Genomic DNA, 72,089 nt, shown 5'->3' on the forward strand with positions numbered 1-72,089 from the left:
CCTGAAGACGGAGTGCTGTATGGAAGAATGTATATGCTAACAGCCACCCAGGACGAAATGAATGGTAGAATAAACTTATTGAGGTATCAGAATGAGATTTTCACTCTGCGGCGGAGTGTGCGGTGATATGAAACTTCCTGGCAGATTTAGCTCTGACATCATAGGTTCTCACGCAAAACATGGGTGTGGTGTCACCGCCAGACACCACACTTGCTAGGTGGTAGATTAAATCGGCCGCGGTCCATTTAGTACTTGTCGGACCCGCGTGTCGCCACTGTGTGATCGCAGACCTAGCGCCACCACAAGGCAGGTCTCGTGATACGAACAAGCACTCGCCCCAGTTGTACGGACGACCTAGCTAGCGACTAGATGTACGAAGCCTTTCTCTCTCATTAGCCGAGAGACAGAATAGCCTTCAGCTAAGTTAATGGCTACGAACTAGCAAGGCGCCATTAGCCTTACAGTGATTGTAATTAAAGTCTCCTGTGTATCGTCAAGAGCGATGTACCACAATGATTGATTAAAGGTAAGTATTAACCCAGCTACGTACTTTTCTTCATAGCATTAATTACGTAGCCTGTTCCAGTACTTCACGCCCGTCTGCGTTAGTCTAGCGTGCATTTTCAGCCATCTCGATCTACAAGGTGTTGGCCCAGCTGCTGACACATCAATGGGTCTAGTTAAGAGGAGTTGGAGCGCACTATCACGACAATGTTAAATTTAGTGACTTGGCTTTCCTGCATTTGAGGAACCACTGTAGCCATTGAAATGAAACTTTACTGGACATTAAACTGTATGTTCTGAGTCTACTGAACTACAACAATTGCATTTCAGCTACTGATTTTGGAAATACAATTTTTTAATTACACAGTTAAAATTTTGTGTACATTATGTTCTTCTTTTAGTTCAGTAGACTCAGGATATGTATGTTATTACTCCCTGAAAATTTGAATACTCTATTCAAAGCGATTTCTGAGGTTTAGGGAAAAATGCAACAGAAAATGTAAATTTTCAGGAACGACTTCTAAAGTTTCAAAAGACTGTAACTCACTTAATATATGCTTAACTTTTTATTTTTAGTCACTCAGAAGCACCCTGCACCATACTGTACATCATCATCTTGATCTTTTTCCAAGTTTTTTCTCCTTTTCTTCTTTCTAGACTCCTTTGTGGCCAACTGTGCTGCATACTCTGCTATATCAGTCCGAACATTGTCCCTCCATTTAAGTTCTCTGATGCAGTTTGCTCCAGGTTTAATTCTCATATGCTGTCGAACATTCATCCTACCAATGTTTCCATCATTAAAATCAATATCAGCATCACTGATCCCCCCCCTCCCCCACTTTAGTGTCTTCATTCCAACAAAAACGTTTTTTGGTAAGAGAGTCCACATAAGATTACAGAACGACTCATTGGGATTTTGAGTCTGACCATGCAGACACTTCTTCAGTAATTCAGGATTTGCCAGGTCTCAGTAAATAGGTTTAACGATATCCACGACTACTGCAAGAATGGAATGTTTATGGCTGTATGAACTGTTTGAGTACTGGGCATTGACGTAACTGCTCATGAATCGGGTCCAGGAGGGCAAAGGTAGTGTACAGGTTTTTCATCAATTGACAGTCTATGGAAGTAGGTAGTCCATACTGCCTGCTTTATTTTCAACAAATCTTCAGTATTATTTCTAATGCCCATCCCATAATACTGCTACAGTTCATCAATCTTTTTGTCTGTCAGCCTGTCTTTTCTGGTTTTACCATCAGAAAGTTTCTTGTCTCTCAAACATTGTTTCAACTTCCTCAACCTTGTGCACATCCTCTTCTGGACATTACCTTTATAACACAGCAATCCACAGTATTCTATATAAAAAATAAGCAATTTTGTTAGCTCTTGAAGTAACGCAGATAGAAATTTTAAAATTTTCAACTGGTGTAGATAACATTTAAAAAAATTAAATAAAATACGTCACATGTGAGTTTATTTATGCAGAAAGTTGAAAATTTTATAATGAGATAAAAATCCGAAAATGTGAAAAGATAATATGTTTCCGTTCTAAGTTTCCACAAGTACGTGAGATAAACGTGGTCCTCTTTACCGATTTGGGAAATCGACCAGCTTAAAACGTTTTTGGTAGCGAAAGTGTATTATTTATTATAAAGGAAGACCGTTTTTCACCTTTTACTTTTCTGATACAAAATTAATTTTAACAATGGAAGGGTTAAGGTGTATTCTGGTCTGTGAGTGGCTCTTAGTGCCGTGAGAAGTTATTTTGGCAGATGTATTTGCAATTTTATCCGTCTTTGTGAAAGGTAACTTTTAAATTTGAGGATCGTTCTTTATCTTTCATTACATCATGATAATCATACCCAGTACTTGTTCAGGCGCCCTTGCCTGCCTAATTTCAAGTAGACCGGAGCTGATCTTTCATTACGTATGTATATAATTGGAATTTACGTCAAAATTTCGTTGCTTTCATTGTAGTAGTACAGTCAGATGAATGCACAGTGCTGACTACTTATTTCGTTCCATTAAATTTGGACCATGAATGAGAAATAGCTTCTGATCATGATTATTTCGGTTTCCTCCAAAGCAATCGAAATAATTAGAACCATTAGCTTCTGGTATCGCAATCAGTATCTGAATACCAGATTAAACGAGCCTTGTCTTATACTCACAAATGAACAGGGAAATGGAAAGTCAATAACAGAATGTGAAACAAGTAACATCAGTGGCGTATTTATTTATTTTGGGCGAGGGGTTGTATGCTCTTCATTTTACAATGGCTCAAATCGGAAATTAATTTTATTGCTCCATGGTAATTTAATTTCCAAAGTTATAAAAACTAATTGTGCCAGGTTCTCATTTGTTTGATTAGAGTACTGATGACATTACAAAAACGATTTATTGAGGATCTGAATAACACTATTAAATGAGTTCTATAAGGTTACGAAGCTTGATTAAATCTCGTAAAATATAATTCAATCAACAAGAGAATTTTCTGTGCCGATACTCTTAATTGACAAGAGTTATAGTCTCGGCTCATATTAATTCTTTGAAGAGTATAAAATGTGTTTTCGTTTGATACTTAAATGCACATAAATAGAGCACACGTATAACAATTTACCAGAAATATAAAGTACAAAATGAAGACAGCAGTCTCTTTTTTTGCCATATCACTTATCAGAGTTTGGGTATCAGTCCTCTCTTCTCCATAAATTAGCGTCATGGTAGCCCCATTCAGACGTTCCCCACTAGCCGTACTCCTTAGGTATGCCTAGATCCTCTTAAGGGAGGAGAAATTGCGCTCACTCGTGGCAGTTGTCACTGGCAGAGTTACTTAGAGCTGCAGCAACCGGAACACGTCAGACTCAATGACAGACAAAGCTTTCAATGCGTTTTGAGAAAATGGCAATTCTCTTAGGGATTGCACCAGTCTACACAGACGTTGATAAAAGAGTTTCAACTCAGCTGTTGTCGTTAAATCGGTGGCTAATGGATCTGAAGCATAAAATGAATGGAGTTATGTATCTCCATCAGTGATACATATGTCTTCAGTTTGTCAAGATATCAGACAACTGAAGCTGTGGGAAAGATCAAAGTGTGTCAAGATTGAGCCTGCAGTGATCCAATGAAGGCATCCGGAAAAGATGTAAACACAGACACTTTTTAGTAACCCTCAACATCACCGGTAGCCTGATTTGAATCGACTGCTCTGTTGGTAGGTACGCGTGATTGTTTGATTCCAACTTCATTGACCGATTCCTTCACTTCTAAGAAAATCTGGGTGAAAGTATCATCATCATTTTCTCTCATTCCGAACAGTTTCCTTTCGAGATCTGTGGCAGTGCTGATTAACTCTGTAAGAGCTGTGCCTTGGTGCTAAAGTTGACGACAGATGGACTCACATAGTGCAAACTGTTCATAAAGTATAACCTAGCAGACGACAAAGTCTCTCTCGGTGATGGCTGCTAACTTAATCATGGCACTGTGGGATGTGGGTTTGTTGTCAAATTCTTTAATCTTCCCCAGAGCCGAAATGACACAACGATATATTTCCTTGAAATCTTGTGCGCTGCGAAGACACTGAATCGAACTACTGAATTTGGTAAATTTCACATTCCTGGCGAGAACATCGGTTAATGATTTAAGGGTATCATGTAATATTTGCCTACGCACTGGTGGCCCAAGGATATTACGCACAATTTCCAGTGTTCCTAGTGAATTCGTGGTAAGTCGAATATTGCATGTTTTAGTGTCTACCAAACTGAAATTATGAGCTGCACAATGAGAATACACAACTAAAGCTTAGTCCTGTTTTATGAATGCAGGATCCCCACGGACTCTCCCCGACATGGATGCACCACCGTCATAGACCTGTCTTCGTAAAACTAACACATAAAGACCAAATTTTGCCACACTTCCAAATATAGAACTAATTAGTACTTTGCAAGTCACTTCCTAGACTGGTAAACATTGGAAGATATCTTCAGGAGTGTTGAGATACGGGGAAATATAACGGGCACAAGGAGTGCATTGCTCTATTGTAGCAACTTTAGCAGTTTCATCCACAAGAACCGTGGAACTTTCGGTATCATTAATATGTTGAACAATCTTTCCCATGAGTTGTTTATTGATACAACTGATGATCTGATTTTGGACAGTTTACCATTTAGTTCTAACTTGCTCGTATATTTTCGCCACCTTTTGTGCGATAATTTAGAATAGCACGAAAGTCAGCCCCGTTCTTATCGTCTTGTTTGTCAGCTTCAGTAGACCCTTGCCCCCATGTCGCGTAAATGCAATCTTCTGACGTCCATTGGTAATCACCGCCTCAGTGATAGCGACTACGCGATCTGTATTTCCTTTCCACCTGCTTCACGAAGCCTTCGTCCAGTCAGTGTTTTACACATTCTGGCCTTTCACCATAGTGTCAACAAGATTGTCACCGTTGATTACAGCACCTTTATGGTAGTTTTGCTTGCATGGGTGTTGAAACATTCAAGACCACGCTTCAGTTTAGAAAATTTAGGTTGCCAGGGCTCCTACATTTTGATGAGGACCTTTACCTTAAAATCCATTAACGAGAAACTGTCGTACTTACAGAAGGCACCGTCCTTTTTGGGAAAGTGGAGGAGGAGATTAGTGTTTAAGGACCCGTTGACAACAAGATCCTTAGAGACGGAGCACAAGCTCGGATTATGGAGGGATGGAAATCGGCCGTGCCTTTTCAAAGAAACAATCACCTAAATCAGGATGGCCAGACTCGGGTTTGAACCATCGTCCTCCCGAATGCGAGTCCAGTATGCTAAGCACTGCGCCACATCCCTCGGTTTCTGTAAAGAATGTTAACCGAAAGTATTTCTCCATCCAACTTTGACTGAACCTACTATATTGGCCGCTTCTGCAAAGTGATGGAAAATTTATCAGTCAAACTACACAAAAAAATTTTGCAAATTATGGGAGTCCGGTCCCAGGCTCCTATAGTCGTCAGGAGAGAGCCGGATGAAATGCTGTTTTGAGGACCTAGTTACGCTCGAGAGTGTCACGAAAACGTCATTGACCATAGCAAACTTATTACGCAGTAACACAGGACTGTCTTCCAAAGCGCTGCACCGCAGGTTGGCCGCCGGTGTAGTGTCTCGTGCGCTTGACCTGCAGTACCGCCTGCACACTGAAGCATCGGGGGCGGCTGTTGTGTCACTGGCTAGCCATCAACCAGCGGCCTCGGGCTCTTCGAATCGATATCCAAAGTGCAGTCGTTGACATCTAAGATTTGCACTCAAAAGTTACGCTCCAGGTCCACCTGAAGTAATCGCTTGCACAAAGGTATCGGCCCTACACCCCATTAGAAGACAAGAGCCAACAACATGGGATGAGCAGCTGCAGTGTGCCCTCTCTCGGACTCAATTCACCAGCATGCCTGTAGGAGGACGGTGGCCTCTGCGCTCCATCAACATTGTCTCGGAAGTTGGCAGTGCAACCTGTAGCAGTGGCTCCCCTCTAAACGGACTCGTGATTGCATAGACGATCGTAGACAGTTGGCACGCCTAGGGTCAACTTCTATCGTCTCCCGTCCCATCGGATAGCTACAACTGACACGAGGGCTAAGATTACGCACTGGACAGTCCGCAGTCAGGCGTTAGAAGGATGTGGATATTTATGTTGGCATTTCCTGTGCTCTCTGCGGCGGTGGGACTGGCTATGACGTCATTTGACTAGTAGCTCACGTGTCCTGGTTTTCCACCGCTGTCATCTCTTCTAGTTGCTTCAGACTTCCACGACCTCACCTTTCTGGATCTCTTTTTTCTGCTGGTTCAGCAGCTGAGTACTTATTGTGACGTTTTACGTAGCCTTCTAAAGAAAATCTGCTTTACTGTTTTATTCAAGGGTGTAATTTTCAGCAACCTAGTTTCGACAAACTGATTTGCCATTTTTATAAGCCTAGAAAATAGGCGATATTATACATCTTTAGAACTTGGCAATACATTTACGTGAAATATAAAAAGGGATAATGCCACGGCATGTTCGGAAATTAGCTTGGTGGCACTAATGTGCATTTCGTGCAACTGTTTCAGCGCCATGATCGGCGTCATCTTAATGCGGCTGTTAGGTGCCTTAACATGAGGCTGGGGAGGGCGCTGATGGCAGAGGGCATGGGTCACATCTCAGTGGTGTTAGTTGGGTCAATCAGTAGATCAGAATTCACCAGACCATTTTAACACTAAAAGGCTTTAGTACTCAAACAAATTTCATATTTAATTACAAACTATGTAGGAAAGTTAAACCAACAGCAACTGAGAGTTTTATAACCTTGTCTAGGAATAAAAGTGGCAGAATGTTTATAGTACCGATAACATAGATGATAAATATAATCCTTTCCTTAATACATTTCTCATGTTCTTTTAGTTGCTTTCCATTAGAACGTTCTGTACGGGGTACCAGCAGTAATAGGCAGCCCGGGTGGCTGGTTAATGGGATAAGGATATCTTGTAGAACAAAGCGGGGACTATATATCAAAATGTTAGAAGTAGCTGCAATCGAGCTACAGTAGCCCATTACAAACAGTATTGTAAGGTGCTTAAAAATCTTATTAGTAAGGCAAAGAGTATGTGGTATGCAAATAGAGAAGCTAATTCGTAGGATAATATTAAAACCATATGTCCAGTTGTGAAGGAAGTGTCTGGTCATCAGCACAAGGTCGGCGATATAAAGTCAGTTCACAATAAAAATATTTCTGTTACTGATAAATCAGATAAATGTACAGTATTTAACAATCATTTTCTGAGCGTTGCTGGTAAAATAAATAGAAATTTTGTTTCTACAGGGAATCATATAACTCTCTTAGCAAATGATTGTCTGAGATTGATATCTGAAATATTCCTTAGTGACACAGACAAGAGGGAGATTGAGTCAATAATTAAATCGCTGTAGACTAAGGACTCTCATGGTTATGATGGACTGCCTAGCAGAATATTACTGTGCTGCACATGTTAGCCCTGTATTTAGCCATATTTGTAATTTTTCCTTTAGGGATGGTTAGTTTCGTGAACGATTAAAGTACTCAGTAGTAAAACCGCTCTATAAAATGGTGGAAAGGGATAATTTAGATAATTTTAGACCTGTTTTTATGCCATCAGTGTTTGTAAAAGTTATTGAAAAGGCTGTCTATGTAAGGATAATTGATTTTATATCAAAAGATTTGCTACCAATGTACAGTTCAGCATTAAAGTCGTTTAACAATTGAAAGTGCTATATTCTGTTTTCTCTGTGAGGTACTGGATGGGTTAAACAAAAGGTTTCGAACGCCTGGCATACTTTTTGATTTAACTAAGGCAATTGTGTACATCACAAAATATTATTCCAGAAGTTGGACATTATGGAATACGGGGAGTAGCTCACAATTGGTTCACCTCTTACTTTAGCAACAGACATCAGAAAGTCATTATTGACAATGTTGAGATTGGCTGTGATGTGGGGTGTGAGTGGGGTATGGTCAAGTGAGGAGTGCCCCAGGGATCAGTGTTGGGGCCACTCCTGATCCTTATTTATATAAATGATATACCCTCTAGTATTACGGGTTACTCTAAAATATTTATGTTTGCAGATGACACTAGTTTCGTAGTAAAGAATGTTGTGTGCAACATTGGATCGGTTTCAAATAGTGCAGTTCATGACCTAAGTTCATGGCTTGTAGAAAATTTACTAACGCTAAATCACAGTGAGACTAAGTTTTTACAGTTTCTAACACATAATGCAGCGAAACCTGACGTTTTCCTTTCACAGAATGGTCATATGATTAGTGAAACTAAACAACTAAATTTTCTAGGTGTTCAGATAGATAGTGAACTGTCGTGGAAAGCCCTTGTTCAAAGACCTTAACTGCCATTTTTACTATTCCAACGGTATCAGAAGTGAGTGACCGTTCGACACGAAAATTAGTCTACTGTACTTTGCTTATTTTCATTCTCTTATGCCGTATGTTATCATATTTTAGGGTAACTCTTCCTATTGTAAAAGGATATTTTTGACTCAGAAACTGGTGGTCCGGGCAATAAGTGGTGTAAGTTCACAAACATTTTGTCGATCCCTGTTCACGAGTCTGGATATTTTGACATTGGCCTCTTAATTTATATATTCCTTACTGTCATTGTTAACAATATTAGCTTATTCCCAAGATTAAGCAGTTTTCACTCAGTTAATACTAGGCAGAAATCATACCTGCAATTGGATTGGATTTCCTTAACTCTTGTGCAGAAAGCTGTGCAGCATACTGCTGCATCCACTTTCAATAAGCTGTATTTCAAAAATCTTACCAGTAATCCACGACCTTTCAAATCGAAATTGAAGAGCTTCCTCATTGGTCACTCCTTCTATTCTGTCGAGGATTTCCTTGAAAAATTAAGCTGATTCTTGTTGCAATGTTGATTGCGTTTACTTAAACTCACGGACTAACTTTTTCGGGTTCATAAAAACTTATTTTTATCTGTTATTACTTTCATGTTGTAATTTCAGGCACTGACATGTTCCATAACCTGGGGGATTTGCTCCTCAATTTGGTCCTACGGAACTTGACGTGTAAATAAATAAATAAATAGCTATTATTTATACACTGTTCGACAATTTACTGTAAGTCAGTCACATCTATGTACCTCTGGTTTAGCAACAAGGTGCATTCGGAAAAGCATACGAGCCTATATAAAATTCAATGTAATAATTGTGCAAGTTTTTATATAGGACAGGGAGGGCATTAAACACCCGCTTTCGGGAGCACTTGCTCAATAAAGATGGCGTGAATTCATATGAATCAACTTTTCCAGAACACCTCTCCTGATTTAGGTTTTCCGTGATTTCCCTAAATCGTTTCAGGCAAATGCCGGGATGGTTCCTTTGAAAGGGCACGGCCGATTTCCGTCCCAATCCTTCCCGAGCGTGCGCTCCGTCACTAATGACCTCGTTGTCGACGGGACGTTAAACACTAACCACCACCACCACCAGAACAGCTCAGTACAGAGAAACGCACATTTCCTCCCCCATCCTTGCTTGACATGGAAATATTACTTATAATCCACAACAAGTATTTTAAATTTATAAACATTCTCACCTACATTCAAAAGATTTGCTTTATGGTGAACTTACATTTGAAAACAGACGTTATTTTAATTGCACGTCTCGACCTCATATAAAACGTGAAAATTAGCCCAGCCCTTCCATGTATTCTAATACGTGCCACGTTTTTCATATGTATTATAATTAACTTCTTTGTATGCCTTTATTATATTTTTTATACACTGAAGAGCCAAAGAAACTGGTACACCTGCCTAATATCGTGTAGGGTCCCCGCCAGCACGCAGAATTGCCGCACCACGACGTGCAATGGATTCGACTAATGTCTGAAGTAGTCCTGGGTGGAACTGACACCATGAATCCAGCAGGGTGGTCCATAAATCCGTTAGAGTACGAGGGGGTGGAGATCTCTTCTGAACAGCACGTTGGAAGGCATCCCAGATATACTCAATAATTCTCATATTCCGGTGAGTTGGTGGCCAGCGGAAGTTTTTAAACTCAGAAATGTGTTCCTGGAGCCACTCTGTAGAAATTCTGGATGTGTTGGGAGTCGCATTGTCCTGCTGGAATTACCCAAGTTTATCGGAATGCACAGTGGACATGAACGGATTCAGACGATCAGACAGGATGCTTACTTACGTTTCTCCTTTCAGAGTCGTATCTAGACGTACCAGGGATCCCATATCACTCCAACTGCAAACGGCCCACACCGTTACGGAGCCTCCACCAGCCTGAACAGGCCCCTGCTGACATGCAGGGTCCATGGGTTCATGAGGTCGTCTCCGTACCCGTACACGTCCATCCGCTCGATTCAATTTGAAACGAGACTCGCCGAGCAATGTCGGTGTTGGCGGGCCTAGGCGAGGGATAAAGCTTTCTGCTGTGCAGTCATCAAGGACACACGCGACTCCGAGAGACCTTATCGATGATATTTCATTGAATGTTTCGCACGCTGACATTCGTTGATGGCCCAGCATTCAAATCTGCAGCAATTTGCGGAAGTGTTGCAGTTCTGTCACGTTGAACGAGTTTCTTCAGTCGTCGTTAGTCCTGTTCTGATAGGACCTTTTTTCGGCCATAGCGATGTCGGAGATCTGATGTTTTACTGGATTTCTGATACACTCGTGAAGTTGTCGTACGGGAAAGTTCTCACTTCATTGCTGCCAAGGAGATGTGTCCCACCGCTCGTGCACCGACTATAACACCACGTTCAAACTCACTTAAATCTTAATAGCCTCCCAAAGTAGTAGCAGTAACCGATCCTACAACGTCACGAGTCACTTGTTGCTTTATATAGGCATTGGCCACTGCAGCGCCGCATTCTGTCTGTTTACATGTCTCTGTATTTGATTATGCTTGCCGACATCATTTTCTTTGGCGCCTCAGTGTATATGCTTTTATACATGTTGCTTGCTGCTAGAACAACAGATACAGACATGTGATCCAGTTATTGTAAATTGTGAAACAGTGCTTAAAAAACTCACAAGCAATAGTCACATTTCTGAATATACCACGGCATATACTTTCTATGAAGAAAATATTGACTGTCTGATAACCAAAGTAAGTTTATGTAATATAGTTTTTATACTTCACTTAAATGTATTACCAAGGTCTAAAGATTTACAATATTCCTAATTCTGTAGGCTTCGGAGGATAAGAAATTAAGTTGTCGAAACCGGTTAGGATAATAAACAATCATTTGCATCTGATGACTGAAATTTGTTTTGAAAAAGAGTCTGCTTTGTCACTAATTTGATGTTATTATGCTTCGCTTGCAGACTTCGGCGCTCGATGGTTGCCTTGTGTTGCGATAGCTTCCGGTTTGGCTGCAACTCGCTCAGCAGCCTGATGGTGTATCAATGGAAGACGTTGATTTTGCTTCATGACCCATCAACTGCGATTTTGAATTAGCAGTGTTGCTTCTATTGCTTGAAAACAGCGGCGGCGGGAACTGTGGTGGCTCATCTATTTACCGGCCTGACAGGACAGAGTTTCTTCTAGTCCAATTGTTCTGGAGAAAGAGTTCAAAATACTTCCAGTTTTTCTTTTTTCATGCACTGTCTTAGCTCACATAACCAAGATTTCAATCTAATAGCTTCAATGACACTCGGCCCCGCAGTACTGTCGTGGCAACAATTTAACGGCTGGCAACGCAGAGAATATCTTGCTTACCGTATGGTCCGACAATGTGTCGACCATCTCTATAATGCACATTGTTCATGCACTCATTAAGGTTCATTTATGGGTACTCTAATGTACTACGGCTGAGCTCGTAACTTACGTATTTAATTCACCCTTTATGTTAAACTGATATGTGTTACTAAGAGAAAACTGAAAACATATAATGTTACTATGTCGCGGGACATTTTATTTAAAGACATATGCTTTAATACTAACAAAACTCTATTTAATATTAACCAGTCACAACGTAGAACCACCGCCAGTTATCGGTGATTCTCGTTTGTGATGAGATTCGTTCGGAAAGTCTCTCGTTGACATATTGTAGCAGCATACAACTCGCTTGTTAACATACTAAAGCAGATGTGTTGTTGACACTTGTTTTCCACCCATAGTACTAAAGAACTGAGATATTGCGTGCAGGTATGCAAGAAAAACATGTCTACAATTTGACGCTTTTTTTTTTTTTGCGGTTCGGCTTAAATCCGGAAGCCCCGTTCTCAAATACGCCGCTGAGCAACGTAATCATTAATGATAAATAATGTTTGAACAGCCACAACCATACACAGTAAATCACAGCTGTCGGTGCTATAATGAGTTCAGAACTAAAAAACGCAGTATCACGTAATCCATATAGTCAATACAGGACTTACACAAAAATATGGGACACAGAGAGAAATGCATACTGGAACATAAATGCCGATGCCAGTCAAGTCTACAATGCTGTTGTATATGACTACGAATGACATCTGTGCAATACCCTCATTAGTTGCAAGTTTCAGTCGTGGAGAACAATATTCTGTTTAGTTGTGAGTGCATTAATCTTGCAAAAACAGACAATGTCTGGAGGGATAACCGCAATCAGAGGTATTACAATGATACTTATAATCCGTCTTGATTGCAAAATGTTTATTCATTATACCGGTTTCAGTTCCTTTAGAACCATCTTCAGATATGATATTTCGGTTACAGCAGTAACCCGTCCACACACAGCAAACTCCACATGTTGCATCACATCACGCAGCATGTGAAGGTTGCTATGTGTGGACGGGTTACTCCTGTAACGGAAATATCAGATCTGAATATGGTTCTAGAGGAACCGAAACCGGTCCTATGAATAAACATTTTGCAATCAAGACGGATTGTAAGTAACATAGAGTGCATCATGTCGGAGCTCAGTAAAGACGAATGTGGAGAAATAGTTGGTGCTCCTGTGTTGGGTGCTTACTTAACAAACGTAGCCGAACTGTCTGGTGTGTCAAGAGGTCCCGTATCGAAGATCTACAGGGTGTTACAAAAAGGTATGGCCAAACTTTCAGGAAACATTCCTCACACACAAAGAAAGAAAATATGTTATGTGGACATGTGTCCGGAAACGCTTACTTTCCATGATAGAGCTCATTTTATTACTTCTCTTCAAATCACACTAATCATGGAGTGGAAACACACAGCAACGGAACGTACCAGCATGACTTCAAACACTTTGTTACAGGAAATGTTCAAAATGTCTTCCGTTGGCGAGGATACATGCATCCACCCTCCGTTGCATGGAATCCGTGATGCGCTGATGCAGCCCTGGAGAATGGCGTATTGTATCACAGCCGTCCACAATACGAGCACGATGAGTCTCTACATGTGGTACCGGGGTTGCGTAGACAAGAGCTTTCAAACGCCCCCATAAATGAAAGTCAAGAGGGTTGAGGTCAGGAGAGCGTGGAGGCCATGGAATTGGTCCGCCTCTACCAATCCATCGGTAACCGAATCTGTTGTTGAAAAGAGTACGAACACTTCTACTGAAATGTGCAGGAGCTCCATCGTACATGAACCACATCTTTTGTCGTACTTGTAAAGGCACATGTTCTAGCTGCACAGGTAGAGTATCCCGTATGAAATCATGATAACGTGCTCCAGTGAGCGTAGGTGGAAGAACATGGGGCCCAATCAAGACATCACCAACAATGCCTGCCCAAACGTTCACAGAAAATCTGTGTTGATGACTTGATTGCACAATTGCGTGCGTATTCTCGTCAGCCCACGCATGTTGATTGTGAAAATTTACAATTTGATCACGTTGGAATTAAGCCTCATCCGTAAAGAGAACATTTGCACTGAAATGAGGATTGACACATTATTGGATGAACCATTCGCAGAAGTGTACCCGTGGAGGGCAATCGGCTACTGATAGTGCCTGCACACGCTGTACATGGTACGGAAACAACTGGTTCTCCCGTAGCACTCTCCATACAGTGACGTGGTCAACGTTACCTTGTACAGCAGCAACTTCTCTGACGCTGACATTAGGATTATCGTCAACTGCACGAAGAATTGCCTCGTCCATTGCAGGTGTCTTCGTCGTTCTAGGTCTTCCTCAGTCGCGAGTCATAGGCTGGAATATTCCGTGCTCCCTAAGACGCCGATCAATTGCTTCGAAAGTCCTCCTGTCGGGACACCTTCGTTCTGGAAATCTGTCTCGATACAAACGTACCGCGCCACGGCTATTGCCCCGTGCTAATCCATACATCAAGTGGGCATCTGCCAACTCCGCATTTGTAAACATTGCACTGACTGCAAAACCACGTTCGTGATGAACACTAACCTGTTGATGCTCCGTACTGATGTGCTTGATGCTAGTACTGTAGAGCAATGAGTCACATGTCAACACAAGCACCGAAGTCAACATTACCTTCCTTCAATAGGGCCAACTGGCGATGAATCGAGGAAGTACAGTACATACTGATGAAACTAAAATGAGCTCTAACGTGGAAATTATGCGTTTCCGGACACATGTCCATATAACATCTTTTCTTTATTTGCGTGTGAGGAATGTTTCCTGAAAGTTTGGCCGTACCTTTTTGTAACACCCTGTATACTGCATATAGGGAAAGTGGGAAAACATCATCCACTAAATCAAAACGCAAACGGAAGAGTGTGTTGAGTGATCGTGATGGACTTGCACTGAAGAGCACTGTGACGAAAAATAAGAGAACAAACGCTGTAAAAGTCAGTGTAGAGGTAAACTTTACACTTGCGAACCATGCCAGCAACAAAACAACAAGAAGGGGTCTCCATAAGCAGGAAATGCAGGGCGAGCTAGAATCTAAAAACTAGTGATTAGTGATCCAAATGTCCGTAACATGAAAATGTGGAGTCGGAGCCATAAAACCTGATTTGTAGAGCAATGGAAAAATGTCATGTGGTCGGATCAGTCTTTTTCCACGCTGTTACTAAATTCTTGGAGAGTTAAAGTTCCAAAAGTGGAACCTGTAAAAGGGGCGGGGAGGGGGGGTGGTGATGATTTGGGCTGTCGTATCATGGTATTCCATGATTACTCTGCAAGGTCGCCTTCCTACCAAAGATAACGTGACCATTTTGAATGATGAGGCCACCCCGTGGTACCACGTTAGTTCCTCAATGGTTAAGCTGTTTTGCAAGACAACAATTCTCCTGCTCACAAAACTCGAATCATCCAGAACTGATTTTTCGAGCATTAGGATGAGTTGTCGCGTCTCGCCTGGCCACCAGTCACCATATCTCAATGATGTCAAGCATTTGTGGCCTAATTTGGGGCGAAGAGCGTATGATTGCAATCTACTTCCATCATCCTTACGTGAATTTGCCACTATTTTGAAGGACGAATGATATAAGATTCTGTTAAAACAATACGGAACCAGTATTTATTCTTCCCGAAACAACTGGAACCTGCTTTGAACGTCAACGGTATTCCTACACTGCACTAGACTTGGCTGTGTGCTGTGTTTCCGTAATTTTGTTAACCCTCCTTGTAATAAGGCAATGACAAATGGATGCCAAGCCAATTAGCACTGATAACATGAAAATACTTTACTGGGCTACAGCTGAATGTGCACAGAAGCGTCGCTTGTAGGAAATGCGGATAACTTTCAGACAAAAGTAACATATCAATTATGTTTTTAAGTCTGCCTCACCAACACAGCCAGACCGCAATAGAGCGGTGATGCTGCATTGTAACATATCACCCCGGACTACAAGTCCATTTAAAAAAAAAAAAAAAAAAAAAAAAAAGACTGACGACGTAGACAATAAGTTACATTTGTAGCAATAACCTTCAGAAACTACCTGCGAGTGATACAGCCCCTCACATGTAGATATTTAAAGAAACAGCGAAGTGGCGTATCTTCTGCTTTGTGGTGACAGTGTACGGCGGATACATACATGGAGGCATTGGGAAGCCGACGGTTCAAACCCGTGTTCGGCCATCCTGATTTATGTTTTCCGTGATTTGTCTAAATCGCTTCAGGCAAATGCCAGGATGGTTCCTTTGAAAGGGACATCCTTCCCCACCCTTCCCTAATCCGATGGCACTGATGACTTCGCTGTTTGCTCACCTCCACCACATCAATCCATCAACCACACTGAAATTTATGTCACGTTCGTCCGAAGGCATTTGTCTAGTGGCTCCACAGACTAACCTTCTTAAGTTAGGTTCACTATTGAATACTTGCATGCATTTTGCGTCCTATTTGCTTTGTTTGCACGAAACAGTCCCATAATAGAGTTGTAGTGTGACTATTTACGTCTGAATTAGTCAGTTTTCTCTTCATACGACTAGTAATTTCCGTAAATGACAATTGGCATGAAAAATGTTAGATCTCTGGATTCCTTTCAGCATTAACTCTACGACGATTGATCTTATGCAGACACCGGAAAGCTATCCTATATATAAAAAAACTGGAAGCAAGTGTAGCACAAATGACTTAGGAATAAAATACCTGAATATATAACATAGTATGTCCCGCCAGGGTAGCCGACAGCACTAACGCGCTGCTTCCTGGACTCGGGTAGGTGCGCCGGCCCCGGATTGAATCCGCCCGGCGGACGACGACGACCGGTGTGCCGGCCAGCGTGGATGTGGTTTTTCGGCGGTTTTCCACATCCTAAGTGAATACCGGGCTGGTCCCTACGTCCCGCCTCAGTTACACGACTCGCAGACATTTGAAACACATTCACACTCTTTCATGATTCACACTAGACGCAGACAGCTGGGGTACACAAATTCCGTCCCGGGGGGGTATGGGGTGGCGGCAGGTAGGGCATCCGGCCACCCCTTCAAATTAACCATGCTAACTCCGTACTTAACCCTGCCGACCCTGCACACTATGCGGGATAAAGGCGGTAGTAAAAGAAAGAAAGAAAGAAAATATAACATAGTATGTCACGAATGCCTTGTGACACATGTGGCTGTTCGTTTAAAAGGAAACAGCAATGTTACTAATAAATAGCGTGATAAAAGTACACTAACATATCAAAAGTGACTGGACACCCCTTTATAATAAGGAACTGATCACTAGATGTTACGAGAAGTGGACTCGCCAATATAGATGGATGTGGAGAGTGTTATGTTGTCAGTAGATAAGCGGTATTAGCACAATGGATCTGTCAGGAGATCTCAGTAATTTTGAACGTAGACTACTCATTGGATGTAACCTGAGTGACAACTTCATTAGGGACGTTTCAACGCTTCTAAAGCTGCTCAAATAAATTGTGATTGTGAAGTGGGAACAGGAAGAAGCAGCTATGTCTAAATGAAGTCAAGGTAGACATGATGCAGCCAACTGACGCTTAGGGATCATAGATCACTGCGGAGGATACTTTTAAACGGACTGAACCACTGCCGGCCGCTATGGCCGAGTGATTCTAAGCGCTTCAGTCCGGAACCGCGCTGCTGCTACAGTCGCAGGCTCGAGTCCTGCCTCGGGCATGGATGTGTGTGATGTCTTTAGGTTAGTTAGGTATAATTAGTTCTAAGTCTAGGGGACTGGTGACCTCAGATGTTAAGAGCCATAATGCTTATAGCTATTTGAACTGAACCACTCGTGACTTCCAAAGTGCTACGAGCATTCCACGTAGGACGTTGAAGAGAATGGAGTACAATGTTGAAGTAGTTCCTCATCAGTCACATATTGTGTCGTCAACACGAAGCGCCGCTTGAGATGATGTTAAGAGTGACGCCACTGGACAGTCGTTGACTAGAAACGAATCATTTGGAACGACAAGTCACGGTATATCCTTTCCACTGTTTTGGCTTTTGGCTAATCCAGGGAGAATATTACCTGCCATCAAGTTTTGTGCCAACAGTGAAACACGGAAGATGTTGTGTTTCGGATCGGGAGCGTTTTTCGTTATTAAAGTGTGGTGGATATGAACACATTGTACAACACTGTGTACTGCACACAGTTGGGGAACAATTTGGAGGCTATGACTGGATCAACATGACAAGGGAACCTGTCATAAATTAGTGCTTGTTAGGCAATCGTTTCTGTAATAGACTGGCTTCACAAATTCCCTGCTTGAAACGAATGGTACAGCTTTGGAAAGAGTTAGAACGTCCATTTCACTGTAGACACTAGCGTCCAACATAATTATCCTCTCTGGTGTCAAATCTTGAGGAAGAATGGGTTGCCAGTCCTCCACAGTTATTCAAAAATATCACTGAAAGAGTCCCAAACACAGTTCAAGCTGTCATAAAGCCGAAGGATGGAAACACACGATATTAATTTCCATCAATAGATGTGTAGATACTTTCCTCAGTATACCGACGTTACACAATTTGATCGTCAAGCAGGAGATTCTACACAAATTTAATACATGAAAAGAAAATTTTGTGTCACTAGTAGAGCAACGTACTATTTATTATACCTAGTAAAAAAGTTTTAATTTGATTCCATTTTTGACGTTATAAGCCACTCCACGGAATCAGTGACATCCCCCTCTCCCAGCTCTTCCGTCAAACCTATCTAGCCAATGACAGTGTGATATGAAAACGAAAAAACCTATCTCTACCTAGTATTTTCGTGGCCATTAAAATAAGCTTCCAGTCCTAATGTGACCCAAAAGCAGTCAACTTGTCTGAGTTCAAATATATCCGTAGATTCCGAATCTTTTTCCTTGTGTTCAAAAGAACGCTGGTGTACAAAGCTTAAGGTGGAGACTAACTTCGTACGATGTGTCACTGCCAAGTAACATAGATAAATGAAACTTGGACCAAAGATAGAAAGAATTGCAACAGTAAACACAGAAGGTAACTGAAATAAAGACGCGATGAGATGAACAGAAAGGACACTATTATTCAAAGACAATAACTACATTGAATCACTGCGATATATGATGGTCCTCTGGACATTACAAAAGGCAGGACATGGTTCTTAATAGGATATTTGATGACCACGAACGGTAATGTATGCTCTGAGTCGAGATCCCATACTAGCTACAATACTCGTAAGGAGTTTTTGTAGCAGGGCATTCCTTTCCTCTAACAGCGCAGCTGACAAACGTGGGCTACTTGTTGATGCACGTAGACGTGCAGCAATACAGCTCCCAATCCAGCCCACAAGTGATGGATGGGATTTCGGTCGGGAAATAGGCAGGCGATTATGAAAAAGCTTTTGACGACGTCTATACACAACTACACGGCAGGCTATGAAAGAAAGAGGCTTCTCAGTGCATCTAATTAACTCTGCTAAAGCTCTTTAAACAGAGAAATTCACAATAGAAGATGGAGATAACTTGCCCTAGCAACTAACAACAATAAGGGGAGTTGGACAAGGATGTGTTCTAAGGCTTTTTAACATGTACGTAGATAACAAGGTCAAAGCTTCGAAATAAAATCTCCCCTTCTGCATAAAGACCAACACAAATAACAAAATATCATACTGTATGCATATGGTCAAATAATAATTCAATAAAATGAAGATAATTACGCCTAGGCGTCTATCACCTTCTTTTGTTGGTTACTAAATATAAGATGAAAATCTCCACTAATAGAAGAAAAGTCGTGTCAATGAAGGAAAAATACAGTCTAACATCAAAAACTGTAATATATAATGTAATTGTTGAACAGACAACCCGATCTCAGTATCTTGGTTCTCCCACAGGACGAAATTTCGATCGTCAATCTGACAATAAGATCACAAAATTTAACGCAGTCTTTGGAACAATTACAAATACGCTACAAAAGCCTGTCATGCATTATTGATAGGAAAACTGGGTTCCTACGCAAAAGGATATAACCAGCATGCAGGGTGCAGAAATATGATTTCACTGTAGTGTTAAAGGGTGCAACAAAGAAGGTCGCTTCAGAAATGAAGACGTTAGGAATGGATTACACGTTGATGCAATGTACAAGACAACAGATGGAAAAAGAAACAAGTAGTGGAAACATATAGATAGGACGAGTGAGAATACACTTCCAAAACAAATTCTTGACTATGAACTTAAAGGACGCCGACAAACTCGAAGACGATGGAAGGGATGACTGGACCGGAACTCGTGAAACCACCTAAATCACGAAGGAGAGAAGAATAATGAGGAGGGATGAGCTCGCCAGTCCATATGCCGAATATCCTCTCCCCACAAGGGTTCCCACACCTGTCGAGTTTGTTGCGGTCTTGCAGTCATGCATTGTCATCCATAAAATCGAATTTAGGACCGAAAGCCAGCCACTTCCTTAAAATGAGCACATGGTGAACGAGTACAACGCCATAATAACGTTGACCGATGGACGTAAAGTGTTCACAGAGTTGGCGGTTAGTACATGTATGCAACATTAAACCTCCCCACCCCATAATACCTGGTGCACCAAGACAATCATATTAGACAATGTTCGTGGACGTTACATGTGCTCACCTCTCACCATATTGTAGGATACAATCGTTCTGTTGGCCTAGAAGATGTGATGTGGACAGGCATAATAATGCATGGGTGTACATACCTCCAAATCTTTAAACAGGGTATACTCACTGGTCAGCGTTATTGTGACACTGAACTCCTTCACCGTGTGGGTCTTTTCGGAGTTGCATTTCGACCTTACTTCATTTTAGTGGATGACAATGCGCGACCGCATCAAACAGCGCAGATGCATGAGCTCTTGGGATGGACTGGCCTGCCCATTCCCCTGACATAAATGCCATCAGGCACGTGTGGAATGCGTTAGGATGGAGGGACAGGGTGTCCTACCTCAGCAGCTCCTTTCTAACCTTGTGGCGACGGTGGGAGCACGTTCTAGGGCATCCATTGCCATCCATGGTGATCACACAACCTATTAAGGTCCAAGTCCTGCCTTTTTTAATGTCCTGGAGATCATCATACATCAAGTGACCTCATTGTAATTGTGTTCGAATAAAAGTATCATTTTTTTTCATTTCACAGCATATTTCTTTCACTACCTTCTATGTTGTAGTGTAGCAGTTATTTCTATCCATAGTCCAACTTTCACCGAGATGTTACCTGGCAGTGACAAATCATGTGAAAGATACTTTCATCATTAACTCCTGCACTCCAGTCTATTTATGGAAACAAATAAAGTGTGTTAATTCTATTATTTCTACATCTGTAATACATCAGTAACACACACACATACACACACAACAACAACAACAACAGTCAGACACGTATCCATCCAAATTACTGGTTAAAGCTTGATTGTGAAATTTCAGATTAAATGTCACAATGCTGTATTCATACCTGCCTAGATACAAAACACCTGTGGCAAACAACTAATATGCAAAACAGATAGTTAAACTTCATATATAGGCATTGTTTCGAAGCTAACCTGAATAAGCCTGTACCCTGCAGAAAACACATTTGGCTAAAATATTGTGCTAATCAGGCAAGCAAACAAACAAGTGACAAGTCTGAATAAGTGGCAGCTGTAATAATCAAGTGGTATAATAATCGAATTTATTATGTGCGCGCGTGTGTGTCGGTGGGTGGGTGTTTTTAGTTTATGACACGATTTACATGTCGAAATACTGCTAGCGACAGCCTTCATTTTTTTGTATGTGGACATGATGCAAAAATTTAAAGTCGTCTGGATATTTTCTATTACAGCCCAGGCAGGAGCTCTGGATCTGCTATGTGACTGGGTGTTTCTCTTTAATGGCTGCTGCAATACTAACACGTGATACCGTTTTGTTTCATTACCACGCTATGTTTGGCTGGAAAGGCTTATTAGGTGAGGGAACGGGAGAGAAGGCAAGAAGTAGCGTGTGAAGTGACGATGGTGACGTCAATAACAGGAGTGATTACCTCATGATGAAGATTCCTAGATACGGGGAGTGGCTTGTGGCGTTACAAATATAAATAAATGAAAACTTTTCGACCGGATACAGTGGACAACACCTTACTGTTCTACCAGTATCTTCCCTTCCTGGCAATTTGTTGTTAGCTGGTGCATGGTTTTGGTGAAGTTCGCTAGTAGCACACTAGCGATGGTCTTTTTCATGGAAGTGTATACAATGAAATACAAGAAAAAGGAAGAACGATTAGAGTTTAACGCTTCATCGACGACTGGGTAACTAGAGAGGCATTGGGGAAGCATGGGATAGAAAATAGGCGGTACCCTTTTAAAAATCCATCATGACGTGTGGTCTAGGCCACAGAAAATCTGAATCTGGAAGGTTTGAAACGTCTTTCTCCCTAATACGTGTCCGCTGTTTCACCATTCGGCCACCACGTTAGGTCATAATGTGATCATCGCTTTGTAGACAGCAATATTACTACACTTCCACACGAAACCTCTAATTCCGAATTACTTCAGCAGCATTCACGTCCGTCCAAAATCTTACTGATAAGAAACTTTGTTCATTTAGCCATCAAACAGTACCAAGATATTGAACTGAAATTAGAAAATGCATACACACTACGTAACCACTCATGCGAAACTTCACTGTCGCCACAAACTCAAATACTGCTAGCTCGCCATTAATCACTTCCACGGATACGTACCTGTATTACTTTATAATGTCTTCTATCACTTCTCCATGAACGCCATGTGTGCAACGCATGCAATATTTCCCTTCTGTTCTTATGAGGCTTGAAATGTACCAGACCTCTTTAGAAAAATGTTGGGAAGAATTTCGAAGTTTACTTTTCGACAGTCAGCTTCAGATTGATTCATACCTTTACCTAAAGGCTTACTAAATCTGCCATAAGACCTGTACTTAATGTAGTTCCATTTAAGAGGATCCAATGATCCATCACACGCATAATCCTACATCTCTGATGACCTTAAATGTGGTGCTTGGACAACTTGCTTATTATTGTGTATCGTACAAGATAAAAGTAACTTTCATATTAGGTGAGGGCAGCCTTCTACATATATGTAGATGAAATGTGTTTTTCAAACGAAAATGCGATGGGTCAGACGTATGTAACGAAAAATGTACAACAAAGACTCTCATTACAGCACGTTATAATGCACAAACCAGATCGCGGAGGGAAGTAACAAGCGATGGCATCTCTAATAAGGGTTTTGCCCAATTGTAGTACATACGGGTGCAATTATTACAGATGTATAGCCCACATGTAAGGACGGCCCTTATGCTCGTTTTTTCACAGTACCAGAAAACATACAACATTAAAATATGTTAACTATTTAAGTGAAACATAGTGTAGTGAAAGTCTGAAACTCAAATAGGGTACACTGGTACTAAGGCGTTGACTATGCTACGCGTTTTTACACACTCACAAGGAACTCCTAAAGAGTGACGTTGCAAGTTCAGTCTTTATCAAGGCTCATTTGAGAGTGTCGTGTTAACAGTTATGACAAGGCTAATATTAGCTGCTAATGAATCACCACGGCATCAGGAGGGCAACAGAAAATGAATGTCCAGTAGATGGAGAGATCAACATTCTATGAGATGTACGTATTACACTTTACGAAAGCGATTTCATCGATGTTCCAGAAATGTTCAAACCAAATCATTAACGTGCACTATAAACATCTACTGAAAAATTGAGCTCGACAGTTATTACAAAGGTTCGCACCATCAAAATCGAGGGCGAACTCCTTGGGAGTTACAAACTGTGTAGGACGTTCAGTTAGGTATTCGCTCTTAAACAATGCATATAGAAACATATAGGTGTAATGGGGTGATTAGAACTGATGCAGTGTGATGGCATGCAATCAAATGCGAAACAGTCTGTCGTAGAGCTTATGGTGAATATGGCTATCCTTTAAGGCATAGTTGCAGATAGTACGATAGTATATTTTACAGGCACGGGAAAAACAGACATCTGGAACCACAATTTTTCTAGTTGTTCTAAGTGGAACGGAATGCATTGTCACACACTTTTCGGGAGGGACAATTGGCTCTAAAGGAGCTGGATTTTTATACTTAGAACAGGACAAACGCAAGAGGAAGCAAGCTACGTCCACCAGCCTTTGGTCAAGAGAAATGTTCATACAATAATTGTAGTTCTCTTAATCTATTTTCACACTCTTGCTAGCTGTGGCGTGAACATTAGCTAGTACTCTTGCAAGATCACGCATAGTAAAAACAATCATAAGGGGCAGGGGACATCCAACTTCTCGCAACACAATAAATAGCTTTCCAGCCAATTTACCATCCAGATTAACAGTCAGCACAATTGCATACGAATGCGTTAAGGCACTGATGTTAGTTGATGTTGATACAATTCTCCTGTTAGCTCTAACTTCCAGGGTTTCTTTTATATGCATTTCCACTTCAAATCCCGATTGGTTGGAGTCGAAAATAAATTCCTTACTGAATCATGGAATACATTTTTTTATCTCATGTACAGATTTTCAGACTGATTTCGCAGTTTGCTTCGCACCGTCAAGTTCATACTTTGTTTGAAATTTCGTTAACTTAGCTCTTCTAATTCTGTAGCACTGTTTGGAGTTACGCAACCACCCATGGCCTCCCTTGAAATCAATGTAACCTGCATCGCGCGCAATTTGATGTGTATAACGTGGTAGGTGACTATCTTGCACATACTGTAAATAGTATAGCGCGTACGTGAAACTCGCAAACGCCAGTTTTTGTAACAAGTGCGCCTTGTCCTTCCTTGGATATCCCTAGTTTTTCTTAGATACTTCACGGTCATATTGTTGCGGACTTATTCGAAATCTATTCATAACTGTTTTTTTTTTACTATGCTGCGTATAATCATCGATGCACGTAAATATGTTTAGTTCTTCGTCCCTGAACAAAGATTTTCCTTTACTGTGTTTCACTGGAGGCGGGGTTTGTGGCTCTGTGCCCGATATAGATGATGAGCTACATTGCTTGACATTTGTTACAGTATTACTTTCACTTGTTAAGCACGTATCGTCATCATTGTACTCCACACAGTCGACCGTGTATGACACCATACATTCCACTGTCTCATCTCGCAGAAACGCTAATATTTCATCTCCCACCTCTTTCTCATTCAGCGTAATTTCTTTTGTACTCTTCTGACGAAATATCAACTTCTCGAAATGTTGCTGTACGTATAATGCAATGTTTGCTTTGTTTATGATTGCCATTGCGCTGATCTGTATCAACCCCACTTGCAGTATAGCATTGCTGTGAGCTACTCGTCGATTAAGCAGTTCAACTACGTTCTGTAGCCTCATATTATGCTCATCATTGGATGCCTCAAATCTCGTCCCCCTGTTGCTGTTAGCTGCCAAGACAGTGGTTGATGGTAGACATGTGGGGCTTCGAACACCGTAAACATCATTTTCGCTCTCATACTCAAGAAGTTCCTCGTCAGAGATCAGCGCTAGTCTTGAAGGCCAGTTCTTTGCGATAAAGGCCGTATAGGTTTCATAAAGTTGGCAGTTATATTGTTCATGACATCAACCCGTTCATTGGTTTTACCAGAAAATACGAGTTTCTTTTCCTTCTTCCACGTATTTTCTGAGGTGGCGAAGCCCTGGAAATTGAAATTACTTTTTGCTATATTTTTACCCTCCTTATGTATTCTTTTTGTTGCGTTGTTGGAATAACTTTTTAAGGAGATATTGGCTTCCTCGTTTGGCCCTTCGGACACAAATTTCATGGCATTGCTTATAATCACATTTGCTTTATTGCGAAGTACATTCCGTGCACTTACTTGATGTCACGCTCTGTAGAGACAGCAAAGAGAAAGCCTGCTGTGAGCATCTCGGTCGGTGTCCGTCAGTTTTGGTGGTGACACTTGGGGAGCAAACGGTTAGCACAGCCCAGAGGTGAGGAAGAGAATGCGATTCGCTGCACGGACCAAGTTACTTTGTTCTTATAGTTAAAAGAAAAGAGGGGGTTTTGACAAAGTTTCGCCATTTTACACGCAGAAAAGTTTAGAAGGCATTGCTGGCACCTTAAAATCTGTTACACGCTTTCGAAATGGGACCCTGTACGTTGAAACATCTAGCTTCCAACAAGTCAAGGACCTTCAGAAAGCACAATACCTTGGGGAGCATGCGATAGAAACTGAATTGTACAACACGTTGAACTACAGTAAAGGTGTTGTGACTTGCAGGGATCTAATTGACATTCTCCAAGAACAACTGACAGCTTAATGGTACCAGGAAGGCATAGTCGACGTCCAACACGTATGAAACGGGTGGATGGAGCTCTCGTGAAATCAGATACGTTTATCCCTACGTTTAACTGCACCAAACTACCAGAGAACGTGAAGGCAGGTTTCCTACGCCTCAGTCTACGGCCTTATTACCCCAATCCACTTTGAGCACACTACGCTCGGCTGTAGAGGAGAAGCCAAGGAGAAGCCACTTGCGGGAAATGTGGTAAAGCCGCCCATGAGGGAGCTGGTTGCTTCTCTCCTCCAAAGTGTGTCAACTACTTTGGGGATCACCCTCTGTGGAGCAGGGACTGCAGAGTTTTCCTTGAGGAGCGGAAGATCCAGGAGATCAATACCACAATGTGCATCCCGCACGGTGAAGCCAAGAAGTTATACAAGTTTATGCAGCCACTCACATTCGCTGTTTCCTTTTCTTCCGTTCTGAAACAGCCTGTCCAGAAAACTGATGCCGCTACACAAATGCTATTGTCAGCACTAGCACCTATGTTTGTCAATGTACGTATGCTACTGCATTTCCTTTGAAACCTGACCCCCTCCCTTCCCCACCTTCAGAAAAGGCCGAGGTTGCTGACATCGTGGACCTTCCTGCTCCTCCACAGGTCAAATATTGAGCACCGCCCAGCGCCGCTAGACGCCATACCACCTCTGAGGCTTGACTCCAAAGCCGCCTCAGACCAGAAAATCGAAATCAAAGGCAAAGACTCACCCATTGAAGGAGACGGAAGGTACACAGTTCAATGATGTCGATGTCATTCTCTCTGATGTCTCTCGCGACTTCTCTTCGGGGGCGATGGAGGTTGATAGACTGGGGCAATCATCTCGCCCCATAACTGAGCCTCCACTTATTGTGGACTCACCTCGTCGGCAGAGAGTCACAATGAAGGTACTCCATTCCTGATAGATGGCTCTCAATTCAGGACACACGTGGAGGAGCTGAAACTCCTAGCACAGCGACTCCCCCTGTTCTTATGTTGGCAGGAAACACGTTTAAGAGCATCTGATGCTCCTGTACTATGGGACTATACACTATATCACAAGGATGATCTGTCTGAGGAAAGGGCCAAAGGAGGGGTGGTCATGTTTATCAATATCACTCGACTGCTCTCCCCGTGGATACTAACCGGCAAGCAGGTGCAGCTGAACTTCATTCATATCGGAGGCTTCCAGTTTGCTCCCTTTATTTACCTCCTCTGGATGCCGTACACTTCGAGGCTCTCACAGATCTTATGGGACAACTTCCCCGACCATTTCTTCTCCTGGGAAAGTTCAATGCCCTTTGTGTCCTGTTAGGCTCAATCTCTACTTGCCCTCGGGGTAGAGTTTTGGAGAGCCTCCTAACATCATGTACTCTGGCTCGTTCTTGTGCTGCTACTGGGTCATTTTCAGCCATCGACCGATCTCTCTGCTCTCCAGCTCTCATCGACTCTGTTCACTGGGAGGTCATTGATGTCCTTTATTCCAGCGATCATTTCTCCATCCGCATTCACCTTCTGGATGGTGTGTTGCTGGAACAGAGGCCGCCAACATGGATGGCAAGGCTAACTGGCCGCTGTTCAGCTGGTTGGCTGTCTTTGAGCACAGTAACAGCGTCCAGGAACAGGTGGATCACATCACACACGTGATCTATTGTGCTGCTGATCTGTCCATACCAAAGTCTTTCGGCCCTCTTAAGAGGTGACCTGTAACTAGGTGGACATAACAGTGCCATTCAGCCATCCAGGACAGGCGTGCAGCTCTTCGACAGTTTAAATGCCGCCCAACAGCAGACAATCTCACCACCTTTCGAATCGCGAGAGCCAAGGCTCGCCATGTCATTAAAGAGAGCAACAAACGGTCATCAACTGTTCCACTTGTTCCGCAAGATATGGCAAGCCATCAGGAGGATTTCCGGTGCATGCAGCCGTTTACGATAGCAGCAATGCTGAAACAGGGGTGCCTCCAGAGGACACCCAGAGACATTTCGCAGGCTCTGGACGAGCATTTGGTACTAACTACTGCCAGTTCAAGCCAGGATCAAGTGTTTCGTCACTAACATGCAACTGTAAAGAGGGAAAAGTGGGATGTCAGGTCCAACGGTTCGGAGGCCTACAACTCTCCTTTCTCCATGTGGGAGTTCGAATCAGCATTGGTTGAGACTTCTGACATTGTACCCAGTCAGGACCACATCCGGTACTGCATGCTTCGACATTTGTCAGCGGCGTCCCAGAAAATCCGCCTTGAATGTTTAAGTCTAATATGGCAGACAGGCAACTTCCCCAACTCGTGTAGGGAGGCAGTTCTGATCCCTCTCCTCAAACCAGGTAAGAACCACACATGTCCAAGTAGTTATCGGAGCATCGCCCTAACGATCTGTATAGGAAAGACCATGGAGGGAGTGGTAAACCGACGTGTGGTCTGGTTGTTAGAGACCAGGCAAGTCCTTAGCCACTCTCAGTGTGGATTCCGCCCATATCGGTCCACAGTCAACAACCTGACCCTCCTTGAGGTGGCCATTCAGCAGGCTTTCCTCCGTATGCATCACTGTATTGGCATTTTCTTCGGTTTTAGTAAGGCATACGATACTACTTGGAGACACTGTATACTCGCACAAATGCATCAGTGGGGCTTTAGTGGCCAGCTCCCCATTTTCATTTGGTCTTCCCTGTCTCAGCGGTTTTTATGGACCCGAATTGGTGCCACGCCTTCTGATCGATTTGAGAACGAGAATGGCAGTAAGTGTTACCCTCTCTGCCATAGCCATCAACAGTATTACATCTACAGTAAGGAGTCCTGTACAGTGCTCCTTATTTGTGGACGATTTTTCTGTCCTCTGCTCCTCCTCCAGTGTTCCAACGCTGAGCGGTCAGTTGCAGCTTAGAGTGCGGCGGTTAGAAGAGTGGGCTACGAAGACGGGTTTTCGGTTTTGCTGATAAGCATGTGTGTGTTTATTTTGATCGCTCTCGTCGTCTTCTTAATTTACCTGCCCTCAACATGGGGGACACCATCCTACATGTGCCACACCAGAGTGACTTGAAAGCCAGAACTCTGAATGCGCTGAACATCCTCAAATGCCTTAGCTACAGGTCTTCGGGAGTGGACAGGGTCCATCTCCTCCAGCTTTATAGCACTTTTGTACGTTCGCAGCTGGACAACAGGTGCATGGTGTATGGGTCAGCGAGGCGCTCTTATTTGCGGATACTTGACACTGTCCACCATGCGGGGATTCGACTGGCCACAGGTGCTTATCAGACCAGTCGCATATCCAGCTTCTGTGCTGAGGCTGGGGAACAGCCGACGACAGCTCCTCCCGGTACGCCAGGCGTCTAAGTTCCTTGCAGCTCCAACTTCATACACTCATCATATTGTTGCTCGTCCACCTCTCGACCCTATTTTTTCCTACAGTCCCCAAGCCATGATGCCCTTTGGGATTTGTGTGCAGCGTGTGCTGGAGTCACTTGGTGCGTAGTGATTTTAGATTTGGTGCAGTACAAGAGAGATTGCACTCTTGGTTCCTTTTTGAATGCAACATTTTCTGCCAATTTGTCTGAGCACTACGATTACATAGCTGTTTTTACATATAGGTCGAAACAGGGGATTCTGTTGGTAGCACTGTTGTTTTTCCAGATCGTGTCCTCAAGGTCCGACTGCCTCAAGCGTTTTCTGTCTGCGATCTTGCAGGCACTGGAGCAGATGAGACGCCCTTCCCGTCCTAAATTCCTTGTCTGTTCCGATTCACTAAGTGCCCTTCACTCGTTGCAACATTTTTATCCAGCAGCTAAAATAGTCCAGACCATCCAGGATGCACTCCTCCAACTACAGCGACTGGGGAAGGAGGTGGCTTTCTGCTGGGTTCCAGGGCACGTCGCAGCCAAGGAGGCGTGTCTCGATCCGCAAGTATTTCAGTGTGTCGTCCCCCTGCACGCCCTCACCGCGCTATTGAGGTCACGAGTCTGGCGTCGGTAGGAGGATGAGTGGCTGGAAATGACTGACAATAAGCTCCGTTTAGTCAAACCCACAACGCGTGTGTGGTTTACTTTCTTCCAGCCACGTAGACGGAAGAAGGTTCTCCTCACTCGTCTTTGCATAGGTCACGGTCCTATAACGATGGCTTTTTGCTCTGCGGAAAGGACCCTCCAATGTGTGCTTGTGGCGTCCAGATCACTGTGCGCCACGTTTAATTGGATTGCGTTTTGTTTTCTGACCAGCGGGCCGTGGCTGACTTGCCGGTGGATCTGCGATCTCTTTTAGGAAATATTCAAATGAATGTGCTTAAAGTCTTAAAGTTCTGTGACCTGTCCAATGTTTTTACCAAGATTTTAGGGAGTGGATATTAATTTGTTCACAGGATGATTGGCTCACCCATGTTTTACGTAAGTGGCCAGCTAGTGAATTTCCTGTGGCGTCCTTGACGCTCCTTTATCGTTTTACTTACGTTTTATTTTCTTATGCAGCACTCTTCGTCTTTTCCTGCTTTCTTTGAGTGCATGCTCACATTTTACTAATTTTGGCCACATTCATTTCCTTTAATGTGTGTCAGGGTGCCGATAACCTTAGCGTTGAGCACCTATAAGCCCCGACACACACACACACACACGTACAGCGTACCCAGGGAAGGAGTCCCTGATTTCAAAATTAAATGTCTCCAAACCTAAGACAGATAGACGAGTGCAAGAAACGGTATACCTATTGTGAAAGCCGTAAGAATTTTATACAGGTGTAGTACCGTAGTTTCAAAATATTTCGAAAAGATGCCAACACATAGAGCTATAATCGCAATATGTAGTGCCAATAAATAGCGCGCTGCAGCTCAGAGCGATCCCTTCCACCGTTGATATGTGAAAGGACGTTATTGTACCGAAGGAAGAGGTTAAAATCATGTATTCCATTGACAAACGTGTTTTTCCGGTAGCAGAATAGCATAGGTTAGAACACAGTCTTACACCACCAAGACAGTTTTCAAACAAGATTTAACGTTCCAAAAGAATCCGATGGGGAAACCTTTCTTAAGCATTTCGCTTAATTCCAACGGCCAGGTGCGTTGCTGATGATCTATCCGGCCCAAGGCCAACTGTAGCTCTTCCTGAAAATGTCGCGAGGATTTTTGGAATTACTCATAAAAATCCAGTGAGGTCCTCGGATAATTGCCGTAGATACTGATTTGAAGCGTTCGAGTCCTCAGAGAATACTCAGACAGGGCCAGCGCATGTTTTCGTACAAAATCCAAAGCCACCACACCATACCTGTATGAGCTGTCCTACAGAAGCCTAACTTTGGGAATTAGATTCTCACAATAACTGATAATGAAGATTGAAAGTTTGCTGCATCTGGTTCACACACGAAACACTTTTCCACCTGAACAGAGCCGTGAATAAACTAGACTCGTGATTTTGATGTTCCAAAAATCACCATTGTATGAAGTGGAACTACTTTATTTTCTCAAAGTTAATGTTGGATGGAAAGGCATTAATGACCCCTTCTGTACACAGCTAGCGTTGGAGGATCGACCATCTACCTAGTGGTTCGTGAAAGGTGGGGTGAGACCACATCGCACCGAACAGTTCTGTCGTTTCTTGTAAAATACTTTGGAAATAAACCCGTTGTGTTGAATTCTTCTCAATTTACAGTTGCAGGGATGGACTGACTACCATATTCGCCTGATCCGACACCTTGTGATTACATTTTGTGGGGCACATCAGAAGACATTGTTCACCGGAACCATCCCAACACGTTAGACGAGCTTGTCCTGGCTTTCTGTGTGGCATCTGAAAACATTTACGTTGAGGCACTACAAGGTGGCGAATTTCATTGTTCGTTCGCACCACCTCCGCACTGCGGGTGATGGACACGTCGAAAAGAGTGTGATGTTATTGCAGAGACAGCTGGCAGAGTCCGAGATGAATGACGCATAATGGTACTGTACGAGCTGCACAACGTACAGCGCCATCTGTTAGCAACTCTTCTGAACTGTACATTTTATAGCATCCGTATAAATTTTTTACAGCTTTCACAATTAATTTATTGAATGTTGCACTCGTCAGTCGATTTCAATTTTCGAGATTTTTAATTTTGAAATCAGGGACTCCTCTGCAACAGGGTACACTCCACTGCAGAGAGAATGATATGTTTTCGAAATAAACACAGGTGGTGGCTAAGTCACTTCGCGCGATATTTTTTCTTCAAAATGTGCTAGGCCAGTATGGTATGCAGGAGACTGCAAGTTTCGAGAAGTAAGGAGAGTTATGGAGAGTTCTGAAGCTGTGAAATCGTGCTCAGTCGCTATGAGCATTACTCACGACATTGAAAGTCCAAAACCAGCACATAATTTTTGACAGTGACTAAGTTGCAGGTGGAGATGCAGTCTACGAATGGTTTGCTACTTGATCTAATAAATGTCTTCTGACGTTGTGGCCTCTCCTCCATTGCTTTCAAGGAAATATTAGCATCTCTCTAATTTTGAACTGAAGACGTCAAAATTAGAATTGTCCTCCACTTTGCTATATGTAGCACCGAAGCTGTTTTCGGAAGTCCCCTACACTATATGTAGATCGTTTTATGGGTAGCGGAATATGACTGCTTCAGCTCCGACTCACGATCGCCAACCACTCCTGTGATGGATGACTTAAATATAGCTCAAAATCCAATCTGGCCACTTGACATTGATAAAACATGACGACGCTAATCTACTTTCGACGAAATCTAAGAATTTTACTCTGATTTGTCTACAACCGATGTTGTCCCGTCTATCATCTATCGAAAGTTCTAAGTTACGAATGAATGCCGTCTAAAGGCGTTAATTCTCAATCATCCTTCATTTTCTGTTTGAAATGTCGGCAGCACTGACTGCAGTAATGGTTCGAATATTCATCTCATCTGAAAGGCCAAAGTTAACTCGACAGACTCTCCGTGCTGGTCGCGTGGTGCCACTAATGCACGCACGTTGCGTATATAATTGGGCATCTGGGCAAAATGTCGGCGTTAGCTCCAGCAGCTGCATACAGATTACATCACGCTTTGACCTATCAACGAATTTGCCCGCCCACCACAAACTTCATTGATTTTACAGCTGTGAACTAAATCATAAGGACGATGCCTACATTTGTATCTAAAAGCACTTTATTTAGAGGTTAGTACATTTACAAACGTTATAATGTAATGCGCATGCATTTCAAACGATATAAAGTGAGTGGTTTTTAACATATACAGTTGTATTAGAGTATTAATATTGTAAGTGCACAAAACTCAATGTTATAAACATTAGCATATTACTTTCATATGTGTAAAAAGCTATTTCGCTTTGTTGTTGTTGTGGTCTTCAGTCTAAAGACTAGTTTCGTGCAGATCACCATGTACTCTATCCTGTGCAAGCTTCTTCACTTCCGTATATATATATTACGACTTTTGAACACTGTTAAGGTAAATTCATTGTTTGTTCTCTATCAAAATCTTTCATTTGCTAACTATGCCTATCAGTAGTTAGTGCCTTCAGTAGTTAGAATCTTATATTTAGCTGGCAGTAGTGGCGCTCGCTGTATTGCAGTAGTTAAAGTAACGAAGATTTTTGTGAGGTAAGTGATTCATGAAAGGTATAGGTTCTTGTTAGTCAGGGCCATTCTTTTGTAGGGATTTTTGAAAGTCAGGTTGCGTTGCGCTAAAAATATTGTGTGTCAGTTTAAGCACAGTCATTTTATAATTTTTCTAAAGAGTCGTTTCAACTTTCATTTGAACCTGCTTATTGCATTCTTCTCTGGATCTCCCTCTACAACTTTTGCCACACACAGTTGCCTCCAGTACTAAAGTGGAGATACCTTGATGCCTCAGAACGTGTCCTGTCACGTGATGCCTTCTTTTAGGCAGCTTATGCCACAAATTCTATTTCTCGCCAATTCTATTTCATGACCCGTCCATCGAATCTTCAGTATTCTTCTGCAGCTTCCATTCTCTTCTTGTGTGAACAAATTATCATGTGTGTTTCACTTCCTTCCAAGGCTACACTGCAGACAAATACCTTCGGAAAACAAATTCTAAAAATTAAATTTATGTAAATAAATAAATATGCTAAGAAATTTCTCTTCTTCAGAAGCTCTTTTCTTGCCATTGCCAGTCTACGTTTTATATCCTCTGTACTTCGGCCATCGTAACTAATTTTACTACCCAAATAGCAAAAATTATTTCCTAATCTAATTCACGCATCATCATCTAATTTCATTCGGCTACATTGCATTACCCTTGTTTTGCTTTTCTTAATGTTCATGTTCCATCCTCAATTCAAGATGCTGTCCACTCCATTCAGCTGCTCTTGAAACTCGTTTCTTTCACCAAATCAGTGAATGCTATAAACTTAGATTTGCCCTTCTTAATCTACCTTCTAAGATAAGTTGTAGGGTCAGTACTGCCTCGCTTGTTCCATCAGTTCTCCTAACCGAAGGAAATCGTGGATGAGGTCACCTTTTAGCCGTTTTCCCATTAGTTGGTAAATAATTCGAGGCAATATCGTCAGACCGATAATTTAGTAATATTCACATGTGCCATCTTTGTTTGGGATTGGAATTATTACTTTCTTCGTAATGTCCGAGGGAATTTAACCTGTCTCGCATATCTTTCACACTTGGTGGAATTGTTTGGTTATGGTTGGGTCTAGGGGCATTCTAGGCCGTGGTCTAGGGGTAGCGTCTTTGATTCATAAGTCTTCGATCCCAGGTTCGATCCCCACCACTTCCGGCATAAGAAGTCAGCCTCATTCTGCCAACGGCCTTGTCAAAGAGGGCGGAGGAGCGGATAGAGGTTCAGGGCACTCTCTTGTCCTAGGGGTGGGAAATCGCCCCTAAAGGCGGAAGAATCACCAATGATCAACGACATGAGGATGCAGAAGGCAATGGAAACCACTGCATTAAAGACACGTAACGTGTATCCACAGGACATGTGGCCTGTAATTGAAGAAGCGTCATGATGATCTCTCCATTGGCAAAAGATTCCGGAATAGTCCCCCATTCGGGTCTCCGGGAGGGGAGGTTACCATGAGAAAAAGACTGAATAATCTACCAACGGATAACGTTCTATGAGTCGGGGCGTGGAATGTCAGAAGCTTGAACGTGATTGGGAAACTAGAAAATCTGAAAAGGGAAATGCAAAGGCTCAATCTAGATACAGTAGGGGTTGGTGAAGTGAAGTGGAAGGAAGACAAGGATTTCTGGTCAGATGAGTATCGGGTAATATCAACAGCAGCAGAAAATGGTATAACAGGTGTAGGATTCGTTATGAATAGGAAGGTAGGGCAGAGGGTGTGTTGCTGTGAACAGTTCAGTGAAGGGGTTGTTCTAATCAGAATCGACAGCAGACCAACACCGACAACGATAGTTCAGGTATACATGCCGACGTCGCAAGCTGAAGATGAACAGATAGAGAAAGTGTATGAGGATACTGAAAGGGTAATGCAGTATGTAAAGGGGGACGAAAATCTAATAGTCATGGGCGATTGGAATGCAGTTGTAGGGGAAGGTCGTATGCCGCCGTGTAAGGCGGGTGACCTTGAGCGGGACTTAGCCGCTGGACGAGGCAGCAGGGCAACACGGGCCCTAATATTACTAGGCCCGTGTTGCTGGAAAATCAAGATTGCGCAACACTGATAAGGCGCGCTGACGCTGTGCGCGCGAGTGGGGGCAGGAAGTTCGCTCCCTGTTCTGAGGCAGCTGCAGGCTTGGGAAAAGGAATGAAAGAGGAGAAAGACTAATTGAGTTCTGTAACAAGTTTCAGCCAGTAATAGCGAATACCCTGTTCAAGAATCACAAGAGGAGGAGGTATACTTGGAAAAGGCCGGGAGATACGGGAAGATTTCAATTAGATTACATCATTGTCAGACGGAGATTCCGAAATCAGATACTGGATTGTAAGGCGTACCCAGGAGCAGATGTAGACTCAGATCACAGTATAGTAGTGATGAAGAGTAGGCTGAAGTTCAAGACATTAGTCTGGAAGAATCAATACGCAAAGAAGTGGGATACGGAAGTACTAAGGAATGACGACATACGTTTGAAGTCCTCTAACGCTATAGATACAGCAATAAGGAATAGCTCAGTAGGTAGTACAGTTGAAGAGGAATGGACATCTCTAAAAAGGGCCATCACAGAAGTTGGGAAGGAAAACATAGGTATAAAGAAGGTAGCTGCGAAGAAACCTTGGGTAACAGAAGAAATACTTCAGTTGATTGATGAAAGGAGGAAGTACAAACATGTTCTGGGAAAATCAGGAATACAGAAATACAAGTCGCTGAGGAATGAAATAAATAGGAAGTGCAGGGAAGCTAAGACGAAATGGCTGCAGGAAAAATGTGAAGACATCGAAAAAGATATGATTGTCGGAAGGACAGACTCAGCATCCAGGAAAGTCAAAACAACCTTTGGTGACATTAAAAGCAACGGTGGTAACATTAAGAGTGCAACGGGAATTCCACTGTTGAATGCAGATAGGTGGAAAGAATACATTGGAAGCCTCTATGAGAGTGAAGATTTGTCTGGTGTGGTAGAAGAAGAGACAGGAGGTGATTTAGAAGAGATAGGGGATCCAGTATTAGAATCGGAATTTAAAAGAGCTTTGGAGGGCTTACGGTCAAATAAGGCAGAAGGGATAGATAACATTCCATCAAAATTTCTAAAATCATTGGAGGAAGTGGCAATAAACCACTATTCACGCTGGTGTGTAGAATATATGAGTCTGGCGATATACCATCTGACTTTCGGAAAAGCATCATCCACACAATTCCGAAGACGGCAAGAGCTGACAAGTGCGAGAATTATCGCACAATCAGCTTAACAGCTCATGCATCGAAGCTGCTTACAAGAATAATATACAGAATAATGGACAAGAAAATTGAGAAAGCGCTAGGTGACGATCAGTTTGGCTTTAGGAAAAGTAAAGGGACGAGAGAGGCAGTTCTGACGTTACGGCTAATAATGGAAGCAAGGCTAAAGAAAAATCAAGACACTTTCATAGGATTTGTCGACCTGGAAGAAGCGTTTGACAATATAAAATGGTGCAAGCAGTTCGAGATTCTGAAAAAAGTAGGGGTAAGATATAGGGAGAGACGGGTCATATACAATATGTACAACAACCAAGCAGGAATAATAAGAGTGGACGATCAAGAACGAAGTGCTCGTAATAAGAAGGGTGTAAGACAAGGCTGTAGCCTTTCGCCTCTAATCAAAAATGGTTCAAATGGCTCTGAGCATTATGGAACTCAACTGCTGAGGTCATCAGTCCCCTAGAACTTAGAACTACTTAAACCTAACTAACCTAAGGACATCACACACATCCATGCGCGAGGCAGGATTCGAACCTGCGACCGTAGCGGTCGCGCGGTTCCAGACTGTAGCGCCTAGAACCGCTCGGCCTCTAATCTTCAATCTGTACATTGAAGAAGCAATGATGGAAATAAAAGAAATGTTCAGGAGTGGAACTAAAATACAAGGTGAAAGGATATCAAAGATACGATTCGCTGATGACATTGCTAGCCTGAGTGAAAGTGAAGAAGATTTAAATGATCTGCTGAACGGAATGAACAGTCTAATGAGTACACAGTATGGTTTGAGAGGAAATCGGAGAAAGACGAAGGTAATGAGAAGTAGTAGAAATGAGAACAGCGAGAAACTTAGCATCAGGATTGATGGTCACGAAGTTAATGAAGTTAAGGAATTCTGCTACCTAGGCACTAAAATAACCAATGACGGACGGAGCAAGGAGGACATCAAAAGCAGACTCGCTATGCCAAAAAAGGCATTTCTGGCCATGAGAAGTCTACTAATATCAAATACCGGCCTTAATTTGAGGAAGAAATTTCTGAGGATGTACGTCTGGAGTACAGCATTGTATGGTAGTGAAACATGGACTGTGGGAAAACCGGAACAGAAGAGAATCGAAGCATTTGAGATGTGGTGCCATAGACGAATGTTGAAAATTAGGTGGACTGATAAGGTAAGGAATGAGGAGGTTCTACGCGGAATCGGAGAGGAAAGGAATATGTGGTAAACACTGGTAAGGAGAAGGGACAGGATGATAGGACATCTGCTAAGACATGAGGGTATGACTTCCATGGTACTAGAGGGTGCTGTAGAGGGCAAAAACTGTAGAGGAAGACAGAGATTGGAATACGTCAAGCAGATAATTGAGGACGTTGGTTACAAGTGCTACTCTGAGATGAAGAGGTTAGCACAGGAAAGGAATTTTTGGCGGGCCGCATCAAACCAGTCAGTAGACTGATGACCAAAAGAAAATAGCTGGCTAGTCAGGTTGAACTGTAAACGAAAACTTTTGTCAAGTACAGCAGGCTGAATGGGTCCCGTTGAAAGCTTACCAGGCTTGCAGAAACCCAAAAAGCCCTGTTTTTACCACTGTGCTAACTACACGTGTACTCTTGTGTCTCCAATGCGGGATGTTGAACTACTCTGATAGGTGTAACGGATATAGTGGCAGGGTGGCTGTAAGGAGAATTTCTACACCTCTGAAAAATACATGTAACTGGAACTGATGGTGTATTGAGATGCAAGAAGGGAAAAATTACACTTGTCACACTTATTATATATAAATGGAAATTTATATAGGTTCTTTTTTTGTGAACATGAATCGGTATTTGGTATTCCCTTTTTTATGAGAACATTGACAGAAAGATTTGAGTTATCATTTGATAATATGTCCAGAAAATTGTAAGGTCAGGGAGGCAAGAGGAGCATCAAAGGAACCGCCATTGATCTCCGACGAGCTAAACCGCAACTCCCCTGAGACAGTTAAGCAATATCAGATCGAACGTAGGGATCGTACGTCGTTACTACGGCCTCGGAATACAGCTAATTGTACCGGCAACAATTATGCTTCTGTGTTACGCCTTCGCCTCAGAGTAATGCAATTCCGTGAACTGCTTCCCGTTGCTGATGACGCAATAACGTTCAAAGTGCCCCTAGGTATCAAACCGGATCTCGGTTGAGTTCGCCTTCCCCATGTCATAGCACCGCCTTTGATCAGACTCTAATGAAAGCCACAAAGCTGCCAGTTAGAGCCTCTGGCTCTATAAGCAGAGAAACCATTGACTGCCTCGTTATGACATGAATGTAGACCATTGAGCACAGAGGAGCGGTGTTGCCGCATTTCTTGTGAAAAGATCACGAGAAAATTCCAAGATAGTATTAAAAAATTAATATCTGTTTACCTGACATATATGACAACATGTAAGACAACTGTAAGCATTCTGAAGTACAACTGAGTAGTCTAAAGGATATATATTAAATGTGTAGTTACAATCGGAGCGATTCTCTAAGAAGTACATCGCCCGTAGGAAACAAATTTCACCTCAAAGGAGGTGCTGAGTGATAGAATACTTGTTTCCATAAGGGTTATGAAATGAAATTAGTGTAACACAATACAGAGCGTAAATGAAATATTAGAACCCACTTATAGACGAAGAATTTACTTTACAACATAGCGTAAATTTGAAAATATGCATCACGTGTTTAAAATTTGAGATTTACCATAAAAGAAAAAATGCTTGGGTCATTAAGAAACAATTTTGTAACATCCGTCTTGATTGCATTATTTTTTTTTAAATTGCCGGTTTCGGTTTAACATGAACCACCCTCAGATATAACTGTATTAGTTAAAACTATCAGCAAACTTCATATACTGCGTCACAAAAAAAAAAAAAATTCCCCGTAAAGTAGAATGTAATAGATGAATGGACGGGCTATACTTGTAACCGACGGAAACAGATCTGTGAAACTCAATTTTCTTAAAATTAATGCAGTCACGATCTGACCACTCATTAGTCCTGACTAATCTACGCTAGCGTAATACGGCACAGACAATAAAATCTCCAGATGACTTGTTTGAGATGCTTCTGTAACACTGAGCTGTCGGATAATTTGCGTTGCAGCCATATAGATGGCCTGATTTTCACACACTCGGTTTCCTACGTCGGTTTATTAGTCACTGGTGTGCTGACTACCTCCTCTGGCACGTAAAACATGTAGTCTTCACTCCGTCATTGCAAAAAGGTCTGATACACCTAGCTTCTTGGCTGTGTTTATGAACTATACAAAATCTTTCTACTTCTCCTGTCCCATTTCGGCTTTATCATTCTCGTTGAAACTGCCCAGTAACACACATCTGATCAAAACCACACTGCATTCAAGAGAAGATGAAACTTTTTCTGTTCTCATCAACGAAGCTTCGTTCTCGTCATATCTCTCCTAGTTAAATCTGAATAAATATTTCAGTCATGTTGTCATCAGTATCCCACTATTAACGACCTCTTTCTGTTCCTTTCTTCTGTCTCATCTACTAACTTTACGCGTTAACCATTTAACTTACCCAAATTTTATCTTATCTGTCGTCACGCATTTATGTCGGAATGGTGTTATTCTCAAACGGGAGGAGTATGGTTTTAAGAGTTACGTAATCACAATTCTGCACTGAAGGACAAGATAGATAAAGTAACATAGTGTATTAACTACTCGGTAGAAATGCATGGAAGTATGGGAGCATGTTTACAGAGGTCTCCCAGTCGTGAACAGAAAGCTGGACGACACATAACGTTGGGCTTGCGTGACTACAGCGCCAACAGGCGCTGGCTCCGAAGCATCAGGCAGTTGGAGGAAGAGGAGAAGACAGTGTGTGTCGATCAGTGAGCAGTTGCGGTGCACTGTGGTAGTGTCTTTCGTTACCACAGTCACCGCTTCCTGAAGGAAAGGATGTGGCCCACTAAAATTAACTATGGCAGCAGATGACATCTCCAATGTGAAACAGATAAAATGGGACCAAGGTTAAACGGCGCAATTGCGACCACATTTAGCAGGACAGGAAGGAGCGTAATCTCACGCCCCACAGTGGGACAGCGACTGCATGGGAATGGTCTGTTTGCCCGACGACCAGTACGTGGTGTTCCGTTGATACTCGGACAGCGGAACCATGTCCTGCCTTTTAAAATGTCCAGGGAACCATCGTGAATGCCGATGACTTCAAAGGTATTATGACCTGTTGTTTCTGTTTGTTTATTTCTTTATTTCTTTCAGTTAGCATCTACATTATGCTGTTATAGACCAATATATGTACGGTCCAAGTGTGGTCGGGTTTTATTACTTGACAGCGACTCATCGCATGAATGATTCTTTCGTCCTTACTTCTTGCTCACCACTTAAATACCGTATCATTACTCTGATGCCTACTGGGTGGACATGAACAGCCTTACAATAAGGTAACAGCAGCGTATGAGACGTCGAACGGAAGAAAATTTTTCCATATTACGATAGACAGATTATGGATCGTTATGAAGCTAGGTCTATGAAACAATAGTCACTGAGCTACGAGATCGCTTAAGTTTTTTCTAGTAAGCCACCGTGTTTGTGTGTGTCTAGCAGTGCCTTTTTTCTGATTAAACTGCGGCTGTGTTGTGCTGTGGCTGTTTTGTTTCAACGATATCGACTCTATAGCGATGTTGGACACATTGTTGAATCGCCTCGAGTTCAGGGGTTCCGATACTTCAGAACGACCGAGAGGTACACTATGTGACCAAAGCATTCGGACATCTGGTTGAAATGACTTACAAGTTCGTGGCGGCCTCCATCGGTAATGCTGGAATTCAGTATGGTGTTGGCCCACCCTTAGTCTTGATGACAGCTTCCACTCTCACAGGCATACGTTGAATCAGGTGCTGAAAAGTTCCTTGGGGAATGGCACTCTTGACGGAGTGCTGCGGTGGGGAGAGGTATTGATGTCGGTCAGTGAGGCCTGGCACGAAGTCCGAATTCCAAAACATCCCAAAGGTATTCTATAGGATTCAGGTTAGGGCTCTGTGCAGGTCAGCCCATTACAGGCACGCTATTCTCGTGTAACAACTCCGCCACAGCTAGCGCATTATGAACAGGTGCTCGATCTTTGCTTAGTAGACATAAGTGTGGTGTGGTGCATTATCCTGTTGGAATTTGAACTTCGCGCCATTTTTCTGGGAGAGGGGAGCGTGGCGCTTACCTGCCCTAATCCAAACTTCCCGCCTTCTTGAATGACGACACAGCCACCATCTTGTATGACGTCATCACCGCCATCTTGCATAACGGTACTTTGTAATGGTGCCCCTGTTGTTCCAATACTACCATCATCTGTTTACATACTGCGTGTATACTAGATCTGACTGTTTCCTTACGTGTAGAGTATTTGAGTTTGTTCAACGTTTTGCAGTACCTCTTTTCACTTCTGTTGTTGTCAGTTGATTTCTTAGGTCGTCGACTTGTGCCGCAAGAGATGGACAGCAAAAAACTGTGTGTTCATGTCTCCCTCGACTAATCCCACAGTCGCACTCTCCTCAGGCTCATTTTCCTATCTCGTGTATATACGATGTATTGGGACCATGTTCAGTGAGGAAGTGTACCATTCCTCTACGTTGTGTTAGATGTCTTATTTTTACTCTTTTCCTTAGACTCGGTATTATTGCGTGTACTCCTCTCTCGGTAATGGATTCCTCCCATTGTTTTTGGCAGATGTTAATTAATTTCTCTCTATTATCTCTTTTGTTGCCTAAATACGTACCAATAATTTGTCTTTTTCCCACATCTCTTTTTCTTTAGCCAATAATTTGCAGCAAATTCTCTGATTATAAGATCCAGTGGGCGAATACTTTCCAAAAACATAATGGGCAATGGATTTCTGACCGATGTTTGACCTGCTCTAAGAAATAGCCACAGATTTCGTTAGCCAATTTCGTACTGGGTTTGAGAAGTGGCCCATCGCTTTTCACAATAAGCGAAAAAGCAGTCATAGCAGTAGGTGAAGCATATAGGCCTGTACTAAAACAGCGGAAACCATCTCATTTACGGCCAGCGTTCTCTTGGGTGATAAATAGAGTCTTCTTATCGGAAGGAAAACAATAATTCACTAGACAAGTGATTCAATAGCTGCTGTTAGAATGCGACACGTTTTTCACAGTTAAAATGAACTTAGTGCAGCTGAAGGTAGCCATACTGAATCAAGGCACAGAGTAGAGTGTCATAATAAATCGTTCAGAAGAAGCTGACGATTTTGCGAGAGGAACATGGGAAAGACCAAATGGAACTTTCAAATGGAATAGACATCAACAGCTTGTTCGTCAGATTAAGCAACAAATAAATACTCACGCTGCGGCTCTGTAGGGTAGAATTACTAAAATCCAGTAGAGTTAAGGAAATTTGAAGACTAAGGAGAAAGTTCGTATGAATAATACAAAAGTTGATGATTGCATTATAGCTTTTGCACAGATATCTGTAAACTGTGAGCAGGCCTCAGAGAATACTTTGCCAGTAAATGTCCAGTATTCATAGAAAGTCAGATCACTCTTGCATTTGAAAGGAGGGCGGATGGCAATTAACAGAAGAATAGCAGTATTATGGTGAGACTTACAGGGGGTAGTAGCTGAAATGAAGAAAGATTGGATGACGGAGTTGCTAGAGCTAACTGTTGCATGAGAAGTCAGATTTCAAATTAACATTGTGATTCAGGTCATGAAAAAGAGCCAGAATTAGAATTACGATAGGAGATGGGTTCATCAAAGTGGAGAATAGTTCAGTATGGAAACTATTACTGGGAATGAGATGTCAGGTTTCAATTACAACCATTTTATGTTAGTGTGGATGTTTCTAATCTTTCACAATGCTTCAACATTGTCCACAATGGAACTATAACTATGATCATGGGCGTCATGAGTCTCGCAGACATTCAAGTAGAAACGGAAGTTGGGAACACAAAGAAGGAATTTACAAAATGATGCAGTTGTGATCATTTTAGAAAGGGCAGACCGGTAGGAATTCTAAGAAACTTGGCCATAATAACGGTAATATCATGGATGAAAATGCAGGTGGCTGGACAGAGAATGATATCAGTGAATTGTTGAAGTCTGATCAGTTGATACTGGCAATGATCCACGTGTTGGGAGATTGCCTCAGAGAGAATGACAAGTTCTTTTGGTAGGCATTTGGGTACCTGCAGGACTGATAGATAAAAAAAGATTTTCAAAGGCTGCCAGCAATAACAATTTTTTACTTATTTCTGTTATGTAATGAAGCAATATATTTCCAGGTATAAGCTTCATCTTCGGGCTACAACGCCATTACAAAAAATTTTAACAACAATACGCACAGATAATAAAGTAATTCTTTTCAATCTTGGCATTTGAAATTCCGTCAACAATTTTATTCTTCCTGATACTCCAAGCCTCCCTCAGATTTAAAGGACTTCTCCACATATTTTAATGGATTTGAGAAACAACAAGATAGTATTCATGGAAGTGTAGGCCGTCATTGGAAAAGACACCAAGTTAGTAATAAGCTTAGTGGCAGGTGAATCTTCTGCGTTGTATCGATGTGGTTACTGAGACTTTTTCGTTCCTAATTTTTGGTCCCGAGCTGCGTGGACCTTCCTCAGAGATGCTGCTGGTTCTGCTGAGTGCTGGGTCTTGCCAACTACAAGGAGCAGCTCTCAGGATGTTCTATACATATCTAGAAAAAAGGATAGGCAGCTACGATGTATGGTTGGGGAATCCTTCACTGCATGGATAATGAGCTTCATTGTCATCTTAAGTATAGTGTTTATGTTTCAAATAACAGAAAATTGAGAAATTATGGATCACTGTATCAAGATTATCTACTACTGCAAAAGAAGAATGTTAAATACTGTTCAAGCATATTCTCAAAAGACAATATTACTGATAAGTTCAAGCATGTGTTAAGAATCAAAGCTCATCAGAAACTGATATAAAAAGATAAAAACGTAAATAATGAACTCACCTCTATTAGTCATCAACTTAATACACTCTGCAGTGTTGAGAAAGAACAACCAAATTCATTATTCAAGAGCCGAGAATACTACACTCCCCTTTAGACCATGAGAACATTCAAAGTCTAATCTAATCCTGAAAAAATTCAATTAACAGAGCAGAATCATTAAAAACTATTAACTCTACTTTCTTCAATAACCATAAATATGTGAACGTAATTACAGTCCCATTGTAGCAAAATATTGTAACCTTTGTGATTACGAAAGAGAAAGGGGGTAGGGATGGGAAACACTCAGTATCTCGCCAAGGACTGAAGATCTGTTCATTGCCAGTTATAACAATATCCGTGATACTTAAGATCTTACTGTTCGACTCTCTAAATATAACCTGTTGCAGAAGATATCATGAATATTGGCACGCCTAATACATTCAGACTGCTTGTTATTTAACGTACAGCTTAACCACACGAAGAATCAATAGCATATCACAGTTTTAATGAATTAACTATTCGTTTCCCAGATAGACACCCCTTACACTAATGTGCATTAGTTCCACAACACTGTCTCTTGACCTCAAGTGCAGAGAGCTACTCAATGTTATTTCATGTTCAATAAAGACTTCCATGCACAAGCTTCAGCACAAAACTCCAATTTGTAAGTACTGGGCCATGAAAATAAAATAGAATATCTAGTAAAAATTCAATTGACATGTACTTCACGCTGGTATCAATGTATCACGCCAGCATTCCACAGAACCTTCAGTGATATAAACTGCTGCACACAACGACAACAAAAAATAAGCCTGATTATACATGTGACAATATTACTACGAGAAGACGGATAATCACCAAGTCATTCAGCCTCAATAGGCTACTATTTTACCTGCACACGTCATGACGAATTCAGAGTCCACCTCCGAATCCTACTGAAATAGAAAGTTCATCATACGAAATGTACATTAAATTTTGCTTGCAAGTGAGCTGTCATTGAATAAACTTCCAGCATGCACTTACACTACAGAAGGCACCCAGAGAAACTGCTATCTTTCAACAGATCCAAAGGTATGAAGTACACAAACAGAAGCCTCAGTTCATCAGAGATTCAGCACCAGTATCATATGGTTACAGAATACTGTAGCAAAATGAGTTCATCATTAGACCAGCGTGCAAGCGAAGTTCTTCACGTCTATGATTTGAATATGATGACCCCAACCAGTCAAAGAGTATTGTTAATGCACAAACTTTTATTGGTGATTTTGTCACAGCACTATGCAGTTTGGACGTTTGATCGTCATCTGATGCCATAGAACACTTAGTTCTAACACAAAAAATTATCATCGCGCTATAAAGTAAGATAAAAATACATCCTAACACAACCCATTTCTACAGTGTGTTTTCTACTGCTGTGATTGTCGTAGAGTATTATTATTTACATGCACTTCTCACTCCATCAGTTAACTAGTCTTTCTTCTCTCTAAATCATTCACTTTGGTACTAGGTGAATGCCACTGTAACACGTGACCTAAGTCTCCGATAAAACATTTAGCTCTTATTTAATTGCTTGTGATGGTACATTTCACCTGTGACTAGCACTATATTGACTATATGCTATAGTCGTCTCGATATCATCCAGCAGACAATCAGAAAAACAGAGAAGAACCTGTGTGTCACATTGCATGAACATTTTAATTGGGCATAAAATAGTTCTCCATATGCAGAAAGACTTCCAGTTGCCTCTATACCCTCAAAAAGATTCGAAATTTAATTTCAACAGGATGTGGACTCTCTCACAAGCGGAACTGAAGAAATGTAAAGTATCATTCACTTGATTTCTATTAACGGTGTCATCCTCGATTTAGGAAAGACACAATATATTCAGTTCTACACACTTATGGTTTTTACTTCAGTGATAAGTGTAAAACATCGTGAGGAAGTAATGAATAGGTAGGATACCTCAGAATTAATAGGTGTCCATATTGATGAGATTTAAACTGGGAAAAGCACATGTTGGAACTTCCCACTTACAATCTTGTGGAGAGAGAAATCAGTAAGTTGGCATGTCTTGGGTATTTTCATTCAATAATGCCATATAGAATAATGTTCAGGGGTAACTGATCTTTAACAAAGGAAGCCCTTCTTGCTCAACAAACTTTCTCTAAGTATAATGTGTGTTTCTCATCCACGGTCATCTTGTAGACATATGTTTAAGGACTAGAACATTCTGAATGCTGCTTTACACTGTATTTATTCCCTCAAGAAGTTCGTTGTAAATAATCTACTATTGTTGAAAAAGAACACTGATGCACTTAATTATTATACAAGATGAAAAAATTGGCATTCACTGCTTCATATTAAGTTTGTCTTTAGTCCAAAAAGCGGTGTACGTTGTTGCAACAATCAAGGTAATCCAGGCAAGTGGCCCAACAGGATGGTGTAAGACAGATTATGTGTATCCTGCTTGGCAACCGCTACTATCCATATCACCTACAATCATATCACCTACAATCCCAAGGAGGCCAACTTAACCACATGTTGTGACGTGCAGTTCTATATTGTGGTCGGGATAATTTTTTGTCCTTACAAGCACACCGCCAATTTAAGGACAAATGTTCATAGGACATTTTTCCTTCCATTTCCAGTCAGAAATCCGTTCCTGCAGTGTTTCCGAGCTGTTATATCTTTGCTTACTGGCGCAATCCGTTTTCCTGTCACGCCATAGGGTGATGTTACAGTCTTCCTGTAGTTGGTTCTTTGATTAGGGGGAACTGCATGGAGGTTGTTGACATACGGTGAGCCCGCGCGAAAGAGAATCGTTTAACGAGCGGTGAGCGGGCCATTACGCGGCCTGGTCGGCGATTGCTCGTCCAAGTGGGCGGGCACTTCTGGAGGACCATGTTGGTAGGGAGCGCTGGTCTCTACGCTGTTGCGCCCAATTGACTATGTGGGACTGGGAGTGACTGTCTGCAGATGTGACGATGACGTTGATATTCTCTGGTAATCGCCCCTCCCCTCGCTACCTTATTCTTGTGTAAGGTAATTCTGTACTCCAGTGCTGAACTTGCTCCATTTAGGCTGTTCTCCGTCCCTCCGTGCTAAAGCTACTATAACTTGCCCCCCCCCCCCCACGCCCCCTCCCACGCCCGTGTGACTTCCCTTCATGGATGATATATTTGAGTATATTTAATCTGTGGTTCCTTTTTGTAAGCATTTGTTCCGCATTTTTGTGATTTCTTGGAAGTCAAATTAATTTGTTATAATGTGTTCAAAGGCACACACAAATTAGTGACCACTCAGGTCGAATATCGAGCCTGAACTTTAAGAAAGCAGGTTCTCGCTCCCCTGACTTGTGCATGAACCGTAACATCGGGCATGGTCTTGGTAGACAAACGTAAGCGGCCCGATGGATAACGTTGCCTCGATTTCTGCACTCACGATGGACGGTCATGGTCGATCCAGCGCTTCTCTTAAAACAAGGAATTTATTATCTATTGTTCTGTATTTTATTACTACTGTGATCTCCAGCTTAATCATTAACACGCCATGATTTCCTGCTACTTCTTAAGATACCTAAGTAAATTTGTTTTTTGCGGTTCCTTTTAACTGTTGGCTGCTTAATCAAATTAACTGTAATGTTTAACCTTTACTGTTAAACGATTAATCGGGTTAATCGCCTTTCTTTAAATTATGCAGTCATTCTAACATTTATATTTCGGCCGGTGCTTGGAGCGGGGATTGCATTTATATTTTTGTGTCGGTCCTTGAGAATTTACTTATTACTGATGTTCAGTCTTGCATGAATTACATGTCCATTTGTTTTACCTCGGCTACGTGAGTTGCTCCTAGCGTTGGAGCCGTTGTCCCCAGCGTTTTTTCCGCTACCCGGACATGCCTTTTTATCGCTGCATTAAAATTAGCTTTAATTAGAAGATCTTTAATCTCTTTAGTTGTAGATTGCTGAACCTGTAAGTTTTAAAATCATTGTTACTTTCCTTTTCGAAGATAGCGAGTGCTTAGTCTTTTTATCGTAATACGAAACTATAAATTTCAAAATGTTTTTGCCTTCCCTGTTTGTAAACTGCATATGGCAAAGCGACTTTATATCTACATCTACGTGATTACTCTGCTATTCACAATAAAGTGCTTGCCAGAGGGTTCAATGAACCATCTTCAAGCTGTCTCTGTACCGTCCCACTCTCGAACGGCACGCGGGAAGAACGAGCACTTAGATTTATCTGTGCGAGCCCTGTTTTCTCTCATTTTATCGTGATGATCATTTCTCCGTATGTAGGTGGGTGCCAACAGAATGTTTTCGCAATCAGAGGAGAAAACTGGTGATTGAAATTTCATGAGAAGATCCCGTCGCAACGAAAAACGACTTTTTTTTAATGATTGCCACTCCAATTCACATATCATGTCTGTGACACTATCTCCCCTATTTCGCGATAATACAAAAGACCTACTTTATTTGTATTTTTTCGATGTCATCCGTCAGTCCCACCTGAAGCGGATTCTACACCGCACAGCATTACTTCAGAATAGGACGGACAAGCGTTGTGTAAGCATACTCTTTAGTAGATCTATTGCACCTTCTAAGTGTTCTGCCAATGAATCGCAGTCTTTGGTTTGCTCTACCTACAATATTATCTATGTGATCCATAAGTGTTTAGTTGAATCTACAGCCTTCAGATTTGTGTCACCTATCGCCTAATCGAAATTTAGCTGATTTCTTTTAGTATTCATGTGAATAATTTTATACTTTTCCTTATTCAGGGTCAATTTCCACCTTCCGCACCATACAGATATCTTATATAAATAATTTGGCAAGTCGTTTTGATCATCTGATAACTTTACAAGACAGTAAACGAGAGCATCATCTCCAAACAATCTAAGACGGCTACTCAGATTGTCTCCTATGTCTTCAATGTATGTTAGGGACAATAGAGAGCCTATAACACTTCCTTGGGGAACGCCGGATATTACGTTTGTCTTACTCGATGACGTTCCGTCTATTACTACGAACTGCGACCTTTCTGACATGATATCACGAATCCAGTCCACAACTGAGGCGATACTCCGTTGGCACGCAGTATGGTTAGAAGACGCTTGTGAGGAACGGTGTCGAAAGCCTTCTGAAAATCTATAAATATGGAATCAATTTGTCATCCCAAGTCGATAGCACTTATTACTTCATGAGTATAAAGAGCTAGTTGCGTTTCACAAAAACGATATTTTCTGAAACCGTGCTGACTATGTGTCAATAAATCATTTTCTTCGAGATATTTCATAATGTTCGAATACAGTATATGTTCCAAAAACCTACTGCAAATCGACGTTAGTGATATAGGCCTGTAATTCAGCGGATTACTACTACTTCCCTTTTTGGGTATTCGTATGACCTGAGAAATTTTCCAGTCTTTAGGTACGGATCTTTCTGTGAGGGACTGGTTGTATATAATTGCTAAATATGGAGCTATTTTTCAGCATACTCTGGGAGGAACCTTACTGCTACACAATCTGGACTGGAGGCCTTGCCTTTAATACACTACTGGTCTTAAAATTGCTACACCAAGTAGAAATGCAGATGAAAACCAGGTATTCATTGGACAAATATATTATACTAGAACTGACATGTGATTACATTTTCACGCAATTTGAGTCCATAGATCTTGAGAAATCAGTATCCAGAACAACCACTTCTGGCCATAATAACGGCCTTGATACGCCCAGGCATTGAGTCAAATAGAGCTTGGATGGCATGTACACGTACAGCTACCCATGCGGCTTCAACACGATACCACAGTTCATCAAGAGTAGTGACTGGCGTATTGTGACGAGCCAGTTGTACGGCCACCATTGACCAGACGTTTTCAATTGGTGAGAGATCTGGAGAATGTGGTGGCCAGGGCAGCAGTCGAACATTTTCCGTATCTAGAAAGGCCCGTGCAGGACCTGCAACGCATTATCCTGGTGAAATGTAGGATTCCGCAGGGACCGAATGAGGGGTAGAGCCACGGGTCATAACATATCTGAAATTTAACGTCCACTGTTCAAAGTGCCGTCAATGCGAACATGAGGTGACCAAGACGTGTAACCAATGGCACCCCATACCATCACGACGCGTGATACGTTAGTATGGCGATGATGAATACATGCTTCCAATGTGCGTTCACTGCGATGTCCCCAAACACGGATGCGACCATCATGATGCTGTAAACAGAACCTGGATTAATCCGAAAAAATGACGTTTTGCCATTCGTGCACCCAGGTTCGTCGTTGAGTACACCATCACAGGCGCTCCTGTCTGTGATGCAGTGTAAAGGGTAACAGCAGCCATGGTATCCGAACTGATAGTCCATGCTGCTGCAAACGTCGTTGAACTGTTCGTGCAGATGGTTGTTGTCAAGTAAACGTCCCCATCTGTTGACTCAGGGATCTAGACGTGGCTGCACGATCCGTGACAGCCATGCGGATAAGATGCCTGTCATCTCGACTGCTAGTGATACGAGGCAGTTGGGATCCAGCACAGCATTCCGTATTACCCTCCTGAACCCACCGATTCCATATTCTGCTAACAGTGATTGGATCTCGACCAACACGAGCAGCAATGTCGCGATACGATATACCGCAATCGCGATAGGCTACAATCCGACCTTTATCAAAGTCAGAAACGTGATGGTACGCATTTCTCCTCCTCACACGAGGCATCACAAAACGCTGTTTGTGTATGAGAAATCGGTTGGAAACTTTCCTCATGTCAGCACGTTGTAGGTGCCGCCACCGGCGCCAACCTTGTGTGAATGTTTTGAAAAGATAATCATTTGCATATCACAGCATCTTCTTCCTGTCGCTTAAATTTCGCGTCTGTAGCACGTCATCTTTGTGGCGTAGCAATTTTAATGGCCATTCGTGTAAGTTATTTAAGCTGCTTCGTTTCACCGAGGATATCTACTTCTATGTTTCTTATCTTGGCAGTTGTTCTTGATTGGAATTCAGGAATATTTATTTCGTCTTCTTTGGTGAAGGAGTTTCGGAAAACCATGTTTAACGACTCTGCTTTAGTGGCACTGTCATCAGTGACTTCACCCTTGTTATCACGCAGTGAAGGTATTGACTGCGTCTTGCAACTGGTGTGCTTTATGTATGACCAGACTCTCTTTGGGTTTTTGCCAAATTTCGAGACTCAATTTCGTTGTGGAAATTGTTAAAAGCATCTCGCATTGAAGTGCGCGCCATATTTCGAACTTCTTTGAAACTTTGCCAATCTTGGGGATTTTGCGTTCTTTTATATTTGGCATGCTTTTTTCGTTGCTTCTGCAACAACGATCTTACCCCTTTTGTATACTATGGGGGATCAGTACCATCACTTATTAGTTTATGTTGTATATATCTCTCAATTGCTGTCGATATTATCTCTTTGAAAACATTCCACAACTTTTCTGAGCAGATCGGAAGGAGTGAAGACGGACTATTAAAAAGGCATTAAGAGCATTTTTATCAGCTTTTTTAAATAGATACACTTTCCGTTTCTTTTAATGGTTGTAGTTGTTACGGTATTCAGCCTAGCAGCAGCTTTGTGGTCGCTAATCCCTGTATTCGTCACAATACTCACTATTTGTCCAGTATTATTTGTTGCTGAAGGGTCAAGTATGCTTTCGCCATCATTTACGCTTCGAGTGGGCTCAGGTACTAATTGTTCAAAATAGTTTTCTGAGAAAGCATTCAGTACAATTTCGGATTACGATTTATGCCGGCCGCCTCCTTTAAACGTATAATTTTTACAGCATATCGAGAGTAGATTGAAGTCACCACCGACTATAACTGTATGAGCGGGGTACTTATTTGAAATGAGACTCAAGTTTTCTTTGAACTGTTCAGCAACTATATCTTCTGAGTAGGAGGGTCGGTAAGACGATCCAATTAATAGTTTAGTCCGATTGTCAGGTATAACCTCTACCCACACTACTTCACACGATCTATCTTCTTCAATTTCGCCACAAGGCAAACTACCTCTGACAGCAGTAAATACTCCACCACCAACTGTATTTAATCTGTTCTTTCTGAACACTGTTAGATTGTTTGAAAAAATTTCGGGTGAACCTATATCCGGCTTAACCAGCTCTCTGTACGTACAACTATTTGAGCTTCAGTGCTTTCTATCAGGGCTTGGAGTTCTGGTCCTTTCCCAACACAGCTACAACAATTTACAACTACGATACCAATCGTTTCTACAACTACATTACTGTGTTTTACCTGCCCACTTTTAGACGGACGTCCCTTCTGTGGTTCCCTGAAACCCTCTAATCTAAAAAGACCGCCCAGTCACTTCCACATAGCCCCGCTACCCGTGTAGCCGCCTCCTGTGCGTAGTGGACTCCTGACTTATTAAGCGGAACTCGGAAACCCACCACCCGATGGCGCAAGTCAAGGAATCTGAAGCCTACACGGTCACAGAACCGCCTGAGCCTGTGATTCAGACCCTCCACTCGGCTCTGCACCAAAGGACCACAGTGGGTTCTGTCGACGATGCTCCAGATGGTGAGCTCCGCCTTAATCTCGGAAGCAAGACTGGCAGTCTATACCACTTCCGCTAGCCGCCCAAAACCAGACAGAATCTGCTCCGATCCTAAGTGACACACGTCATTGGTTCCAAAATGAGCCGCCAACGGCAGTTGGCTGCACCCTGTACTCTTCATGGCCTCCGGAAACACCCTATCCACATCCATAATGACTCCTCCTGGAATGCACACGGAGTGCACACTGGCTTCCTTCCCCTCCTTGGCAGCCATGTTCCTAAGGGGCCCCATCACGCGCCTAACGTTGGAGCTCCCAACTACCAGCAAACCCACTCTCTGTGACTGCCCAGACCTTGCGGACCGAGAATCTTCCTCTGGAACAGAGTGGACGACAGCATCCGGCTCAAAGACATCGTCAGCCACAGACAGTGCCCGAAACCTGTTTGTCAAACGAACTGGGGTGGCCCTACGACCTGCCCGTCTGAAAGCTTTTCGCTGCCTCCCAGACTTTGGAATGATTTCCCACTCGATCATGGATGAGGGGTCAACTTCGGTGCAGACATTACCCGGGGCGGCCACAGCAGTAGACCGAACGGAGGACTCGTGGGACGTTCTCGATGTCCCTCACATCCCCGCGTTCGATCCCCCACAGTGGCGTCCCTTGGCAGCATCCTCAAGCTGTGTGACGGAAGCCAAAGCAGCCTGGAGCTGTGAGTGAAGGGCCTTCAACTGAGGTCGCATCTGTACACAACCATCACAGTTCCTGTCAATTACTGCAGTCTCTCCTGTTTGAAGCTCGTAAGAATATGCTACAAACGAAAGGTGTACTCGCCTTATTAACAGTGGGAAATCGAAGTGCTCTCTCACTGACGCTCTAACCGACACTTAGCAGATCTAACCAAACAAACAAAAGCCTGTATGATACGAGGGTCGATAGTAACGGCAGTAATGTACACTACACTGTTATTGAAACAAAAGGTTGTGCCTAGTAAGCATTCAAACACGAAAGAAATTACAAAAATAATCCAGTAACCACCCGGATAACTTAAAATAAGTCGCTCCTGTTTGAAGCTCGCAAAAATATGTAACAGGTGAATGGTGTACTCGCTTTATTAGTAGCAGGAACTAGCGGTGCGCTCTCGCTAACGGTCCAACCGACACTCTCCAGTTTGGTGAAATACTGAACATGTACATCTTAAAATTTTGTTACATTCCTGTTTGAGAAAGTGCTAATGCCCAAGGGACTTCAGATTGTCGAAGGCTGAATATGTAAAATTTTGAATATTACCATCTTCGTGTTTCAAAATTTGCTGATGTGAAAGCTCCTCTAGTATTGCGAAATGTTGAACCTGTAAATTAAGAAGAGAGAGGCACTATGCTTATGTTTCTTAATTGCGAGCGCTAGAAGCGCTCTCAAGGTGTTTTTCATCAAAATCTGAAACTTGTGAAAGGTTTCTAAATAAAGGCACCTTCCTTGTCCGAAGTTTACTGTCTAATGAGCAGTTCTGAAATTATCACAGTAATGCTATTTCTGTAATTGTAGAGAAGTCACATATAACTGGTCGTATTTTACGAGAGCCTGAAGGGGTCTCGAGTTGTAGTTTTACGAATGCTGAACTTGTTATTTTAAAGAGGCGGTACTTTCCCTACAAAACAAATGCAGCTGCTTAAAGGAGTACTTAAACAGCCTAACGTAACTTAATGTCACTTCAGCTTCGTGTTCTGTCACGGCTACTTTATTATAGGTTGGGATTTCTGTGTTGTTGTCCTGAAATCAGTCTCAAACAGCTACTACTGATTTGTATGTTATTGATGTTTTATGTGTATCTTGTTACATAAAAAATTAGCAACTATAGTGAAGCAACAAATTGCTCTCAGTAAAATCAGGCTGCATCTCCCTCCGGCCCATTAAGTTGTGGTCATGTCTTGGGGCGTCCGCTGAGGCTCAATATATGAAAGTTCAGGTTGTAAAAATATTTATTAATTAATATCATTACGTTTTATCGTGCAAAATGATCCATAGAACTTGATAGTAACTGTCTCCGGAACCTCCACCGTTCCGATATAGTCCCGTCTGGCCCGCAAAGTGAGATCACTGGACGGTTGGAGCTAAACTTGAATGCTTGTGTGCATTATTCTACTATCTGACTATTTACTTCAGACGCCCAGTTAAACTAGTTGTTGGCAGATAAATTACTACTATATGCTGTGTCTACTCTATCGGCACCTCCCATTACAGATTATTTATGTGTCACCTCATCATAAACAAAACATAAGGACTCACTCATCTAGGATCCTAGCTGTGCGCATGCATAAAACAGGAACTATCTCCCTCTCTGTTGCTGCCATTCACTCTGGAAAATGATGTCCTAAACTAAGCACACAGTTCGGTGCCCCATTGCTATTAAGAAGAGAATAGAGCACTTGCTTTTGTCACTCTCATAACGTTTATCCTAAAACTAACGTATACGGCAGTTTTTCCTGTGTCTGAAAGAGTATAGAAAATGCTCTCATCTTTGACAAGTTATACTACTCATTTTCCTTTCTGAAACACTTACGTCATTTTCCCCCGGTGTTTTCATTAAGTACGTTTATGACGTTCCCTCTTTCCCTTCCTCTGCCACCCTTTCCCTTGCGTCCATTGCATCTAGCGTGCGTAGTTTAAATTTACCTTCAAGTAGTTTGTCGTATTATTGTGCTCCTTATGAACAAATGAACAATAGTGCGTATGGTCTTGCTTTCTTTTTCCGCGTTATAATAATTTCTAAATATAATCAACGTTAGGAACAACTTACATTTACCGTGATATAGTGGGTCCCCGAGGAAAAATCGTTCATATTCATGGATACGACGGGAACGATTATTAGAAGCAAAGAAGGCTCGTAAACACTGGCTCTAAAATGCACACTTACGAGCTGTGAGCACTTCTTAATTTCCGATATTGTGATACAAATCTCTTTCACTGCATGCTCTTTGCTTCCCTTATTATGAGTTTTAGAAATGTGAAACAAAACAAGGAAAACAGTGCAGTAAGCATGGGATGTAAAGGGCGTAGTTATGAGCAATGAGTTGCGCAGCAGCGTACATTTCAAGTACTAATAGCTCTTGAGGTGTCCACTTAGGAACCCGTGTTTAATTGACATTTTTGTTTTGCTCCATACTACCACCCCTCAAAATATGAATAGGAAAGAGTTTGCGGTAGAACAGATTTGTTTCATAGTATCGAAGATGAAGAAGAGCTGATAGCTCTTAACGTATACAGTCAGAGCTCATGTTTATCGAATGACAGTCACTGTCATATCCATGAATACGGACCATTCCTCCTGGAACACCCAGTATGCATAGTAAAATATGGAGTATTCCTAGTTAGATCTAAAAGATCGCCTGACAACCCCAAATAGAGAAACAAAACATTTACGGTAGATTTTTGTCACCCAAGCACTCTCTGAACGCCATTCTAACGTCCAACACGCCGCTACACCAGCACAAGACCATACCGGTCACTGTCGTACATGTCTCTGCAACACTATTAGAAATATTATAATACGAAAGAAAATAAATTATTGCGTTACAGATACTGGACAACAACCACCTAAATTGTTTTAGGTATGGATTTTTTACTCGATCACTGCATGTGTTTTGCACTTATGAAACCAAACGATCACTTGAGGCCTTTGAATGCCCGCCGGAGAAGCACGTGATGAACTACTTTGAATCGTAAAGTCACTTGAGGCGGCGGAAGAGATGAAGAATACAGCATCAATTGTATGCGTTCATGACGTGGGAAGTCCGCGGATCACCGTACACGTTGATCGGTGAACGCAATCCACTAGAAATTGTTTCACAAAACTAGGCACATTTTCTCCTTCTTTTTTTGGAAGCGGAGTATTTTTACGCCTCAGGGGTTATAGCTCATTCAGCACGTTTACAGCTCAATGCACATATCAGTTTTCATACGAATGAGAATTTAAAACGACCATTGTTTCAGCAGCATGGGATTCCATCGAAATGACAGCTTTGTATTGTGTTTTATTACTGGTTTACAGCCGACTAAAATCTGCATAATAGCACACGTGGCAAACACTGTGTATTTCCTCTCTCTCACGATTAAAGTCTCTGACATCCCACCAACGTAGGGCGCTATTTATCGTGTCGAGTATTTCACTTAAACGTTATGCGAATCTACCACATGTTAGCGATACACATACGTATTATGAAGTGTGAATGATGAAAGGATAGAGTGGGATAAAATTCAGGGTCAAATGATATCAGAAATCTTAACGTAGCAGTCCCCAGAGAAAATTAGAAGAGCTGTAGGACCTACTGAGTAAAATGAACAGGCAAATGAGCAAAGGATATGAATGGAGAGTAAACCGAAAAAAGACAAAACTACTGAGGAGCTGAAGAAGTTAATAAGTTATAAAAATCAACATACCTGATGACCGCAAAATAGACGAAGGTATGGAATTCGACTCTGGAAGGAAAATAAGACGTGATGGACGAAGAAAGGACATAAATAGTTGACTAGTATAGGTAAAGTGAGAACAATACCACCACTTGCAAAGTAGGTTAGAAATCACATTAATAATGTTGCTCACGCAGCATATGCTCGCTTTATCGGGCAACAACAAAGTTATTGACTGTGGATGGTATCGTTAGAATGGAAATAATGAAGTCACTGCAAAAAAGTCATTAATTTTGGCACTTATCTTGAATGGATTCCCACGAAGATTTCGTCGAAGTTGTTATGGCTCATCTTGTTGATTCTAGGGTGATTCCACTTTGACTGCTAGAAGGCCCAGATTTGTATTTTAGCGATATTTGAAGACCTAACAAATGTGTTTTTCAGGAAATTCTTAATGATCAAACAATCCCAGATCAGAAAAATGGTACGGTAGAAATAATTTTTGACTTGGTGTTCACGATCCATATTTTTATTAAACTTCTTGTAAATTCACATATACTTCTTCTTAATTGTCACATCATCAAGAAAACAGTTTTGTATCAATCTTCATATATTTAATTTCCACTTTAACCAAACACAAGACTTGACTGTTCTTTTACAGATCAAAATAACAACTTATCTTCTGCAAAGTGAAACAAAGACTGCTCTGTCTGCATTCGCGCCAAAACGGTTACCAGAAAGTCAAAGATTATGACAGTCTCACAGTAATTAATGCACACAAGAACCGTATCACTGTAATATATCGATACATCGGAGTACCTTTAATAAAACCAAATGTGAATATTGTCACAAAATATGTCTCTTACTTCGCAGAAAATAGTACTGTATTACTGGTATCGAGAACTGGGGTTGGAGTGCCGTAATGGTCACGTAAATAAAGAACCATTACACGGGCAATAGAAGGAAGAGCCATAAACATTAATTTGGTGAGGAAATTTCTGAGAAGTTATGTATGAAGCACAGCATATTATAGCATAGGGCAAACCAGAAAACAAGATAATCGAAAAATTTTAGATGTGGTTCTGTAGAAAGATACTATAAAGTAATTGTTACTATAAGAAATGACTCGGTTCTTTGCACCATCTACTAAGAAAGAAGTACGTGAAAGACAGACACGAAGAAGGAACAGGGTGATAGGAAATATCTTACGACGTCACGGAATAATTTAGGCGGTACCACAAGGAGCTGAAGAGGCTGAAAACTGTAATCGAAGGCAGAGACTGCAATAAACCTAATAAATAACTGAAGACACATTGTGCAAGTTCCACTCCGAAGTGAAAAAGTTGACACACGAGAGACTGTTATGGTGGACCGCATGAAATGAGTCACGAGACTGATGACTGAAAAAAGAAATTATTCTAATCGTTCGAAATTTAGTCAATAGTAGATGAAATTATCTTTGTAAATTTCAAACAAGTAGCTAAAAATTTAACCAATCTGATGGGAGAAATTGTTCCTCAGAAAGCTCCTCTAAGTATAAATTGTGTTAAATAATCCCTTAATTAGTTTATTATCGATTCTTTGTTGATGACTGAGGGTTTGTAAAGCAGTTTAAATGTATCTGTTAAAAAAGATGAAAGTGTTAAACATGTATTCGATCGGGGTAGGCTGTTTTAGATTTTACAAACACGTTTTTATTAATCACTAGCTCGAATCAGTATTTTATAAAAAATCCACGTTATTTCGAATGGCCTCCACAACCAGAAAATGTGTACCAAACAAACGAACTAGTTCGCGGCCTATGGCCCTGGTTTCTTAGCCTGTGAAACTGCTCCGTTAATGTTTTTTCTGATGGGGCACATTTAGCTGCCGATATCGGTGTAGAATAGTGGTTGGTTGAATAATGAGCCCTTTCTACTGTCAGAGCAGCTCAAAACATTTGCTAAAGCACATATCACACAAAGTCTACCATAAATCGAGATATTTTTATCACATACTCGTAGCAAAGCTCATATCAACACATATGTTGGATATGAGGTGAAAAAATTTGCAGATTGTTTTTCATATCAATCCACGATGAGCGATGAATGTTCAGAGCTGCGAGCGGTGATTGTTTACTCCCAAGAACGATTTTTTATAGTGGGAAGGTGCCAGTCTTCTTTAGAAAATATGACAGCCAGGTGTCAAGTTGAAATATGGGGTGCGAAAATATGCAACACCCGGCTGCAGTTCCGAACTTCTTCAGATTTTCAGTACACCTCGAGAATTCCAGTACCCACAACATAGATACTTCGTTCTTCTGATGCGATGCAATATGGAACTAAAATGTCGGACAACGCAGAACAAAACTTTACGTTTCTGTAGCTGTGCTGTAGTCAACTTGATCAATCTGGTTGATTGAATAGTGACAACCCACGTTCCTGTTCCGCCGCCTTACACTGATGAGTAACCTGCATGTTTGTCCACCTCACCTTTGGAAAGCAACACCTTACTGATCCTTGTCACTTTTCTTATTTTTATGTGATCCACCACAAATTCCTCGTCATCAGTTATTTACTAGATATGTACTCAAATCTTTGCCTTTCTATAAAGTTTTCACCCTCTACAGCTCCCTTAGGTATCAAGGAACTTATTCCCTGATGTCTTCACAGATGTTATATCATCAGGCGCCTTCTTCTTATCAGTGGTTCCTGTATGTTCCTTTGCTCGCTGATTCTACGGAGAACATCCTCACTCCTTACCTTATCAGTCCAAGTAATTTTATACGTTCTATGATTTACTCTCAGTCCGTATCCGAGCCTATTAAACTGTTCATTCTACTCTATACATTCTCTAATTCTTCTTCACTTTGACTGTGAATAGCAATGTCATCAGCAAATCTTATCATTGACATCCTTTCACCTTCACTTTAAATTACACTGTTGAACCTTTTTTTTTGTCATTGCTTCTTCCCTGTATATATTGAACAGAAGGAGCGAAAGACTACCTTCCTGACTTTTTAATCTGAGCACTACATTCTTGGTCTCCCAGTGTTCTTGTTCCCTCTAGGTTCTTGTACATATTGTATACGAGTATTACCCACCTTTAACTACAGTTTTCCACTATTTTTCTTGGAATTTCGGACATCTTCCACCATTTTACAATGTCAAGTGCTTTTTCCTGCTAGACAAATCTAACATATGTGTCCCGACCTATATTCGTTATTGTTTCCAGGATCAGCCGTGACGTCAGAACTTCCTCTCTGATATCCTTACCCTTCCTAAAGCCAAACTGACCGCTGTCTAACTCATCCTCAATTTTCCCTTCCTTTCTTATGCACATTATTCTTGTCAGAAACTTCGAAGCACGAGCAGTTAATACTCGCACTTATCAGTCCTTGCTATCATCGGAATAGTGTGGAATCTGCTTCTCTGACAGTCTTACGATACATCGCCAGTCCCATATATATACTCTGATTCCAACATGAATGGTCGTTTTGTTGCCACTTCCCATAACGATTTTAGAGATACCAATGGAATGTTATCTATTCCTTCGGCCTTGCTTGACTTCACGCCTCCCAAAGCTCTTTTAAATTCGAATACTAGAACCCCTATCTATTCTCTCGAAATTCTATTGCTTCTTCTATCCCGTTATCGGACAGGTCTTCCCCCTCGGAGAGTTCTTCAGTGTACTATTTCCACCTATACGCTCTCTTTCCTGTATTTAACAATGGAACTACCAGCTTTTAAGTTCACCGAATATTATTTTGACTTTTCGACACGCCGAGTCCGTCCATTCGACAATCACTTCTTTATCAATTTCTTCACATTTTTCATGCAGCCATTCTGTCTTAGGTTCTCTGTATTTTCTATTTACGTCGTTCCGAAGTGATTTGTATTTCGGTAATCCTGAATTTCCCTGAACATTACTGTACTTCATTTCTTCGCCGTTCAGCTGAAATATTTCAACAGTTTGAGAGATTGCAGGGCACTCTCACTTCTGATTCGGTGTAGGGAATATGATTAATTGGCTCTGAGCACTATGGGACTTAACATCTGAGGTCATTAGTCCCCTAGAACTTAGAACTACTTAAACCTAACTAACCTAAGGACATCACACACACCCATGCCCGAGGCAGGATTGGAAACTGCGACCGTAGCAGTCGCGCGGTTCTGGACTGAAGCGCCTAGAACTGCTCGGCCACCGTGGCCGGCGGAATACGATCTACTGCGATTTGACTTCCTGCATTGTGATGAAATGATGGGCAGCAGTTTTGGTCTTGTCTGCGTGCTCTAGGGAAGGAAATACGGTAAGCTTTACCTGCGTTCAAAGGAACAGGGCGCCAACTTAAACGACTGCAGTAAAAGCACGGCATTGGTGGGCTGACAAAGCGCGTTTCTCTGGAAAACGGTGAGGAGACATTTCCAGACGGCCGCATGCCGAGATCGCATTGTGCTAAAAACACATTAGCTTGGCGCCGGACAGGGGACAGACGTCCAGTTATACGGCCTAGCGCCGAAACGTCGCCGACAGCTCGTTGTAGGCCGAGAATAAAGCAGAGGATGGGCCCTTGTTAGGGAGCAAGCCGCCAAAAGGAATGTAGACGTTCTGCGAATCTCCAGGGGACAAGGAAACTGGCGTCCAGACGTCCAGACTGTGTTTCAAAACATGTTTTGTCAATGCACGAAGCAGTTTGCGAGTTTATTGACGTTCTTTGCAAACTTAGAAATGGGCGCAACAGGGGAGATAACAAGCTGTTTATGGATGGTTGTGCTTCCACCCTGTATTGTTCTAGCAAAAGACATGGCAAACGTGTGGGAAAGAGGCCACGAAGCTGAATTTTTTTCCGTTTTCTGCAAATTAACTTTAAAGTCTCTGATTGGTCAAATTGGTTTGCAGTTCAAAGACCATTCTCCGAGCTGAGAATAACGGGCTCCAGATCGTGATTGACTTGTGCGAAGTGGGGGAAGTGAAAAAAATAGAAACGTGCTTTTGGAACCGAGCTGAGGAGGAAATGGTGAGACAGAAAGAAGGTTCACTCCTGTACAAGTCTGTTGTACTGGCGCTTCGTTAGTAAAGAACTGCAGGTCTCTACCTAAACGGTGAGACTTGTGTCCTTTGCTACTGTGCGACTTAGAGCCTGTGCCAGTCACCTTCTGAGCCGTCAGAGGTACTTCTTATATTCAGTCACAACGAGCGACGCGTGCTTGTACTTATTTGTCTTGAGTCGGCCGTCTAAACATTTGACGTATTCTGATATGCACAGTCGTGGCACAGAGTCAGATTGGTTTGGCCGACCAGCAAACGAATCCACCCGCACACTGGAATCCATCGGAGTTTCAGAGGCTCATAGGGACGTACCTGCGATCTGAATTAACCGAACACGAGACCGAGTACTTGCATTTTTCGGGAACGCGCATTTAACAACAGATTGCCGCCGTCCATGACTTCAGTCGCTGAACGTATCATAGTGTCCCACCTTGACCAGCAGGATGATTAAGTACTCGCTGCTGCGATGTAGGGCTGTAATTTATATTTCTCAGCACCATGTTCTTTCGAACCATATTTTTCTTTTTTTTTTGTATGGTGGAATATAGATGCCTGGTGGTAGCGTAGTTTGATGCCATTACCTGGATTCACGTGTATGAAGTCAGATACAGAGAGTAGTGTTCTGGTTAGTGTCGTTTGTCGATCCCCACTTTGTCCACCATAGATCTTATGTTTGTAAGGCATATGTTAAATAAAAATTATTTTTGTATGATCTTTCTTTAAAAATTTTGTTGTCTTGTCTTGTTTAAGATCAATAAATCGATTGTGAATTAGACTACAACTTCTCCCTGAGTTCTGATTACCAGTTCTTTCGCATTTTTATGGCAGTCTAGATATGAAACATAACGAGTAGCTATTTCACTTGGTGTCCACTGCGTGGATCTTTTACATCATTTACAATAATCATCTTTCAAGGTACCCATGGTTTCTTCGCTGTTGACTTTCTTGTACCTACGATTTTCTTTTACACTTTCGTTATTTCTCTTTTTTTGACATGTCCATTCATCTTCAACTGAACTGTCTACTGAGCAAGTCATTATCGCAGTATCAAATGCCTCATAGAACTTCAAGTGTGTGGCTTCATTCTTCAATACTTCCGTATATCACTTCTTTGCCCATTGATTCTTCGTGGCTAGTCTCTTAAACTTCAGCTTACGCTTTTTCTCTATGAACAATGATCTGAGTCTACATCTTATTTCGTAATCTCTGCCTGACCAAGATGTAATCCAACTAAAATCTTCCTGAATTTCCTGCCCTTTTTCAAATGGACCTCCTTCTCTGGTAGTTCTTGAACTGGGTATTCATAATTACTAACTGATATTAATTGCAGAGCTCTCCTCTCTCTCGTTCTTATTATCAATTTCATAATCTCCTGTAACACTGTCATCTACCATTCCAGTTACTCATGACTTTTATATTTTGATCACACATTATGCACTGAACTATCTATTTAATATCCTCGTAAACTTTCTGTATCTCTTCATCCTCTTTTCGCGACGTTAGCATTTATATCTGAACTGTTGTTGTCGATTTTGGTTTGTTGTCGATTCTGATGACAGCAACGCTATTACTGAACATTTCTCTGTAACTCACTGTCTGCCCTGTCTTCCTGTTCTTAATGAATCCTGCTGTCATTATACCATTTTCTGCTGCTGTTGTTGTTACCCTATACCCACCTGACCAGAAATCCTTGACTTCTTTTCATTTCACTTCACTGAACATTACTGTATCTAAATTGAGCCTAAGCCTTCCGTTTTGGAGATTTTCTAGCTTCCGTACCATGTTCAAGCCTCTGACGTCCTACGCATCAACCCGTAGAAAATTCCGTTGGCTACTCAATCATTTTCTCATGGTCACCTCCCCCTCGGCTGTCCCCTCCCAGAGACAAAAGTGGAAGACTAATACAGAATGGAGAGTTTATCATGGCATTTCTTTCTTCGATTACAGGTCTCATGTCCTGAGGATACACATTATGTGTTTTTAACACAGTGGTTTCCATTTCCCTCTCCATCCACATACCGTTGATTATTGGTGATTCTTCCAGATTTAGGACCAGATTCCCAACCCCAGGGGCAATAGAGTGCCCAGAAGCTCTGTCCGATCCTCCGCCCTCTTTGATAAGGCCTTTGGCAGGGCGAGGGCAAATTCCTATCCCGGAAGTCTTCGGCCACCATTACTGATGAATCATATTCAAGATTTAGGCTGAGGCGAGTTTACAACCCGGGAATGAAGCCATTTCGATTACTAGTCAAAGAAGCTACCCCTACCCCTTCGTGGCATAGGTTCGAAAAGCAGTTGGTAAGTTTCTGGAGGAATGTGATTTATGATGGCTTCCCACAGGTCACGAAGTTCTCAAAAATTACGCGCTGGCGGACTGTGGGCACGGAGTTGGCACCCCATAGGATCCATGATGTGTTCCATTGATTTTATATAAGGTAGATCTGCACCACAGTAGATTGGTGCTGGTCTGGTGGAAGATGCTGTAGCCATCGAGAAAGGCGTCAGGGCGCAGGAGAAGCAGGTGTTCCACTGCTGTTATGGTGCCCTCGATTACTGCAAGACATCCCGTGGAAACTCAGATGGAAGTCTCCCAAGTCATACTACAGCTCCATCATCTAGCTCCGTGTCGAGGTGCACGTTTCGAGCAGGCTCACACCCGTGCAACGGCGTATCGGACACGACCATCGACTTGATTTAACACAATCATCAGGTTAGATTTCATGGGACTCACTAAGTTCCAGAACCGTAACCTAGTCCAAGACAGAGAGGAGGGCAGCATTGGTCGCAATGTTATCTGTATTTTACTGCAGATATAGATTTCAGCTAACAGCACGGACAAAAGTACAGCTAACATCATTGCGTTATAGGTAATGTAGACTCATTGTAGTTATAACTACACTTAAAAGTTCGATTGATTATTGCATATGCCAAAAGTTATATTGTAGTAGGTGTTGTTATAACTATGCTGTGTCTACATGACTACCTAAACCGCCCTGATGATAGCTGCACTGTTAGCCGAAATGTAGGTCTGCAATAGAATATAGATAATACTGCAACCGATGCGGACCTTCTTTCTGTCCATGTTAACAAGAAAAGATATTCATTGGACTAGGTGATTTGTTTCCACTGATCCAGGGTCAAATCTCGATGATGCCGCCCCATTGGAAACGTAAATGACGGTGTTTCTGAGTCAACATCGTAACACGCAGGGCTCGCCAACTGTGAAGCGTTGTGTTTAACTATGTGCGCTGAACGCTAACCTCCGAAATACTAGCCCCTGTACCAGCATTATACTCTACCAGCTGGTAAGCACCCGTAGCCTAGGAGCAGCGTCTTTGGTTAATAATCAAAGTGTTCTCGGTCGCGAGTTTGAGACCCGTCACCGCTTAAATTTTAATTAATAAAAGCATTGGCGGCCAAAGAGTTCCCTCATAGGAAGTCAACCTCATACTGCCAACTGCCTTGTCAAACCGGGCGGACAGAGGTTCAGGGCCCACTCTGGTCCTTTGGGTGGTAAACTGCGCATAAAAGCAGAAGAATCATCAATGACCAACGGCATGAGGATGCAGAAGAAAATGGAAACCACTGAATTCAAGACACACAACATGTATCCGTAAAACACGTGCCCTATAATTGAAAAAGTACCATGGTGAGCACCCCATTGGCAGAAGATACCGGAATAGTCCCCCACTCGAATCAACAGGATGGGACTGCCAGTGGGGAGGTGAGAATTGAGAGAAAGATAGAATAATTAATAATTAATAATAATTCTGTGAGTCGGGGCGAGGAATGTCAGAATCTTGAATGTGGTAGGGAAGCTAGAAAATCTGAAAAGGGAGATGCAAAGACTCAATCTAGATATAGTAGGGGTCAGTGAAGTGAAATAGAAAGAAGAGGTTTTCTGGTCAGATGAGTACAGAGTAATATCAACAACAGCAGTTACAGTGAACAGTTCAGTGGTAGAGTTGTTCTTATCAGAACAGCCATTAAACCAACACCGAATCGATAGTTCAGATATACATGCCTACATCGAAATCTGAAGACGAAGAGATAGAGAATGTATATGAGAATATTGAAAGGATAATACAAACGAGTAGTCGCGGTGGACTGGAATGCAATTGTAGGGAGGGAGTAGAATAAAAATTTGCACGATAATATGGGCTTGGGACAAGGTATGACAGAGGGCAAAGACCAGTTCTGTAATAAATTTCAGCTAGTAATAGGGAATCCTCTGTTCAAGACTCACAAGAGGAGGAAGTATACTTGGAAAAGGCCTTGTGATACGGGAATGTTTCAGTAAACTACATCTTGGTCAGACAGAGATTCAGAAATCAGATACTGGATTGTAAGGCGTACTCAGGAGCAGATATAGACTGTGATTACAATATATTAGTGATGAAGAGTAGCCTGAAATTTAAGAGATTACTAAAGAAGAACCAATATGCAAAGCACTGGGATACGGAAGTACTAAGGAATGACGAGACAAGCTTGAATTTCTCTAAGTCTCTGGATACAGCAGTAAGGAATAGCTCTGAAGGCAGTACAGTTGAAGAGGAATGGACATCTTTGAAAAGGACAATCACAGAAGAAAAACCGGTTTAAAGAAGGTAACGGCGAAGAAACCATGGGAAACCGAAGAAATACTTCAGCTCATCGATGAAAGAAGAAAGTATAGATATGTTCAGCGAAATTCAGGAATACAGAAGCACAAGTTGCTGAGGAATGAAATAAATAGAAGTGCAGGTAAGCTAAGACGAAGAGGCTGCATGAAAGATGTGAAGATATCGAATAAGAACTTTCTGTCGGAAGGACTGACTCAGCATATAGGAAAGCCAAAACAACCTTCGGTGACATTTAAAGTAAATGAAATGAGCGTACGGCATTGATGGCCGGGAGGTCCCATCCAGGGAAGTTCGGCCGCCGAGTGCGAGTCTTACTTCACTCGACTCTACAATGGGCGACGTGCGTTCCGGTGATGAGGATGAGATAATGATGAGGACAACATAACACCTAGTCCACGAGCGGAGAAAATATCCAACCGAGCCGGGAAGCCAACAGGGCCCGCTGCATGGGAGGCAAGCGCGTTACCATCCAACTAAGCAGGCGGACACATTAAAAGCAAGAGTGGTAGCATAAAGAGTGCAAGGGGAATTCCACAGTTATATGCAGATGAGAGGGTGGATAGATGGAAAGAGTATATTGAAGGCCTCTGCGAGGAGGAATATGTTTCTGATGTGTTAGAAGAAGAAATAGGCAGACAGGGTAGATGAAATTCCATAAGAGAGTGGCAACAAAACGACAATTCACGTCGGTGCGTAGAATGTATGAGTCTGGCGACATAATATCCGACGTTCGGAAAAATATCATCCACACAGTTCCGAACACTGCAAGAGCTGAGAAGTGCGAGAATTATCGCATGATCAGCTTAACAGCTCTTCCATCCAAGTTGCTAATAATGATAATAGGCAGAATAATGGAAAAGAAAATTGAGAATGTGCTAAATGACGATCGGTTTGACTTAAGAAAAGGTGAAGGCACCTGAGAGGCAATTCTGACGTTGCGGTTGATAAAGGAAGCAAGACCAAAGAAAAATGAAGACACAGTAATAGGATCGGTAGACCTGGAAAAAGCGTTTGAGAATTGAAATGGTGCTAGATGTTCTAAATACTGAGAGGAATAGGAGTAAGCCACAGGGGGAGACGAGTATTATAAAATATCTACAATAACCAAGAGGCAATAATATGAGTGGACGACCAAGAACGAAGCGTTCAGATTAAAAAGGATGTAAGACAGAGATGTAGTCTTTCCCCCCTACTGTAAATCTCTACTTCGAAGAAGTATTGATGGAGATAAAAGAAAGCTTCAGGAGTGGAATTAAAATTCAAGGGGAAAGGATATCAATGATATGATTCCCTGATGACAATGCTATCCTGAGTGAAAGTGAAGAAGAATTACATGACATGCTGAATGGAATGCACAATCTAATGAGTACAAAATATATGAGCGGTGGCGCCATTACGTTAGTAGACATGTCTAGCTCAAGGGTAGTATCGACTAACCTCCTTGCCAATATCTATGAGGAAGAGTTCGTATCTGTGGGTTGTGGCCTCAGAAGCTCTTTGCTTGCCGGTATATATACGGATTTGCTGGTCCAACTGAGCTGCCCCCCCCTCCCCCCCCCCCCCCCCCCCGCCACAAATCCTTAAGTCCCTCCAGATCCTCGAGCGCCATGAACTCTGCCTCGCCTTCCGTATATGCCTTCTGCCCCGACGCACATCCTCTTCGACCTGGTTCCTTTCCCCCATCTGCTCCTTTTCCTTGAACATATCCGCATCCTCTACACCTTCCCAACCCTGTCATCCAGGACTATGTGCCGCAAAGAGCGCAGGTTCGCCACGAGATGGGAAAATTCACAGGCGTCAACTGTGCTGAATGAGGCACAAGGAAGCATTTATGAAAACTAATTCTGTAGTAATTCAGGGAACGAAGCCACAGTAATTTTAATCTACCATGCTTCATTAATTTTCATGGTGATCGCAATAAATCATGAATATTGATCACATATATAATAATAAAGGATTTATTGTTAAAGTGAAATTAACAAGTTATGTAAGAAAATCTGAATGCTCAATTTTAAGCGCTTTGGTCGACCTTAAGGATTGACATTTCATATACAAGCGTGTCATTAAAACGAGAAAGGTTGTAAATATCAACTCTGAAACTTTATTTGTTTGAAAGATATAGTGAATTTAAATTATCAGCATTTTCAGTTAAGCATCAAATCATCATTTCCTCCACACAATACACATTGAACGATGACAGCATGACACCTTATTGACTTATTAGGTAATAGAACATTTGTTGTAAAGTTTAGTAAGTAATAGTTACTTCTGTTCTTTATTTATTTATCAAAAAAGATAATGCTGCAAGGATATTAGCCGTGACATTCAAAGTTAAGAAGGAAATTTTATTGGTTCAATGTAAAAGAATTTAAGGTTTACTATGTATTGGATATTATTGTTACTTTATTTAGAACGTGAAAGTGGTCAAACTTTAATTATTTAAATATTTTAAAATGTAAAATAATGTAGAATACGCTGTAGCCAATGAGATGGGCTGCTTCAGGAAAGGGAACTGCGCCAGTCAGTTGAGCGAGCCTATTCGGCGCGCAGGAAACGCGGCAGAAGACGGGCAGAGGGACCGTGCTTGTGCAGACGCAAAAGCGGGCAGTTCGGCTGGAGACACCTAAGTCGACAGTGCTGGTGCAGACGCGAAAGCAGACGTTCGGTCTTTAGGTAGCTACGAAGTGAAACGACCAAATAATTTCGCATTGGGTTGCATCGCGGACTTAGTCTCTGAGCGGTGAGCAGCCGCACGGTTGGTGTCAACTCTAACTTTTCGCGTAGTTAACGAGGTGGAGTATTATACTTAAATTCGCCATGAGAATGTGAATCATCGAACTCTGTTAAATGGATATGCGCTCGAGTGCAACAGTAACTCAAAATACGACCACTCTCGCTATAAGTTTGCTTTCTGAATGAACATTATTCAAACCAAATTGCAACTGTGTGGCCTACATCATTTATGGGTCGTTAATTTAGTTCCCGATATTTTTATTACTGCTATTATATGTTACATTAACTGTTTATTTCGCAAACCCGCAATCAGCCAGACAATGTAACCAAAGGTTCACGAGTGGCTAGTTTAGGGCGTGTAATGCGACACGTGTGGTTCAACCCCTAGACGAATTAGCGTCAAGACAGCCGGCCGGTGTGGCCGAGCGGTTCTAGGCTTTTCAGTCTGGAACCGCGCGACCACTACTGTCACAGGTTCGAATCATGCGTCGGGCAAGGATGTGTGTGATGTCCTTAGGTTAGTTAGGTTTAAGTAATTCTAAGTTCTATGGGACTGATGACCTCAGATGAAAAGTCCCATAGTGCTCAGAGCCATTTGAACCATTTTTTGAGTCAAGACATTTCGATGAAGAGGAACCGCATGTGGGACGTTGGCTCGCACTTCCTAATTATTTTCTTGTTTGTACCCGGCCCTCAGAATTTTACTCGGTCGGCTCTTTTGTCATTAACATAGACCGTAGTATTGTACTAGACACTAGTTGTCGTTTGAAAATTTGTTCTGATATTATATTGCCCTTCCTTTCTAGCTCATACCTGATCATTAGTGTTTTAATGAATCAGCTCCTGTTCGGTGATACGGTCGGCAGAATTGTACTAAGGCACAGGTTGATGCTAAACAAACAGGGGTCAGGTGGTTAGATTTAGATGTTAACCGGTTCAATTCCTTGATTGTAATTGTATTTGAGATAATCTGAACTACCTGTTCTACCAAGCTGTGCGTTCCAGTCTTGGAAAGACCAGGTCATTATTGGTGTATTTTTAACTGGATCTTGTGGTTCAGCCGAGTGAGTTCTCTTGTAATAAGTGCTCATACGTAATGCTTTAAAACGTTCCTTCAGAGCGGCCTTCATAGCTGAGAGGCAATTAACTTTTGACATATTAACAGCCACCTGCCGCCAGGACTTCAGTCAGCATAATATGTCAAAAGGGACGGGTTGGTAACCAGTCGCACCCTGGTTGCTGATTGAATTGAAAAAGTAGTTCGCTTTAATGTAAGCCTTATCATTGTGATAATTGTTTCCTTATTCGTTTAACCTTTAAGCATAGGTTCACATCTTAACACCGAACCTTTCAACATACAGTCTCCAAATTTAAAAATAAAAATTTTACGTCATCTGTTTGAGTAATTGAAACACTCTTGTCATCAATATTACTTATGTGATTTCATGTGTTGCTGAAGTGCATTTAATATGAGAAACTGTCTCCCTTGCGGTAGTTAACACCGCTGTTTCATCCGATAACGGTTAGGCTACAGGTCTGGGGCCTTGTAATTATTATCATGTTGTTCTTGTTTTGATTTCTCTTATAAGAGCCTATTCATGTCACAAAATTTTTAAATTGTAAACAAAACAAATTTATGATTATATATTGTTAAACAAACGGGTTGTGTGAAAAGAAAGTTAGATTGGTGGGTCCTCCTTTCCACGCTTTCCTTAATACCAGTGAATACCACATTTCAATATGGATTGAGACTAAATCGAAGAACGACGAATGTAATGAGATGTAGCAGAAACTAGAACATCGAGAAACTTAATATCAGGACTGATGATCACAAAGTAGAGAAATTAAGGAATTCTGTACCAAAGCAGTAAAATATTCAATGACGGACGGAGCGAGGAGGATATCAAAAGCACACTAGTACTGACAGAAAGGGCATTCCTGG

This window comes from Schistocerca piceifrons, chromosome 5, assembly GCF_021461385.2.
Source record: "Schistocerca piceifrons isolate TAMUIC-IGC-003096 chromosome 5, iqSchPice1.1, whole genome shotgun sequence".
Taxonomy (NCBI): Eukaryota; Metazoa; Arthropoda; class Insecta; order Orthoptera; family Acrididae; genus Schistocerca; species Schistocerca piceifrons.